The sequence below is a fragment of the Hordeum vulgare genome, chromosome 5H, assembly GCF_904849725.1.
Source record: "Hordeum vulgare subsp. vulgare chromosome 5H, MorexV3_pseudomolecules_assembly, whole genome shotgun sequence".
Classification (NCBI taxonomy): Eukaryota; Viridiplantae; Streptophyta; class Magnoliopsida; order Poales; family Poaceae; genus Hordeum; species Hordeum vulgare.
In genome coordinates this window covers 224270248-224342336 of record NC_058522.1, presented here as the reverse complement: position 1 = coordinate 224342336, position 72089 = coordinate 224270248, and positions in this window count along the sequence as shown.

The following is a 72089-nucleotide window of genomic DNA, read 5'->3' as shown; positions in this document are numbered from 1 at the left end:
AGTGTTAGCTATGCAAGGACTACAATACTGCTAACTTTCAGCTCAAGTGGATGAGTGTAGCTAGTACTTGCAGTTCAAAGCTACCTTTCAGCCAGAAATCAAGTTTCAGATGTGCTTCTCATTTTTCCCACATGAGCATGCTATATTTTGATATGAAATGGTGCATTAGCATGCTAGAGATTCCCTGGAATAATGTGGGGGCTTTGGCTTCAACAGAAGTATAGGAAGAGGGGTAAAAATGGTGCTGCCATGGTGAAAATGAGAGGTAGCTACATGGAGTCACTCTCCAATAATTGACCAATGAACATGGAAAGGTTACTGGAGGTAAAAGGTAAATAGGGAAGGTTGTGGTTAAAATTTAAGCTCAAGGGAAATAGTTGAAGGGGCTAAAGCAGCAACTTTGGTGAGTGCACACAAGGTGTTTGATAGGTGTTAAGGCTACCAGATGGACTTCAATTGATATGAAACTTAAACAGGATCACATAATAGATGAAAATAAGCATGGACACCAAATTTGGGATTTGGTGGAGAAGGTTTCCAATGTAGACTTGAAAAAACCCACAAACTGGGCATAAATGACTTTCTGCCTACAAAACCATTCAAATCAATTCCCACAGATCCAAAATTTGGTGTGGGGCATTATTTGAGCATTAAAACATGCCCAAAAAGTTTGGTATCAATTGGAGAAATGTTATAATGTAAAGTTTCCCCAGGTCAGAAATCAATAGAGAGGGTCTTGAGGGGCTTGGGGCAAATACTTCTATTCTCCTTGATGCACCACTTGGTGTGGATGCATTATTGGAGTATCAAAACATGTCCACCAAATTTGAGCACAATTGAAAACACTTGGCAATGTAGAGTTGCTCAAATTTGGATCTGGACAGATAGGATTTTCAAATAATTAAGTGAATCAAATCAACTTGTATTGAGATGAAACTTGGCAAGATCATCACATATATCATATGTGACATGCTAAAATTTTACACGAATTTATTGACAATATTTCTTATAGAAATATTCCAAAAGCTTGAAATAGGCTGGAAGGGTTTTGAAGGGGTTTTCCCAATATTTTGAACATGGCCATGTGTTGAAACTCATATATATGGAATATATATGTCCACTGAGTTTCCTTAAATTTTATCAAATATTTTTAAGTAATCAAAATAACTTTCCTTCATAAGGGACCATTTCTGGCATCAGAAAAAGGTGTTTAAATAAAATGGTAAAATAACTTTTAAAATAATAATATAGTGGTCTTGTGAATACATCTTGATAATGTATTTTAAATAAAATAATTTGTGCAAAATAACCTCCCTAATTTGAGGACTTGTAGTACAAATCCCAACTTAGGGGTTTTTGAAACCTTAAATCAAGGAAATGCTTTTTGGTGAAAATAATATTTGGTAAAAATAGTTTTTGGTACTACACACATGGCATGATCATTTGGCAAGGGTTTGGGTCAAGGAGCTGAGTTTGGAGAGTAGCAGGAGCATTGGATTCAAACACAAGCAATATGCAAGCAAGCAAACATCACATCAAGCATCATAAGCATTCACAAAATTTGTAATTGGTCCTAATTTTTGAAATAAGTTAATTTAGTCAGGAAAGTTGAACACATGGTGTTACAAAGATCTTGCAACATTAATATCATTCCATGGTTTATTCGCTCAAGCAAACTAGTAAACATAATTAAGTAAATAAATCACATGGAATGTGAAATGTCTTATGTGCGAAGAAATACATGATGCCTCCAAAGTTTTGCACTTTTGGAAATAAGGTATTACATGGGATATCCTACATATAGGTTTGTTCAGTCTATTCGGTTTCTAGGCACTAAAAACCGAACAATAACAGAACACCGAAAAACCTTAAAATTCCCACCAAACCAAAAACCGAACCACCAAATAAACTGACAAATTGGTAAATACGGTTTGATTCGGAACGGATTTTTGGTTATGTGTTTTATAGTACCCACCCCTATCGACGCGCTTGTCGCTTGAGACCTCAGAACATCCTCAAGCGCTGAAGTTGAAGCCCTCGAGTCTCTTTCGCCTTGCTAGTCGCACGCTCCACGAGGGAAGCAGCGCCACTCACTTGCCCCTTGAGGGACGCCACCTCGGCCGCGGTGGCAGCCTTAGCCTGAAGCATGGCTTCCTCCCAGTATCCCAGAGACCATCTATCTTGCACTGCAGCTGTGTGCGCTGAGTCGCGAAGCGGCTTTCCTGAAGTTGTAGCCTGCTTGTTTAATCCTCGTGGGCCTCCTCCACCCGCGTGTCAGCATCCCCTTGTATTTTTTTCACTTGTTGGTTGTAGGTATCATCGGTGCCGATGATGTCCTCATCCAGCACTTCCAGCCTCTCACGCTCCCCAAGGCCAGCTCCTTTGATACCAAGGCAAGCTGTTATTCAAGGGCCCGAAGGTCAGCCTCGCCAAAGGTGATCTTCTTTGTGTCGGCCCTCTGCCCCTGAAGTTATTGTTCTAAAGCAGCGTTCGAGGCTTGAAGTTCCCGCTCGCGCTCCTCGGCGGCCTCATGGCGCTCGCCCACTTCGATAGCCTCATGGAGGGCACATTTTCACGCCTCCCTCGCCATGGTAGCGGACACTTCAATCTTTGCACGGGCCTCTTCGTGTTGACGGCAGCTCAGCTTGACAACTACATCAAGTTCATGCCACCCACAAGCCAAGCGCATTATTTCCTCGGCGAAGCGCGCGTCTACGTCCTGAAGCTCTACCCCAGGCTGCTTCACCATGCTCAAAGTGACCCTCAAGAGGTCGTGGCGGACCGAGGTCTGAGAGGCCACGAGCTCCAGGGCCGACTTTGGCTCGGGCCCGACACTTCCACCTCTAGGCAGGACCCTAGAGGCCGAGGTCCTGATCGGTCTAGGCTATGGGCTGGACTATGGCTGCCCCGCCTTGCCAGGGTCAGGCGCCATGTACTGCGGGCTCGAGGCCCCACCCAGGGCGGTTAGCCCCACCGAATCCTCCGTGGCGTTCGGAGGGGCGTCGGGGCAACTGGGGGATCCAGCCCCTCAGCACATCCTTACCCACAGTCCTCCCCGCAGGGTATATTGGGAGACTTGTCCCCCTTCACCCCGTGGCCTCTACCAGGCGCGTCGCTCGCACGAAGGTATGGTGTGCATAGTTCGCTCCCCCTAGCCCCGGCCGGTGACGAAATACCATGCGACGGGCCAGGGGCTGTTTGTCCCTCTTGCACACCGAAAGCCTGCTCGGAGAGGGATCAATCACACCTGAAGCAAGAAGGCAAGGAAAATGGAGGGGTGGTTCTTACTCATCCTTAATGGTCCACCTCCTCCTCTTCTTCAGCACCCTAAGTAGAGCCCTAGTGCTTCCCTTGGGACGGGCCTAAGGCACACGACCGCCACGTCCCGCTACCGTAGTTGGGGGCTCTGTGCCAACCAAGGCCCCTGGCTCAGAGACCACCAAGACAGGCGTGTCCCGAGGCCCCTCGTGGCTTCCCGAAAGAGGCCCTCACTAGTTGAAACATGGCATTGCTTGGGCAAAGTCTTCCCCATTCTTGTACTTTTACATGGGGCGCCCCTTGCGGTGGATGCTGCCAACAGAATTGCCAAGAAGAACTAGGATCCCCGATTGAAGCCGGATGGGGTCGTTCGGCGTAAGGAAGGACCACATTGAGTGAGAGTGATGTTGAAGCGGGGCAATCCATCACCTGAGGAACTCCCTCACGATTAGCACGACGGTCACCCCTTCTCCTTCAATGTGTCCAGAGTCCCCCACACCGGTGACAACCTCAGGTCGACTACTGGCGCATGCTCCCACCTGGAGCTCGGCGCTGCCGGGGGAGATGGGGTCCGCAGCACGGGGTTGTACTACCCCGTGTCCACAAACACCCATTGCCGTGTGAAGCCTTCGACGAAGTGACCGATCTCCATATCGATGCACTCGCTAGCCGTCGCATCCGCTGCTTGGAGCAACCTGCACCCGGAGCACTAGTCGGGTGCAGTCAGCTCGAGGAAGAAAAAGTGTCAGAGCAGTGCCACCGAAGGAGAGACACCAAGGAAGGACTAGAAGAAAAAGGCAAAGGACGAGAGGAGAAGAGCAGACCTCGGATCAAGGTGCAGCGCATGAATGTGGTAACGCACAAGCACGGTGCCGAAGAACTCCAAGAATGGAGGGAGTAGGTCGGATAAGAGTGCCGGAAGGTGAAGAGCGATGGAAGTTGCTGACAGCTCGGTAGGAGGGGTCAAAGCCGACATGATCTTGGTTGGGCCCCATTAGCTTGAGCCAGTCGCGACCATGAGGAGGACCTTGTCGAGCCCTTTGTGATTCAGCATTGTGGACCTGCCCAGTGCGGGTCCCAGAGCGAGGCTATCTCCTTCTATCACCATTCCCTCACTCTTCCCGCTCGAAGGGGCTGTGATGGCGCCGAGTGGGGAGGGGCAGTGGTTATTTAGCGGATCGGCACAATCTTACGCAAGAAGGAAGGTGCAGGGAGGCGACACAAGGCAAGGGAGAGCAGTGACAGGCCAACTGCAGGAGTAGGCTTTATGCCAGCCCGGGGTGGTGATCGAGGCATCGTGGGAAGGAGCAAGGGCATCTCACGACTCACCAAGCGCCACGTTGCACCGGGCCCCCACGCAGTTGGGGCCCATGTCGCGACGCCCCTCCCGTTGGGAGAAGTGTTGGAAATATTCCCTAGAGGCAATAATAAATTGATTATTATTATATCTCCTTTTTCATCATAATCGTTTATTTTCCATGCTAGAATTATATCGATTGGAAACTTAAATACATGTGTGGATACATAGACAACACACTGTCCCTAGTGAGCCTCTAGTTGACTAGCTCGTTGATCAAAGATGGTCAAGGTTTCCTGGCCATAGACAAGTGATGTCACTTGATAACGGGATCACATCATTAGGAGATTGATGTGATGGACAAGACCCAAACTATGAACGTCGCATATGATCGTGTCAGTATATTGCTACTGTTTTCTGCATGTCAATGTATTTGTTCCTATGACCATGAGATCATGCAACTCCCAGACACCAGAGGAATAGCTTGTGTGTATCAAGCGTCGCAATTTTACTGGGTGACTATAAAGGTGCTCTACATGTATATCCAAAGTTGTCTCTTGGGTTGGCATGGATCAAGACTAGGATTGTCACTCCGTGTGATGGAGAGGTATATCGGGGCCCACTCGGTAATACAACATCACAACAAGCCTTGCAAGCAATGTGACTAAGGAGTTAGTCACGGGATCTTGTATTACGAAACAAGTAAAGAGAATTATCGGTAACTAGATTGACCTAGGTATAGAGATACCGACGATCGAATCTCGTGCAAGTAACATACCGAAGGACAAAGGGAAGAACATATGGGATTGACTGAATCCTTGACATAGAGGTTCAACCGATAAACATCTTCGTAGAATATGTAGGAGCCAATATGGGCATCTAGGTCCCGCTATTGGTTATTGACCGGAGAGTGTCTCAGGTCATGTCTGCATAGTTCTCGAACCCGCAAGGTCTGCAGACTTAAGGTTCGGTGACGTTTCGGTATAGTTCAGTTATAGGTGTTGGTAACAGAAGGTTGTTTGGAGTCCTGGATAAGATCCTGTACATCACGAGGAGCTCCGGAATGGTCCGGAGGTAAAGACTGATATATAGGAAGTCCTGTTTTGGTCACCGGAAAAGTTTCAGGCTCATCGGTAGTGTACCGGGAGTGCCGGGAGGGTACCGGGGGACCACCGGGAGGGGTGTGACGACCCAAAGGCTTCAAGGGATGTGTGAGGAGGTAAACCGCGTTATATACGCTTGGGCTTAGTGATCTACATGGGTATGTAGATTCACTGTAACGCCCAAGATGTGATCCTATCCTCAATTTGGCACGAGGGCCTCGTCAGTGATAGAAGCGCATCTCGTCGTTTCGCAAGAATAGATATCGTTACAAGTACATGTACTGAAGAGAAGAGTATATGGAATTGGCTTACACTTGCCACAAGCTACATCAGAGTCACATCAGTACAATACATAATCATCATGAAGAAGAGAAGGGTCCGACTACGGACAAAAACAAACGAGAGAAGAAGAACGACGTCCATCCTTGCTATCCTAGGCTGCCGGCATGGAACCCATCCTAGATCGATGAAGAAGAAGAATAAGAAGCTACTCCAAATGAACAATCAACGCGCTCGCGTCAAGTAACCTTTACTTATACCTGCAACTGGTGTTGAAGTAATCTGTGAGCCATAGGGGACTCAGCAATCTCATTTCCAAAGGTATCAAGACTAGAAAAGCTTAATAGGTGAGGTATGGATAAGTGGTGAGGCTGCAGCAAGCGACTAAGCAATATATGAGGTGGCTAACTTACGAGTACAAGAATAAAGAGGGGGAAGATCTACGCATGACGGACGTGAACTACTGATGATCAAATGAAGGATCCTGAACACCTACTTACATCAAACATAACCCCATCGTGTACTCAACCGGAGAAGGCACTCGCGAAAGAGACAGTCATGGTTACGCACTTAGTTGGCATATTTTAATTAAGTTAACTTCAAGTTGTCTAGAGCCAGTGTTAAACAAAGTTTCCACGTTGCCACATAACTTCGGGCACGGCTTTCCGAAAGATTTAACCCTGCAGGGGTGCTCCAACTAATCCATCACAAATTACCACAAGCCGCATAGAAATCCTCGATCACGAAGCTCGCAATCTCGTCGGACTCCTTAGTGGAAAACCTCAACTCTGAGGTTACCCAAAGCATTACCGGAATCCCGATGCACAAGACATTCATCAAAGGTAAAACTAACCCAGCAAGGCCGCCCGACGTGTCGACGAACCCGATAGGAGCCGCGTATCTCGTTCTCAGGACACAACCGGATGGGAAAGGCTACAGGTACCAAACATCGAGTTGCCCCGTGGTGGCCCCGCAGGCTGCCCTTTTGGGACCAACACCATCAGCACTGGCCCCACCTGTACTATGTAAAATTACTCCTCGGGTTCATGAGGCCCTATGCATTTAAGTATTAACAGAATTATTATGTTGGGCAAATAGTACCAATGTTGGGCCTTGCCAAACCAGCTTTAATCTAAAACGAATTATCAATGAGGTCCCCATAACAACCCCGATCGTGTTAGGAGCGCTCAATTATGGAACATAACACCGGTAGAAGAAACTAAGGGGGCAAAGGTTGAACAAAACACCAGGCTAGAAAGGCCGAGCCTTCCACCTTTTACCAAGTATATAGGTGCATTAAATAAAATAACATTAATATTGTGATATAACAAGGAACCCATGTTATCACATGGAAGCAATTGCACCTGCAACTAGCAATTGCACCTGTAACATAGCCAACCAGTGGTATGCTAGGTTGTGAACAAGTTGAAGGTTTTCATGGCAATGTTGAGAGGCTCATATTTAACAGGTAGTAGGCAGCGTGACATAATGATAGAAAAGGCAAAACTAGCATGGCAATGATTGTAATGGTATCTGGGGAAATGGTCATGTTGCCTGAGATCCCGCTTGGAAGAAGAACGACTTCGTGAAGCAGACAAACCGATGTAGTCGAACGGGTCCTCACAATCCTACACGCTTGCGGAACTCTATCGAGACGAATGAAACCGGAAACAAGAATCAACACACAATATTCACCACACGATGCACAACACATATGATGCATGATCAGCTGAATATATGCAAGACATGGCATGGCAATTCACAACAATCAAACTCTACACATTAAGTGAATTTCAATATGCAACGAGTTGCATATCGACGAAACTCCATGTTTAGTTGTTTAGTTCACTCCCGTTTAGGAACACGGCAATATTAAATGTGGTTAAACATGGCAAGGGGATTAGCACAAATAAACTACCTATCTAGTCATTTTAAATAAGGTCCGAAAGGACATATAGCACCTCCGAAACGACCTCACATGTTAATTTACAATTCTGTCCAGATTTGTCCTAATCATAATTTAAGTTTGTTAAACAGAGAAACAAAGTGGTTCACGTGAAACTACACGTCGTTCTGGCCCATTTACATATATGGAAAATTTCTAATGGCGCTACGGATAATTATTTACGACCTAAACCGTTTTTAACACGATGACACGCAAACCAATGCAAACAGCAAGGCAAACAGATTTGAAAAATGCATGAGAGTTGGAAATTGTTGTTCTACGCAAAAATCCACACATTCTACATATCTACGGTTTTTGCATATGAGGCGCCGTTAAAAAGTTATAAGCATTTTAAAATCATCCATCTATAATCCCTAGCGCAGCCAACAACAACAAAAAATGACAGGGATAAATAATATGGGGGCTTAGCTGGGATTTGAACCCCAGATCCCAGGGATGGACACTAGTAGCCCTACCACCAGACAAATTAAGTAGCTATGGCAAAATAGACTGAACAACACATAAACTAACATACAGAAGTTGTTGCGATGGAGAGGCACAATTCCTAAAAAAATACTATGCATCGATGGGGATTTGATCCCTGGATCTCCAGGAGGTAGACAAATTAAGTAGCTATGGCAAAATATTATAAACAACACATAAAATAAACATACAAAAGCTGTTGCGCTGGAGAGGCACAATTCCTAAAAAAATTACTATGCATCGATGGGGATTTGATCCCTGGATCTCCTGGAGGTAGCACTGCTGCGCTAACCATCTCACTAATAGACTACTAGTGGCAGATATCAGCACGACGGCTCATAACATCTACTGCAAAACGGATCTAGCCAAAACTCTGAATTTCAGTTGCACACAAGCTTTCTCACTTTGGGGAAGCAGAGAAGCTCGAGGCCATGGCAAGGAGAAGCTAAGATTGGACGGGGTTGCTGGATGGATCCGGGCATGGGTCGAGGCTGGAGGTCGGGGATGGGGCGCCGGTCCCATTCCTTATGGCAGCAGCTCCGGTTCGAGGCGTCCATGAAATGAGCCCCTGCTCTGTTCGTTCATCGTCTCTTACGAAAGGAGAGAGAAGCACAGGTTAGAGAGGGCGGAGGGAAAATGGAGAGAGGAGAAGAAAGGGCAAGGGGAGGCGCTGCTAGGACCTGCTGTGCTCCCGTGCTACGCTCGTCGGCGCGGTGGTGCGGTAGCAACTCGGGGGAGGCTGAGCTCCACTCGGGGCATGAAGGCCGCCATGGCGAAGTTGCAGCTCGGGAAGGGGAGCTCCTTCCCCATGTTGTAAGCTGTTGCTGCTGCTGCGACAGGGCAAGGCTGGGGCACCGACCACGGCGACACGCAGCAGCTTGGGGCCACATGACGCGCGGAGGCACGTGGCTCCGGTGAGCGAGGGAGCCCAGCGACGGCAGCTGGCGCGCAGGAGGCCTCGCGGCCGGGCAACGAGAGCTCCGCTGGGGGCAGACTCCGGCGAGCAGCTACAAGGCAGCGGGGATGGCCGTGAACGAATGGGGACGGCGTCAAGGTTCGGATCTGGCAAAGAACTGCTCCGAGCGAGGGTCGGTGCTTCAGATCCAAGGTGTTGGACGTGGTCTGCCATGGCAAGGCTCCTGCAGCTGTGATCTCTGCTCGTTCCCTGACAGAGAAGGGAAAACTGAGAGAGGGAGAGATGAGAGAAATAGAGAGGAAGGGGGAGAACGACGCGGCAGGGCACTGGCCTGGGTGACATGGGCTTGGGCATGGCTCGGGAAGCCTCCGGTAACTGGACTAGTCTAGGGAGGCCGGAGGTTGACTTCGGAGCTGATTTCTCCTGGTTGGATGCGGTGCAAAACGAGGAGGAGGGTGCTAGCGCATTGGTTGGGGAGGATGAGATCCCGAGGAAGGAGGAGGCTGGTCGTGTGGCGGCTGCGACAAGATTGGGTTGGATAGGACAAATCAGGTCTAGGGTTTGCCGCATATAAATAACATGGTTGGATGGGTTTAGACCCTTGGATCTATATCGTACGGTCGGGATTAAATAGGTTAGGGGAGACCAATGGACAAACCGATGACGGTTTCCGGTAAAACAGGGTTGCTCCGGATCCAATGGTCATGACCACCGGGTTCGGGTTTCGGGAGATATTTCGGACTAGGTTGCGGGCAGGTCAGTGCAATGTGCACACGGGCTAGGCAGGGATGAGAGGAAAAATGACAACCTGGCGACAGAGATTTAAAACACCGAAACGTCCGACGATAAACCGGCTATAGTGCCGCTATATATTAATCGGTATGGTTATCAATCGAGCTCCGATTGTGACAAAAATTGGCGGCAGTCTACCTATATTAAAATAAGACCGCACGCCAAGTTTCATCCCAATCACACAAAGTTTTGTACACACTTTTAAAAACAAGGTTTTGACGATGGTGCGAGCACGTGCGAGTGTGGTCGGGCTCAGAACGGGCAACGGCGAACACGGAGAGAACCGGCAACTAATAACGGATGCAAGTTTTGAAAACTGGCGGCAACGGGAGGCCGATGCAATGCAGATGATGCGCATGATGCGATGGATGATGCGATAAATAAAAACAATCACATGACGAAAACAGAAAAGAGGGGAATCTTCTGGCGCGTCGGTCTCGGGCTGTCACAACTCTCCTACACTACAAGAGGATCTCGACCCGATATCCAAGAATGACGGGGAAGAGGATGAGAAAGCAAGAGGTAAAACTTAGTTGCTTCTTTGACAAACGAGTGAAACCAACGATCCTTGAAGGTTGCAAAGAGATGAAGAATGATATGAGAAACAAGCAAGATTTCACAGAAAATTTCGGCAGCACTTCGATAGGAAAAGGGGAACAAAAATTTGATAAGATGGATAGATCTTCAGACAATTCACAAAAACTAACTAATATGAACAAGGGAACAATATGGTCTTGACGGAACAACATGATTGACCCAAAATAGCAACATCACCACAACTATGGAACAAGAGAATATAAACTAGATCTTGGAAAGAGAGAACAAAGAAGAAAAAGATAACTACCACCAGAAGAATCTTGAAGAACTCCTGAAAATGGATTGAAGACTTGATGAACCACCATGAAGGACCTCCGTATACAAATGAATGATGCAAAGATATGAAGGTAGAAAAGAATAAGATTATGACCTTGCCAAGATTTAGATGAAGCCTCACAAAGAGATACTTAAAAGAACTTGGAACTCCGGAAAAGAAAGATAAGCACATGGGATAAAGAATTGATATGATGAGCCACTACGGAAGAAGAATTCAAATCACTATGAACAAGAATAAGAATTAAGTTATACTTATCCTTCATCAAGTTAAATTGATGACAAGCAACGGATTTAGCACACCACTTATTATTCTAGAAATGATTGAGGAGATATAAGAGCACAAACTTGAAGAAGTCTTGAAGGAGACACCGGTAAGAATTGGATTGAATGGGGATACAGCAAGAATGAATTAAGATACATGAGAACGAAAAGATCATGAGCCACCTAACAGAAAACTTGAACAAGGCACCGAAATAATTAAGAGACGAACGAAGAGACAACAATTGAGAAGAATTGAGGATGAAAGCTGAGAATGAAGAATCTTCTGAAATGATGGCCTTCGGAGGATCAAGAATGAAAACAATTCAGAAACGCACCGGATAGCAAGAAAGGGATTACTCATGACTGGGAACAATTCAAGATAATGCCACAAAGCTGAAATGACATGAAAATGGAGCAAGATTTACAAAAAACACTCCTTGGGTCTTCCAAGCTGAGAATGATGATAAGGGACACCACCAGAATAATTGAGACACTCCGTAATAAGAAGGAAAAGTTGAACCAATGATGAAAAACAATTCAAATTGATCTTGGACAAGGTATATGACTGATGGAAATCATTCTTATGTCACACTGAAAAGAATAAGAGAACTCCGGAAAGATTACAAGAGCCAGATAAGATCCTGGGAAAAGCCTGTGGGTTATTGGTCCACTTAAAGAAACCACCATTGAAAAGATTGAAAGAAAGATTGAATGCATCGGTATAAGAAAACTTGATGAGGTTAGCACCTCAAAATAATTGAAAGAATCGAAAACAAGAACTTCTGAGATAACTTCAACTTTCCGGATAGAATAGAGGTAAATGAATAGACAAGATAGGCTAAAGAATTTCCAACACAGGAAAGAATTTGAAAGATGAAAAAGATATGATGACACGGATAACTGAACTGAATTCACCGGAAAAGACTACAAGCACGATAAAGATGAACATAAAGCTCCTGAGAATCTTCACAAAGAATCACCGGCTACAAAAGGAAGAAGAGATAGCGGAAGCGACAATTAAAAGAAGACACTTGGAAGATAACTAAACACTGAAGAAAAAAGGGCGGGAGGGAGGGGAAAAACAAACACAACTTGGGACAGGCGAGATGAACTCCGGAAGAAAAGAGAGATTGATCTTGCAAAATTGGAGAGGATAGAATTCACTTGAAGAGAAGCACACCGGTTGGAAAAGAATTGATATGACGACTCCGGTTGAAAAGAATTGATAAGACAACTTGATAAAGCAAAAGAACTAGCATTCCCATTAAAATATGAGAACACCTCTTGGCAAAATATGAATTCACCATTTGACATTGAAGCAACTCAAATTACCATATTCCAACAAAACAAAGGATGAGGCTTGAAAATTAGCCAGAACAAACTCATGAGAGAGATTACGTCCTATATTTTCGTGGACAGGATCGCACAGGCTCGATTCTTACAGTAGCCATCCTATGCAAGGCAGTGCACACGACATACGAAGCGTCCCCGAGTCATAGCAAGCTACAGGACTCTTTAACACACAACAAGAACCACTGTAAGTCGATCGTGAACAAATGAATCCACTGGATGTCGATCCCCAACCTAACATCATGCATTTGTTGGAAGATTGTCCTATAAGTAACTACTTGAAGTCCCACCTAAGAACTCCTGAAATTTCTGGTCATGCAATCTAGTCCACGGATACAAGGAGTAATATATTACACAACTCCTATACTAACCCGTTCAGTGTATCACATCCGTCAACACATAACTAGAATCTCGGAACCTCATCTATCTCAGACACTCGTAATCACAACGATACAAAGTATGGCGGTACATCCGGAACTCTGTGCACTAGTACTGGGGAAGCCGGACTCCTCTCGCCGCTACTAGTATTAAAGTAATTTCGAACATCCTTCGTTCTGAGATACTAAGAAATCTGAATTATAACGATGTGCTCAAGAATCCCATGGAGCTCAACTCCCCGGAAGAATTCAAGTCAGACAGGAGGCACCAAGACAGAACTCCGTCACAACGACATCATATAGATTCCAAAATATCCGCGTGATCCTAAAAATATTTGAGTGAGAAGAGGAGTATAACTAAAATCTTACGTCGAGATTCCTCATCAGAGCATAGAAGAGGAGAAAAAAAGAATCCTACTCTCCGATATCTACCTAGACTCAAAGCAAATTTTCACTAGACTCGACTCGGCCAAGTTCGATCAATCAAGGGGGCTCCTAGGTCGGTACCGCTCTGATACCAACTTGGAACACCCAAGATGCGATCCTATCCTCCATTTGGCACGAGGGCCTCGTCAGGGATAGAAGCGCATCTTGTCGTTTCGCAAGAATGGATATCGTTACAAGTACATGTACTGAAGAGAAGAGTATATGGAATTGGCTTACACTCGCCACAACCTACATCAAAGTCACATCAGTACAATACATAATCATCAAGAAGAAGAGCAGGGTCCGACTACGGACGAAAACAAACAAGAAAAGAAGAATGATGTCCATCCTTGCTATCCCAGGCTGTCGGCCTGGAACCCATCCTAGATCGATGAAGAAGAAGAAGAAGAAGCAACTCCAGATGAACAATCAACACGCTCGCGTCAAGTAACCTTTACATGTACCTGCAACTGGTGTTATAGTAATCTGTGAGTCACAGGGGACTCACCAATCTCATTCCAAAGGTATCAAGACTAGCAAAGCTTAATAGGTGAGGTATGGATAAGTGATGATGCTACAGCAAGCGAATAAGCAATATATGAGGTGGCTAACTTACGAGTAAAAGAATACAGAGGGGGAAGATCTACGCATGACGGGCGTGAACTACTAATGATCAAATGAATGATCCTGAACACCTACTTATGTCAAACATAACCCCACCGTGTCCTCGATCGGAGAAGGAACTCGTGAAAGAGAAAGTCACGGTTCGCACTCAGTTGGCATATTTTAATAAGTTAACTTCATGTTGTCTAGAACTAGTGTTAAACAAAGTTTCCACGTTGCCACATAACCGCGGGCACGGCTTTCTGAAAGATTTAACCCTGTAGGGATGCTCCAACTAATCCATCGCAAATTACCACAAGCCGCATAGAAATCCTCGATCACGAAGCTCGCAATCTCGTCGGACTCCTTACCCAAAGAATCACCGGAATCCCGATGCATAAGACATTCGTCAAAGGTAAAACAAACCCAGCAAGGCCGCCCGACGTGTCGACGAACCCGATAGGAGCCACATATCTCGTTCTCAAGATACGACCGGATGGGAAAGGCTACAGGTACCAAACCTCGAGATGCCCCGTGGTGGCCCCGCAGACTGCCCTTTTGGGACCAACACCATCAGCACTGGCCACCCCTGTATTATGTAAAATTACTCCTCGGGTTCATGACGCCCTATGCATTTCAGTATTAACAGAATTATTATGTTGGGCAAATAGTACCAATGTTGGGCCTTGCCAGACCATCTTTAATCTAAAACTAATTATCAAGGGGGTCCCCATAACAACCCCGATCGTGTTAGGAGCACTCAATTATGGAACATAACACCGGTAGCTGAAACTAAGGGGGCAAAGGTGGAACAAAACACCAGGCTAGAAAGGCCGAGCCTTCCACCTTTTACCAAGTATATAGGTGCATTAAATTAAATAGCATTAATATTTTGATATAACAAGGAACCCATGTTATCACATGGAAGCAATTGCACCTGCAACTAGCAACGCTAACACACGGTTAATCAAGCGCTAACATAGCCAATCAGTGGTTTGCTAGGTTGTGAACAGGTTGAAGGTTTTCATGGCAATGTTGAGAGGCTCTTATTTAACAGGTAGTAGGCAGCGTGACATAACGATAGAAACAGTAAAACGAGCATGGGAATGATAGTAATGGTATAAGGGGAAATGGTCATCTTGCCTGAGATCCCGCTTGGAAGAAGAACGACTCCGTGAAGCGGACAAACCGATGTAGTCGAACGGGTCCTCATAATCCGACACGCTTGCGGAACTCTATCGAGACGAAGCAAACCGGAAACAAGGATCAACACACGATATTCGCCACACGATGCACAACACATATGATGCATGATAAGCTGAATATATGCAAGACATGGCATGGCAATTCACAACAATCAAACTCTACACATTAAGTGAAGTTCAATATGCAACGAGTTGCATATCGATGAAACTCCATGTTTAGTTGTTTAGTTCACTCCCGTTTAGGAACACGGCAATATTAAATGTGGTTAAACATCGCAAGGGGTGAAGCACAAATAAACTACCTATCTAGTCATTTTAAATAAGGTCGGAAATGACAGATAGCACCTCCGAAACGTCCTCACATGTTAATTTACAATTCTATCCAGATTTGTCCAAATCATATTTTAGGTTTTTCAAACAGCAAAACAAAGTGGTTCACGTGAAACTACACGTCGTTCTGGCCCATTTACATATATGGAACATTTCCAAAGGACCTACGGATAATTATTTACGACCTAAACCGTTTTTAACACGATGACACGCAAACCAATGCAAACAACAAGGCAAACAGATTTAAAAAATGCATGAGAGTTGGAAATTGTTATTGTACGCAAAAATCGATACATTCTACATATCAACAGTTTTTGCATATCAGGCGCCGTTAAAAATTTATAAGCATTTCAAAATCAACCATCTATATTCCCTAGCGCAACCAACAACAACAAAAAAGACAGGGATAAATAATATGGGGCTTAGCTGGGATTTGAACCCCAGATCCCTGGGATGGACACTAGTAGCCCTACCACTAGACTAATTAAGTAGCTATGGCAAAATAGAGTAAACAACACATAAAATAAACATACATAAGTTGTTGCGCTGGAGAGGCACAATTCCTACAAAAATATTATGCATTGATGGGGATTTGATCCCTGGAGCTCTAGGAGGTAGCAATGATGCGCTAACCATCTCACTAATAGACTACGAGTGGTAGATATCAGCGGCGACGGCTCATAACATCTATTGCAAAACGGATCTAGCCAAAACTCTGAATTTTAGTTGCACAGGAGCTTGCTCACTTTGGGGAAGCAGAGAGGCCGGAGGCCATGGCGAGGAGAAGCTGAGATTGGACGGGGTTGCTGGATGGATCCGGGCATGGGTCGAGGCTGAAGGTCGGGGATGGGGTGCCGGTCCCATTCCTTGTGGCAGCAGCTCCGGTTCGAGGCGTCCATGAAACGAGCCCCTGCTCTGTTCGTTCATGGTCTCTTACGAAAGGAGAGAGAGCAGCACAGGTTAGAGAGGGCAGAGGGAAAATGGAGAGAGGAGAAGAGAGGGCAAGGGGGAGGCGGTGTTAGGACCTGGTGCGCTCCTGTGATGCGCTCGCCGGCGCGGTGGTGCGGCAGCAACTCGGGGGAGGCTAACCTCCACTCGGGCCATGAACGCCGCCATGGCGAAGCTGCAGCTCGGGAAGGGGAGCTCCTTCCCCATGTTGTAAGTTGTTGTTGCGGGTGCGAGAGGGCGAGGCCGGGGCACCGACCACGGTGATGGGCAGCAACTTAGGGCCACATGACACGTGGAGGCACGCGGCTCAGGCGGGCGAGGGAGGCCAGTGATGGCAGCTGGCGCGCAGGAGGCCTCGGGGCCGGGCGACGATGGCTCCGCTGGGGGCAGACTCTGGAGAGCAGCTACGAGGCGGCGGGGATGACCTGGAACGGAAAGGGGACGGCGTCGGGGTTCGGATCCGGCGAAGAACGGCTCAGAGCGAGGGTCGGTGCTTCAGATCCAAGTTGTTGGAGGTGGTCTGCCATGGCAAGGCTCCTAGAGCTGTGATCTCTGCTTGTTCCATGACAGAGAAGGGGAAAAATGAGAGAGGGAGAGATGAAAGAAAGAGGGAGGAAGGAGGAGAACGACGCGGCACGGCACTGGCCTGGGTGACAGGGGCTTGGGCGTTGCTCGGGAAGCCTCCGGTCACTAGACTAGTCTAGGGAGCCCAGAGGTTGACTTCGGAGCTGATTGCTCCTAGTTGGATGCGGTGCAAAATGAGGAGGAGGGTGCTAGCGCATTGGTTGGGGAGGATGAGATCCCGAGGAAGGAGGAGGCTGGTCGTGTGGCGGCTGCGAGGGGATTGGGTTGGATGGGATATATCAGGTCTAGGGTTTGTCGCATATAAAAAACATGCTTGGATGGGTTTAGACCCTCCGATCTATATCGGACGGTTGGGATTAAATAGGTTAGGGGAGACCAATGGACAAACCGATGACGGTTTCGGGTAAAACGGGGTTTCTCCGGATCCAATGGTCATGACCTCCGGGTTCGGGTTCCGGGAGATATTTCGGACTAGGTTGCGGGCAGGCCAGTGCACTATGCACAGGGGCTAGGCGGGGATGAGAGGAAAAACAACAACCTGGCGACAGATATTTAAAACACCGAAACGTCCGACGATAAACTGGCTATAGTGCCGCTATATAATAATCGGTACGGTTATCAATCAAGCTCCGATTGCGATGAAAATTGGCACACGGTCTACCTATAATAAAATAAGACCGCACGCCAAGTTTGAACCCAATCAGAGAAAGTTTTATACACACTTTTAATAACAAGGTTTTGATGATGCTGCGAGCACGTGCGAGTGTGGTCGGGCTCAGAACGGGCAACGACGAACACGGAGAGAACCGGCAACTAATAACGGATGGATGTTTTGAAAACTGGCGGCAACGAGTGTCGGGACCCCGATCCTAAGCCATACAACTCCAGCATGTACACATCATATCACTTTGTGGCCTCACGCACGGTAATCACCCCGGTTGCCACCTTACCTTGGCCGGGACCGTTTGCGTCTTTTGGCTCACGTATATGACTATGTTGCCAGCAATCATATGTCAAAGAACCTGGGTCGACATGGCTAGTTATGAACCCAAGTGGCACATCCGTACAGGGACAGGCATACATAACCCAGCAAGGCAGGTGTCAGTCATCAGCGAGTGTAGACGAGTCGTAGCAAGCTACAGGGACTCCATTACACCGCGTGACATTTCCCCGAGGGGACAGACACAGCAACTAAGAAGGATATATGCCGGTCAATCCATGTGTCCGGAGCAGTAGCAAGATACCAAAGCTCGGTGGAAGCACAAAGAGGCATTTACCGGTATGGAGTACTACTCAAGGCACACAACTAGGTGTCGAATCCCACACATATCAATGCATTGCAAGCATACACACAATATGCACGATATGTGTAGATACAACATGGCATCACAACATAACTATACAACACATCATTTATTTAATAGACTCCGAAGAGTCAACATAGTTTAATGTTACAAACAGAATGGGTCACATGACCCAACATTCAGAGCATACAAGCATCAAGCGGAAGTTACATGTCTGGCTACAGACATCTACTAAAAGCGGCTGGAAGAGCCTAAAAGCTACAACGACCCTACCATAGGAGCCAGGTCACTGTCTGGGTTCCCAAGCTAAACCATCGATGTTAACGTCAAGAGATAACGTAGAGAGAGCGGCGTCTATTCTGCAAAAATGTAAATAAGCAACAGTGAGTACGAAGGTACTCAGCAAGTCTTACATCAGTGCTAACTACATATGCATCAAGTATCAATGAACGGAATTGTGAGGTTTATTGCAGAGAAGCCAGCTTTGACCTTTGGCTAACCTATACTACAACAAAGTTTTATTATCTCTCTCGTCTCCTTACGAGAGAGCGCACACGAGTCCACATAACCATCACATCAATACACCACCATGGATCCTCTCTCGTCATCCTACGAGAAGGCCATCAATAGCACTCACACTTATCTGGACCATTTTAGAGTAACCATTAAACTTATCTATGAACCATGTAAGTATCCAAGCAGTCCATATCCGAGGACGCGGCTATTCGAATAGATAGATACCCTGCAGGGGTGTACTTCGTCACACATGCTTCCGCCACTTATCGCCAAGTGCACATAAAACTAGCACCTCGGCAACCTTCAAGCGGAAGCCGAGCGAGGGAGTTGGACACAGACGTTAACCTACTAAGACTCACGCCCAAGACAGTCGCCTATCTGAGTTGGAACCCATAATGGAAGTCCGGCCGAGTTTTCCAACATGGCCTCAAACGATGTGAGCAGGGCCCCAAGCCGGTCCCGACTGGGCCGTTCATCCACTTAGCAGGCCGTGCATCAACCTATGAACGTTTTGAACTACTACGACTTCTGGACTGAGAACAGAGTAGTTAATAGGCCGAGAGGGGTCGAGTTACCGGAACCCAATGTGCGGTAGTAGCTAGTCTTGGAAGACCAACACAAGATCTCGGGTCCTATATGCGGCGACAATGAGACAACCCACCATGTACTCCTACATGGCCTCTCATCGCTACCTTTAGCAAAACAGTTTCACATCTTTAACTCTCATCAATAGGACATGATCATTCCAATACATCATTCCGATGCTCGGACCAAACTCAACCTAAGCTTAGCAAGCATAACAGGGTAAAGCACATATGACTCAAGCATCTACCAGGTATGCTAGGTTGCATTGGTTTAGCTATTTACTGTGATCAAAATCAGGTCATGCAAAGGAATAGGTGTAGCTATCGTAATACAACTATCAACTGAATCATTTTTTCCTAATGCATAGAAATGAGAGCAGGAGCGAGAGAATAGGATTTTGCCGGAATGTTCAAAGGGGTTTTGCTTGCGTGTTGATCGGAAGAACTCAGCTATTCTTCAATGTCGGTGATCACTACATCTCGCAAGGTCTATCGACAAATCAAACAAAAGAAATTAATCACGGCAAATGCTTCACAATGATGCATGAGCATGGCAAGTTATCATGATGCTGATTTTATCAGATGCAAGTGATCACAGGTTGAAAGAAGTTTATTTGATCTATATAAATCATTTTCAAAATCCAATTATATCCTTTGTAAGCCTATTGTGAATTTGTCATATTCAGCAAGGTTAAATTGTCCAAACATGTGTATAAAGGCCACCAATGGATTCCTTGCATTTTTCTGATACTTTTTCATATATAAATTATTTTCATCAGAGTTATATTTTAATTTCTATGATTTTTACAAGTTTTAGCAATTTTATGGAATTAAATTAAACCAGAAAACTATTACTGCGTCAGGCTGATGTCATCCCTGCGTCAGCAGGTCAACCAGCCGGGTCCAGGTCAAACCTGACCAGTGGGGTCCACTGGTCAATGACCCAGGGGCTAACCCCGCGCTGACCAGCCCCTAATTGGGGTTTGACCAGGCATGGGGCCCTCTGGCAGTGACTGCGGGGAGGGGTTAATTAGCGCTAAGGGTCATCCACGTCGACACCTACCGGAGAGTGCTCGCCGGCGACTGAGCCGCGGTGGAGGGCTCGCCGGAGTTATGCTATTTTATGCTAACGAGGTCCAAATCGAGCGTGGTTGACAGCTATAGAGAGCTGACGAAGCACCAGATCTAGCGGGAGCATCGGCTGAGGCTAGGGTGGCCGGGAGAGGTGCCGGCAACGAGCTGAGCGGTCGCCGGAGTTCGGCCACGGTGGGGCAACGGCCTACGGGGCACGACAGAGGATGGGAGGAGAGGGGAAAGGGTCAGCGGCTCACGGGGGTTCCATTCCTGGCATTGGCAAGGTTGGAGGGGCTCTCTGGCCGACGATTCGACGGCGGCGAGATCCGGTGGCCGGAGGAAGAAACGGCGATGATGGCGACGCTACGGGGGCTCGGGTGCTCGGAGGAGTTGATGGAGGGATGCAGCTCGTCGAGGCGGAGGAGTAGAGCTCTTCAGGGGGGCGAGGTGTAGCCGGGGTCGAGCTTGCGACGAGCTCAGGCAGACCGGCAATGGCGGCGAGATGAACACGACACAGAGAAGAGAGGAGGGAATGGTCCAGGGGGAGGAGAGGATAAGGGAGGGACGGCCTCCTGCGCTGGCGCGGTGGAGGCAGGAGGGGGCTCCATGCGAGCACGTGGTGGCGAGGGGCGATGTGCCTTCCTTCTCCTCTGCCTTCTGGCACGAGGAGTAAGAACGACAGGGGAGACCCCCTTTGGTGGGCTGGGCCAGGAGGTGCGACAGGTAAGGTTCTTTCTATTTTTTTTCATTTCTCTTTTATTTCTTTCTGTTATTTACTTTTAGGATTTAAAATAAATAGTTTGACCAAATATAAAACCCAAAAATGTTATTATGTGACACACACAATAATGTCTAATGCCACATAAAAGTTTCAACATTTTTGGAACTTTAAAATAGAAGGAATCAAAATAATTCCATTCCAAATAGTTATTTAGTCAACTCAAAAATCCTTTTCAAAAAGTTCCTGCGACCTAGAATTTTGGTTTGACAAATTTAACTTATGTCACTATTTTGCCAAGAATTTGGAACATTTTCCTGGTTCCTTTTAAGGTATTAAATTTTTATTGCCTTCTTGTCAATTGATCAAAACATTTGGGGTTTTGATAACTTCCTATTAAAACATCAATGTTTTTATAATGCATGCATGAATGTTTGGCAAACAAGTGAAAGCTAGGGTTGTGACAACTCACCCCCACTAAACAAGAATCATGTCCCGAGATTTAGGAGTAGTCGGGAAGAGTTCGGGGTATTCAAGCCGAAGGCGATCTTCGCGCTCCCAGGTTGCTTCATTCTTGGAATGATGAGACCACTGAACCTTGAGAAACTTGATGATACGATGTCGGGTGCTATGCTCGGTTACGTCAAGAATACGAACAGGATATTCTCGATATGACAGATCATCTTGGAGATCAAGCGTTTCGTGGTCTACTTCGCGGACAGGGTCCTTGAAGCAACGCCTGAGTTGAGAAACGTGGAACACATCATGAACTTTGGAAAGCTGAGGAGGCAGCTCTAACTGATAGGCAACCTCTCCTCGTTTAGCGAGAATATGGAAAGGACCAATGTAACGAGGAGCCAATTTTCCTTTGATACCAAAACGATGGGTACCTTTGAGAGGTGAAACCCAAAGGTAAGCCTTCTCGTCAACTTCATAACTTACTTCCTTATGACGGCGGTCATATTGACTCTTTTGACGAGATTGGGCAGTTTTTAAATTCTCACGAATAATGCGAACTTGCTCTTGTGCATCCTGGATCATATCCGGTCCAAAGAACTGTCTTTCACCGGTTTCTGACCAGTTTAATGGTGTTCGGCATCTTCGTCCATACAGAACTTCGAAAGGAGCTTTGCCGAGACTAGACTGGAAACTGTTGTTATAAGCAAATTCGGCGAACGGAAGACACATCTCCCAATTCATTCCAAATGAGATAACACAGGCTCTGAGCATATCTTCAAGAATTTGGTTGACTCTTTCTACTTGACCACTTGACTGAGGGTGATAAGCAGTGCTAAACGAAAGATGAGTTCCCATAGCTTTTTGGAAACTTTCCCAAAATCGATAAGTAAAAAGACTTCCACGATCTGAATTGATTTCTAGAGGAACACCATGAAGAGAAACTATTCGAGAAATATATAGGTCTGCTAGCTGGCTAGCAGTTATACTCTCTCGGACGGGAAGGAAGTGAGCAACTTTCGAAAGGCGATCAATGACGACAAAGATGGCATCATTCCCGTTCTTGGTCTTTGGAAAACCAGTGATAAAATCCATACTAACCTTGTCCCACTTCCACTCGGGAATAGCCAGGGGTTGCAGGGTGCCAGCAGGCCTTTGATGCTCTGCCTTAATGCGACGACAAACGTCACAGTTAACAATGAATTGAGCGATTTCTCTCTTCATCTGGGTCCACCAGAACCTCTGGCGTAGGTCCTGATACATTTTAGTGCTACCGGGATGAATCGTGAGAGGCGATTCATGAGCTTCCTTAAGAATCAAATCACGAAGTTGTTGCTTCTTAGGAACCACCAAACGATTATCAAAGAATACAACACCTTTACATTTACCAAGAAACGACCAGCAACTCCTTTGGTGATGTTGCTCTTGATCCGGGAAATTCACGTATCATGTTTCTGGGCTGCTATGATCTGATCCTCAAGAGTCGGTTTCGACACCAAGGTAGAAAGGAATCCTTGAGGAACAAGGTGAAGATTAAGCTTACGAAATTCCTCATGGAGAAGTGGTTGATTTTGTAGCAACATGAGGTTGTTACAATAGGATTTACGACTTAGTGCATCATCCATGACATTGGCTTTGCCTGGGGTGTAAGATATTCCTAAATTGTAATCCGTAATCAACTCAACCCACCGTCTTTGCCTGAGATTCAAATCCGGTTGGGTGAATATATACTTGAGACTCTGGTGATCAGTGTATATTTCGCAATGATTACCTAGGAGGTAATGTCGCCAGGTTAACAGTGCATAGACTATAGCGGCAAGTTCCAGATCATGTGTTGGATAATTCTCCTCATGTGGATGCAACTGTCGAGATGCGTATGCAATCACATGAAGATCTTGCATAAGAATGCATCCAAGTCCTTGTCGCGAGGCATCACAGTAGATGATAAAGTCCTTTGAGAAATCTGGGGGCACAAGTACCGGGGCAGTAGTCAATCGTATTTTCAACTCCTGAAAACTTTCCTGGCACCGTGGGGTCCATTCGAACATCTTATCTTTCTTGAGAAGTTCAGTTAGAGGTTTGGCAATTTTGGAGAAATTCTCGACGAAGCGGCGGCAATAGCTTGCTAAGCCAAGGAAACTCCTAACTTGCTTCACCGATTCAGGTGGAGTCCAATCAAGAACGGCCTGAACTCTCTCGGGATTGACAATAATACCTTTTGCCGAGATTACGTGGCCTAGATAGGTCACTTCTGGTAACCAGAATTCACACTTGGAGAATTTGGCGTAAAGGCGGTGCTCTCAAAGTTTCATCAATACCAGCCTAAGATGCTCAGCATGTTCTTCTTCTTTCTTCGAGTAAATCAGAATATCATCGAGGTAAACCACGACGAATTTATCCAAGTACTCCATGAAGATCGAATTCATTAAGCGGGAGAAAGTGGCTGGGGCATTGGTTAGACCGAAGGACATGACGGTGTACTCGTATTGGCCATAACGAGTGACAAAGGCCGTCTTAGGAATGTCCCCGTTCCTAATTTTGATTTGATGATAACCTAATCTCAAATCCATCTTCGAAAAGACTGCAGATCCAACGAGCTGATCATACAGATCGTTGATCCTGGGGAGCGGATATTTGTTCTTTATCGTGACCAGATTAACCGGTCGGTAATCTACAACCATCCGTTCCGTACCATCCTTCTTCTTGACGAAGAGGACAGGGCAAGCCCAAGGGGAAGAGCTAGGACGGATGAAACATTTCTTCAAGGATTAATCAAGTTGGGTTTTAAGCTCACCTAATTCTTGAGGAGACATCTTATAGGGTCTTCTAGAAATTGGAGCAGTTCCTGGGACAAGTTCTATGACAAACTCTACTTCTATGTCAGGTGGGACACCTGGCAGTTCCTCTGGAAAGACATCCGAAAAATCACGGACTACTGGGATGTTTTCAAGGTCTGGAAGAGGATTGGCATTGAGGGCATATATCTGGCGTTTTGAAATACCAGATGAGACATTTACTAACCGGCCAGAAGTATGGGTAAGATGAACAGATCTAGAGAAACAATCAATTTTGGCATGATGAGCTGTCAACCAGTCCATCCCCAAAATGATATTGATGTCTGAAGTCTTGAGAGGTATCAAGGAAGCAAGGAATACTAGACCATCAATAAGGATTTGGTTCCCATGACTTACTGCATTAGTTTTCCATTTGGAACCTGGAGCCTGAATTACTAATGGGGTGGGCATATCTACGAAAGCAATGTTATGCAAGGAGGCATAAAGTTCGGAGATGAAGGATTGAGATGCTCCAGAGTCAAAAAGAACTGAAGCTGGATGAGAATTAACAAGGAGCATCTTAAGCATGACATCATCATCATCTTGAGCTTCTTCTGCAGAGACATGGTGCACATATCCACGAGTTAGAGCAACTAACTTTTCCTTGGACTTCTTGGTTGGTGGCTTGCAACGAACAACACCCATTCCTGAAGGAGGTGGAACAAAACCACGCAAAGGGCAATCCCTTGAATAATGTCCTCGCTTGCTACACTAGAAGCATGATCCAGAAATAGGACGGGGGTCTGGGTTGAATGCTTGATTGATGAGATTATCCTGGGGGACACTTGGCATCGCAGACGAGGCGCCACATAGGTTGGCTTTGGTACATATCTCGGAGTGATAACAGCATTCGGGATCCATATCCTACGATTTTGGGATATAGAAGTTGAAGATGATCCAACATCACGGTTGTGCTTGCAAGATTCCTCGTAGGTCATTCTGCTTCTTTCTGCTTGGATGGCTTTGTTCACAAGGACCTCAAAGCTGATGAACTCATGCAAACTGAGATAATGACGAAGCTTTGGGTTAAGACCTTTCCTGAACCTAGCTTGCTTCTTGGCATCCCTGGATACTTTTTCTGGTGCATAATGCGCAAGGCGTCCAAATTCACGACTATAAGCATTTACATCCAACTTGTCTTGAGTCAAATTGCAAAACTCTTCTTGCTTACGATCTATCAAGGCCTGCGGAATATGATGTTCACGAAAAGCTTCACAGAACTCCTTCCATGAAGTAACTTGGCCCGAAGGACGCATAGCCTCAAAGTTCTCCCACCATAGACTAGCAGAACCTTCGAGGTGATATGTGGCATAGGTAACCTTGTCTCCTTCAGCCACGGTTGCATAACGCAGCTTGTTATTGATACTTCGGAGCCAATCATCTGCGTCTAGTGGCTCGATGGAATGGTGGAAGGTGGGTGGATTCAATTTGATGAAGTCTCTCATGGATACTAGCTCATTGCACTGATAGGCTGTATTCCGCTCAATGTGCTCCAACAGACGGTTGGTGGCATGCGTGTTCCTCTCAATTTCTAGCATAACCTTTGTCAACAAAGGCGGATTAAGAGAATCGTCTCCATCTACCATCTCCATGGTTCTGATCATGGCCAGTAGAACTCCGGGTTACTCGCAAAATCCTGTTGAAACAATCCAGGGTTCAGAGTCAAAGAACACTAAACACCACAATCCTAGAGAAAATCGGACAGCAGAACGGCTGTATAGGCATGAAATATGAGGCATCCTTCAAGAGATCTGGGCAACATAACTACTCAATATTATGGATTCGAGGTGCAGCAAGAACAAAGGCATCTCTTCTCACAAAGCAGGAATGACACACAGAAACCATTCTATAAGTCCATGGTTCAGTAACTCGTCCTCCTAGTAGACAGATAATAAAACCTAGTCCTTAATCCCTGTAGAAAAGAAAAGCTGACTCGGAATAGAGTGACTCGAGGAAAAGAGTAAAAAGAGCCTTACGTTCCCTTCCACAATCAATTCCCTTATATAACTATAGATTTTCTAGACTCAACATCAACCATTTTGGCTTGTCAATCCTACAGGCAGTCATGCTCTGATACCAACGCTGTCAGGACCCCGATCCTAAGCCATACAACTCCAGCATGTACACATCATATCACTTTGTGGCCTCACGCACGGTTATCACCCCGGTTGCCACCTTACCTTGGCCGGGACCGTTTGCGTCTTTTGGCTCACGTATATGACTATGTTGCCAGCAATCACATGTCAAAGAACCTGGGTCGACATGCCTAGTTATGAACCCAAGTGGCACATCCGTACAGGGATAGGCATACATAACCCAGCAAGGAAGGTGTCGGTCATCAGCGAGTGTAGACGAGTCATAGGAAGCTACAGGGACTCCATTACACCGTGTGACATTTCCCCGAGGGGACAGACATAGCAACCAAGAAGGATACATGCCGGTCAATCCATGTGTCCGGAGCAGTAGCAAGCTACCAAAGCTCGGTGGAAGCACAAAGAGGCATTTCCCGGTATGGAGTACTACTCAAGGCACACAACTAGGTGTCGAATCCCACACATATCATTGCATTGCAAGCATACACAAAATATGCACGATATGTGTAGATACAACATGGCATCAGAACATAACTCTACAACACATCATTTATTTAATAGACTCCGAAGAGTCAACATGGTTTAATGTTACAAACAGAATGGGTCACATGACCCAACATTCAGAGCATACAAGCATCAAGCGGAAGTTACATGTCTGGGTACAGACATCTACTAAAAGCGGCTGGAAGAGCCTAAAATCTACAACGACCCTACCATAGGAGCTAGATCACTGTCTGGGTTCCCAAGCTAAACCATCGATGTTAACGTCAAGAGATAACATAGAGAGAGCGGCGTCTATTCCGCAAAAATGTAAATAAGCAACAGTGAGTACGAAGGTACTCAGCAAGTCTTACATCAGTGCTAACTACATATGCATCAAGTATCAATGAACGGAATTGTGGGGTTTATTGCAGAGAAGCCAGCTTTGACCTTTGGCTAACCTATTCTACAACAAAGTTTTATTATCTCTCTCGTCTCCTTACGAGAGAGCGCACACGAGTCCACATAACCAGTAAAGTTATCTATGAACCATGTAAGTATCCAAGCAGTCCATATCCGAGGACGCGGCTATTCGAATAGATAGATACCCTGCAGGGGTGTACTTCGTCACACATGCTTCCACCACTTATCGCCAAGTGCACATAAAACTAGCACCTCGGCAACCTTCAAGCGGAAGCCCAGCGAGGGAGTTGTCCACGGACGTTAACCTACTAAGACTCACGCCCAAGACAGTCGCCTATCTGAGTTGGAACCCATAATGGAAGTCCGGCCGAGGTTTCCAACATGGCCTCAAACGATGTGAGCAGGGCCCCAAGCCGGTCCCGACTGGGCCGTTCATCCACTTAGCAGGCCGTGCCATAACCTATGAACATTTCGAACTACTGCGACTTCTGGACTGAGAACAGGGTAGTTAATAGGCCGAGAGGGGTCGAGTTACCGGAACCCAATGTGCGGTAGTAGCTAGTCTTGGAACACTAACACAAGATCTCAGGTCCTATATGCGGCGACAATGAGACAACCCACCATGTACTCCTACATGGCCTCTCATCGCTACCATTACCAAAACAGTTTCACATCTTTAACTCTCATCAATAGGACATGATCATTCCAATACATCATTCCGATGCTCGGACCAAACTCAACCAAAGCTTAGCAAGCATAACAGGGTAAAGCACATATGACTCAAGCATCTACCAGGTATGCTAGGTTGCATTGGTTTAGCTATTTACTGTGATCAAAATCAGGTCATGCAAAGGAATAGGTGCAGCTATCGTAATACAACTATCAACTGAATCATTTTGTCCTAATGCATAGAAATGAGAGCAGGAGCGAGAGAATATGATTTTGTCGGAATGTTCAAAGGGGTTTTGCTTGCCTGTTGACCGGAAGAAATCAGCTATTCTTCGATGCCGGTGATAACTACATCTCGCAAGGTCAATCGACAAATCAAACAAAAGAAATTGATCACGGCAAATGCTTCACAATGATGCATGAGCATGGCAAGTTATCATGATGCTGATTTCATCTAATACAAGTGATCACAGGTTGAAAGAAGTTTATTTGATCTATATAAATCATTTTCAAAATCCAATTATATCCTTTATAAGCCTATTGTGAATTTGTCATATTCAGCAAGGTTAAAATGTCCAAATATGTGTAAAAACACCACCAATAGATTCCTTGCATTTTTCTGATACTTTTTCATATATAAAATATTTTCATCAGAGTTATATTTTAATTTCTATGATTTTTACAAGTTTTAGAAATTTTCTGGAATTAAATTAAACCAGAAAACTATTACTGCGTCAGGCTGATGTCATCCCTGCGTCAGCAGGTCAACCAGCCGGGTCCAGGTCAAACCTGACCAGTGGGGTCTACTAGTGACTGACCCAGGGGCTAACCCCGCGCTGACCAGCCCCTAATTGGGCTTTTACCAGGAGTGGGGCCCTCTGGCAGTGACTGGAGGGAGGGGTTAATTAGCGCTAAGGGTCGGTCACGTCGACAGCTACTGGAGAGTGCTCGCCGGCGACTGAGCCGCGGTGGAGGGCTCGCCGGAGTTGTGCTATTTTGCGCTACCGAGGTCCAAATCGAGCGTGGTTGATGGCTACAGAGAGCTGATGAAGCACCCGATCTAGCGGGAGCATCGGCTAAGGCTAGGGTGGCCGGGAGAGGTGCCGGCGATGAGCGGAGCCGTCGCCGGAGTTTGGCCACGGTGGGGGAACGACCTACGGGGCACGACAGTGCATGGGAGGAGAGGGGAAAGGGTCAGCGGCTCACGGGGGTTCCATTCCTGGCATCGGCGAGGTTGGAGGGGCTCTCTGGCCGATGATTCGACGGTGGCGAGATCCGGTGGCCGGAGCAAGAAACGGCGCTGATGGCGGCGCTACGGGGGCTCGGGTGCTCGGAGGAGTTGATGGAGGGATGCAGCTCGTCGAGGCGGAGCAGTAGAGCTCTTCAGGGGGGCGAGGGGTGGACGGGGTCGAGCTTGCGACGAGCTCAGGCAGGCCGGCAATGGCGGCGAGATGAACACGAGACAGAGAAGAGAGGAGGGAATGGTCCAGGGGGGAGAGGATAAGGGAGGGACGGCCTCGTGCGCTGGCGCGGTCGAGGCAGGAGGGGGCTCCACGCGAGCAGGAGGTGGCGAGGGGCGCCGTGCCTTCCTTCTCCTCTGCCTTCTGGCACGAGGAGGAAGACGACAGGGGAGACCCCCTTCTGGTGGGCTGGGCCAGGAGGTGCGACAGGTAAGGTTCTTTCTGGGTTTTTTTCATTTCTCTTTTATTTCTTTATGGTATTTACTTTTAGGATTTAAAATAAATATTTTGATCAAATATAAAACCCAAAAATGTTATTATTTGACAGAGACAATAATGTTCAATGCCACATAAAAGTTTCAACATTTTTGGAACTTTAAAATAGAAGGAATCAAAATAATTCCATTCCAAATAGCTATTTAGTCAACTCAAAAATCCTTTTCAAAAAGTTCCTGTCACCTAGAATTTTGGTTTGACAAATTTACCTTATGTCAATATTTTTCCAAGAATTTGGAACATTTTCCTGGTTCCTTTTAAGGTATTAAATTTTTATTGCCTTCTTGTCAATTGATCAAAACATTTGGGGTTTTGATCACTTCCTATTAAAACATCAAAGTTTTTATAATGCATGCATGAATGCTTGGCAAACAAATGAAAGCTAGGGCTGTGACAATGGGATCCCGATGCAATGCAGATGATGCGCATGATGCGACAAATAAAAATAATCACACAACAAAAACGGAAAAGAGGGGAATCTTCTGGAGCGTCGATCTCGGGTTGTCACTACTCTCCACTCTCGTAGATGGTCATCATCATGGTTAGGTGTTGCGTGTGAGTAGAAAATTTTGGTTGCCCATTCAACGTTCCCCATCAAGAAGTCGTACACAACGCGGGCCCATGGGCTACTGTCGGTCCGAGCGGACCGGGGGTACCCAGGCCCGTCGGCCTGTGACCCCGGGCGCAACGCAACGGAATATGCCTGGTTCGACTATCGGGAGGCCCGTCAAGAAGGACCCTCGGGAGGGCCCGTGCCTCTCGAGGCGTGCGCTTTGAGATCGTCGCCAAGGGCCTCAGGAGGGGGCGTCCGCCGAGAGGTTTTCCCCCCAACGCCCCCGCGAAGAGAGCCTACCAAGGGTAGCTTGGTCGGCTCCCACAACCCAGCTCCTTCACGTGGAAGGGGCGGGCGCCGCAGGAGTGGTGCCAGTGATCGCGTACGGGGAGGATTTCCCTTGCGCGCTAAGTAAGGTGGGATAGATGGCGCACACCCTGAAGGGACCCAAAGGGATTCCCGTTCAGTGCAAGAGGACTAAAGATGGAGGCTCCGCACGACGGAGGTCATCCTCGAGCCCACTAGCGTGTCATGAAGAGAAACTTTTGCAGGCGAAGACCACCTTTGTCAGGGTGGACTGCAGTCCTGTCCCCTTTTGAAAATAGCCGTTGTGGCAACCCTTCCCGTTGATGTTTTCGAGGAAGAGGACCAAGAGCAGTATATAGGAGAGGCCCGACCTTCATAGAAGGAAACTAAACCTCACCCCCGGGCTAAGGCAAGAACCCACCTTTGTACTTGTGTTCCACCTCAAGCAATCCCACCACAAGCAGGGATAGGGTTTTACACCATGAGCTGGTTTGAACCTGGGTAATTGTCATGTGATTTCAGTCTGTCTCCCTAGCTCGTGCCACCATAGAGCCGCCGTGAAGCCGTGAGGTAGAACAGGGAGTGCTCCCCAGTGTTCGAACCTTTCCTTAGGTCTGCAGAGCCCCGATTAAGACAAAATTCCTTCTGAGTTAAAGAATAATTCAAACTCTTGTGGCCTGTTTATATCTCACATCGCTTCCCTAGAGGGTAATGTCGACATGTCTTCAAAGCATGAACCACTACTGCCTGCTCAAGATCATGAGTTGCGTAGTTCTCTTCGTGAAGATGCGGCTATCTGGACAGATATGCCAAGACTCTGCCCTCTTGCGTCAGGACACTACCAAGCCCGGTCCTTGATGCATCAAAATATATCAAAAACTCCTCGTGAATATCAGGGGTGGCCATGACAATGAAGAATACGTTGAAGGCATCATGAAGAATATCAAATTCCACTTCATTCATGGCATTCCTATGAATCTTCATGATTTCTTCTTGAGGACTTTGGCGCACAACGCTTTGACACCATATGAGCTGAAGATTTATGCACCTTGGATTATGAGGTCCATCCGGAACAGATCTGGGATCAACTGTCAAGCTGACTTTCACAATCACCTCATATATCTGCCGCCTATCAAAGTCATCAAGCAATCTTTTGAACCAGTTGAAGGCAAAGGCAAGTCCGTGATTGATGAAGGAAATCAGCCCCTAGATGACCAATTTCGCAAGGCTGACTCATATTCCTCATATTATGACACTGCTACTCAAGACCCTTCAAGCCCAACTTCCCCTCGGGTGATGACTAACACAGAGCTTCTCCTCAGTCTTCACCAAAAAGTCGATCGCAATGACAAGTGGGTGAAATGCCAGTTTGGCGCCATTGTGAAAACCCTCAATGAGACTCAAAATGCAGTGAAGAAAAATCACTATTATCTTCATGAGGTATTTGATCGCACTTGGGCCAACTTGGCTCACCAGAAGACTCCCGAGGAACTTGAAGAAATGGAATTTACTCAAGACTTTGATTGGTCGTGGACTCCAAAGAAGAAATTCAACCCTATTCCAGTTCCTGACTTGGAGGGCAGTTCATTTTCTTCATTTCGCACTGCAGAATCAGATGAAGAACCTGAGGACACTTCAACTAGTATAAGGAAGAAGCATGTCTCCAAGTATTCCCACACCTCTACATCAACAAAGAAGTGAATTTCTTCAAGGGCGTTAGTCCTCAGTTTTGTCCCTTTTCGTCACTTGATGACAAAGGGGGAGAAATCCGAGAGTTAGTCTTCAAGCGATATTCATTATGGGCTTATAAACTTTATTAAGTTACAATCTCTTGGTTCTTCTGAAGTTTTTGATGTAATGAGTTGTAACTTAAGCCCGATGGTGTTCTGACTCTTTTGAACGTTTTTTCCTCACATGCTTATTCCTCAAAGTTTAATAATGCAGGCATGCTGAAATTCATCAAACACCATTTTTCATCATGCATTTCTAATTCCTCATACTATATGTCAAATGCATGCATGGATTGCAAGATACACGGGGGGGGGATCTCCATGATATAAATCATCAATGTGCATCTGTTGTTCAAAGCAAATTCCTCAAAATATGCACATCTTCAGGGGGAGTTTCTCTCTATCTTGATTCAAAATTCCTCAAACTCTGTACTTACATTCCATATTATTATCCCCGTTAAAAACTTAACCTAATTGTCATCAACCAACAAAAAGGGGGAGATTGTAAGTGCATCTAGTGCCCCTTAGTGATTTTGGTGGTTTGAAGACTTATAGGTTAAGAGACTAATATGTTTGTGAGTGTATACAAGCTCTATAAGTCGGTGAGGAGTTTGAGTTATCCGAAGAATATCGACCCCTAAAAATGTATGTCTTCGGGTAAAGACTTTGGTCCTTCCTTGAAGACTTTGATCGCGAGGAAATTCTGATGAAATTGATATTCCTCATGAAGATATTGAAGATGAGTAACTCGGTGTGTCCTGAAGAGAACACTCTGAAGACTTTGAAGCGTGAGGATTTACTCTTTCTGTTTCATTTTATTTACACTTGAGTCATAGGAACACCATACTGTTAAAGGTTGTCGAGGTAAAAAGACGGAATGATTTTCCTCATGATGCTCAACCCAAGCCTAAATCTACCAAAGAATCAAAGTGAGGAATATGAGAGACAATAGGACTTTCAGAGTTGAATGTTCCGACCTTTACCGCGCCACCTCACCGATCTTATCCACCCAACGGTCATATTATTTAAGGGCATTTATGTCAAATCATGTCGGGGTGCTACTAGGCTATAAATAGCCGCCCCCACAACCTCTAGCTGGTTGGTTGCTCCGAGAGAAACTGACACTTGTCATTTAGAGCAACCAAAATTCCTCAGAGTCTTCAAGAGAAAATTATCTAGTGAGGAAATACCCCAAACACCAAACCCAAACCAAAAAACCCAAGTGATTGAGCATCACTGAAGAAGTTGTTCCTGTGTGGAACCGACGCTTGTTACCTTTGAGAACTGTGCATCCTCCAGATGGTTACGCATCATGGTCTAGAACATCCAGCAGTCAACTGTGGATCGCCGGATGACCGAGTTAGTGTGGGTTTGGAAGTCTACCCTGAATACTTACCACGAGTGTTGGGCGAGGACTGTGTGTCCTTAGCTCAAGGAGAATACGGTAGGGACTATGTGTCCCGGGACTGTGTGTCCTTTGGGTTTCAATACCATGCCGCTCCGAACCAGACGTACAACTTTCATAGCAGTTGGAACTGGGTCATCAACAACTATCTTCAACAAACTACGGATTTTATTTCTTCAACTCTTTCATTTCCTCAATTGTATGTTGAAGTATTTCATATGTACCGTTTGAAGAATTTGTCTGAAGACTTTCTATGAATTTCCTCAACCTCAAATTCTTCACTTGAGTTAATCTTCACCTACTTACTCTGTACTTGTGAACGGTGCAAATCGAATATCTGAAATCTCCTCGAGTACTTTGGGGTAGTCGTTTTTGCACACATGATCCGGTACTATTTCTGCTACACTTAGTTCATGATTGAGGACTTTCCTCACAAGGAATTTCCTCAGTGATGAAATTCTAAAAATTGATTATTCACCCCCTCTAATCAATATAACACACTTTCAATTGGTATCAGAGCGAGGTACTCCCTTGTTCTGTGTGATTTTGGTTTAACCGTTTGGAGTTTTAGTTATGTCGACCGCGGGTATGATCAAAGTTAGTGCAGGATGTCCTACCTTCGAAGGAAAGGACTTCCCTACTGGAAGACCAAGATGCAAATGCATCTTCCAGCTATTGACAATGATCTCTGGTATATTGTGGAAAATGGTATTCCCTCCATCACTTCAACTATCTCTGCTGATGATATGAAAAAGTTCAAGCAACTTGACTCGCAAGCGAAGAATATCATCTATGGCCATCTGAGCAAAGGTCAGTATGGCAGAGTGAGTGCTTTGGGCACAGCTAAGCTTATCTGGGATAGGCTGTCCAAAGTCAATGAGGGAGTCTCAACACAATGTCACTCTCGTGTCGATGCTCTTCGCAATCTCTTCAATCGCTTCAAGAGGTTTGACAATGAAAGCTGCCAAGATACCTTTGATCGCCTCACTGACATCTCAAATGAACTGCAAGCACTGGGAGCTAGGGATATCACTGACCATGAAGTTGTGAAGAAACTGCTAAGACCTCTTGATCCATCATTTGACACACTGGTTCTGATGCTTCAAGAAGGAAGAGACTACAAAATGCTTGATCCTGCTGATATACTTGAGAGACTCGATACTCATGAATTCCAACAAGAAGAAAAAAGAGATCTGTATGGACCAATCTACTCAAGACCTCGTGTGCTGAAGGCTAAGTCTATTTCCTCATCTAAAGAAGAAGACTCGGATTGCAGCATTGGTGACCCTGAAGAATTTGGACAGGAACTTGGTATGCTCATGAGGAAATTCCAGAAGTTCACAAAGCGTGGCCAGTTTGGTAAATCTTCAATAAGAGATATGAGGAAATCAGAATCTTCATCCGAGGACTACAAGAAAAGAACCTGCCATAAATGCAAGAAATATGGTCACTACATTACTGACTGTCCTTGCTGGGTGAAAGAATCAAGGAAGAAGAAATACAAGGACGAAAGTTCTGATGACTCAAAGAAAAAGAAGAAATCTTCAAAGTCCTCATCGCACAAGAAGACCAATTTCAGAAAGGCTCGGGCACTCATTAGCAAGGAAATGGATTCTGAAGAACAATTTGAGGAATGTGATGAAGAGGAAGGTTCTGAAGAGGAGTCACAGTTTGGTGTTGCAAGTCTTGCGCTGGCTACCACATTCGTCAGCAAGTCAATCTTCAACCTTGAAGAAAACGACAACGGTATCTACACAGATGAATATGCGGATGACTTCTATCCAACTTATTGCTTCATGGCAAAAGGTTCAAAGTTACCAAACCATACTTCCTCCTCTGATTCTAGTGACTGTGAACCTCATGATTATCAAAAACCCAGTTACTATAAACTTGCCAACATTGCCACTAAGCAACAAAGTGTTATTGAAAAGCTTCAGAAACTGATAGACAGAAGCGATGATTTGTTGAACGATGAAATGAATCGTACTCAAGTCCTCACTGAAGATGTGAAAACTCTTCAGTCTAGGTTTGATAGTCTTCAAGATCGTTATGGCACACTCTTGGCTGATCATGAGAAACTTTCCTATGAATTTCTTCAAAGGAAGCTTGATCTTGATAAGTTGAGAATGTCTCATGATGATCTTCAAATAGAAAATGATTCATTGCTTGCTCAACACATCAATATCGCTCAGGTTGAATTCATTCCACCATGTTTGAAATGTATCGAGCGTGAAACTGCTAATTCTTCACCAGAATCATCAAATGCTTCTATCGCTACAAATTCTTCAATTGTTCCTGTGGTATGAAATTCTTCACTTGAGTAAACCACAAATGCTACTGACGAAAATGCAGGGTTGAAGGAATTCTATGTGACAAGCATATACAGAAGTCTCAAAAGGAATCAAACCCTTTGCGATGTGCTCAAAAAGCAGATTCTGAACAGGAACTCGAGGAAAGAAGGCATTGCCTTTGAGAGGAAATTTAATGTCGATGGATAATACTGGAAACCTGAGCAGTACCCCAAAACCTAATGGGTTGCTGCTAAAGGCCCTCCCATCGATCCATCCACTCTAACTGGCTTTGCATATGAAATATCATATTCCTCTGATGAGTCATTTGACTCCAACTATAAACTGTTCAAAAATCAATCACGTGAAGTATTTTCTCGATATGTTGGAACTAACTGTAGGAATGTACCACGCGTGAAGAAAATCTGGGTCCCCAAAAGTTGCTTGGCAAATCTTCAGGTGAATCTCCTAATGACACCACCAGTGAAGAACCATAACCCCAGATCAAATTCCTCAGGTGGTCCAAAGTCTTCATGAGGATAAAATTCTCAAATGATCAATATTATGCTCGAACTCATGCTAATGCTTCTGATATGTAGGGAAATTACAAGGGACATGAATATGAACGTTATTCCTCAAATCATTATGTTCATAAGTCCTCAAAGAATTTCTCTGCCTATTCATTTGAGTACTCTAACCCCCTACTGTGAAAAGAAGTGCATTAGCTTCAATGCCTCCATTCTCATATGGTGCTCATAGGATGATAAACTCTTTGCCATCCCTTCAGATGTGGGTCGCGAAGAAATTGAACTAATTTCTTCTGCAGGTCAGGTCTCCAGATGAAAGTCATCATCGGAAGAATTTGCTCGAGGCCTGAGGAAATTTCTTGATTGGACGCAAGCTAAAAATGATGAATGATCACATTTCACACGTCCTCAAATTTACTCTTTATGATGAAAGTCTTATCTGATGAAATTGATATCATATTCTTAAAGTCTGAAGCATATGAGATGGTAAGTTGTACTAATTCATCTGAAGGATGACAAATCCAAGAATACAGAGTGGGTTCTTGACAGTGGTTACACAAATCACATGACTTGTGATAAAATCTTGTTGATGAATATGCCACTGTCGGTGTTCTGGGAATGGGGGTACCCAGACCTACCTGCCTGCGGCCCAGGGCTAGCCCACTTCATCGACACAAAAAAGCGGGCCTGGCACCGCTCAAGACAAGGCCCTCACGAGGGGCCAAGCCTCGTGAGGAGGAACACATCAAGACCCGCAGGGGGCCCCCATTAGGACCACTATGGAGTGGCGGAGATACCGAGGTGGGGCCCATCCTCAAGAGCCAAGGACGGCACGAAGAAGGGATAGGCAAGCAGCGGACTGCAAACAGAGCAGTTTCCCCTTTCGTGCAAAGGAGGGAAGGACTGATGCGTCTCAAACGTATCTATAATTTTTGATGGTTTCACGCTGTTATCTTCTCTTCTTTGGTTGTTTTATGTACCTTTCATATCTTTTTTGGGACTAACTTATTACTTCAGTGCCAAGTGCCAGTTCCTGTTTTTTCGGTGTTTTTGACTCTTTTTAGATCTGATTTTGGAACGGAGTCCAAACGGAAGAAAAACCCCGAAATTATTTTTTCTCGAACAGAAGAAGACCAGGGGGCTTTTGGGCCAAGCCAGGTGGGCTCCAGGGATCCCACAAGCCCCCACTCCGCCACCAGGGGGGAGGCGGCGGTGGGCAGGCTTGTGGCCTCCCTGGCCGCCCCCTGACCTAGGTTTTTGGCCTATAAATTCCCAAATAATCCGCAAAAAAATCAGGGGAGCCTCGAAAATACTTTTCCGCCGCCGCAAGCTTCCGTTTGCACGAGATCTCATCTGGAGACCCTTCGCAGCGCCGTGCCGGAGGGGACTTTATAGTTGGAGGGCTTCTTCATCATCATCATCGCCCCTCCAATGACTCGTGAGTAGTTCGCTTCAGACCTATGGGTCCGTAGTTACTAGCTAGATGGCTTCTTCTCTCTCTTGGATCTTCAATAAAAAGTTCTCCATGATCTTCATGGAGATCAATCCGATGTAATCTTCTTTGGTGGTGTGTTTGTCGAGATCCGATGAATTGTGGATTTGTGATCAGATTATCTATGATATATATTTGAGTCTTTGTTGATTTCTTATATGCATGATTTGATATCCTTGTAAGTCTCTCCGAGTTTTGGGTTTTGTTTGGCCAACTAGATCTTTGATTCTTGCAATGGGAGAAGTGCTTGGTTTTGGGTTCTGCCATGTGGTGACCTTTCCCAGTGACAGTAGGGGCAGCAAGGCACACATCAAGTAGTTGCCATCAAGGGTAAAAATATGGGGTTTTTATCATTGGTTTGAGATTATCCCTCTACATCATGTCATCTTCCTTAAGGCGTTACTCTGTTCTTATGGACTTAATACACTAGATGCATGCTCGATAGCGGTCGATGTGTGGAGTAATAGTAGTAGATGCAGACAGTATCGGTCTACTTGTTTTGGACGTGATGCCTATAGAAATAATCATTGCATAGATATAGTCATGACTTTGTGCGGTTCTATCAATTGCTCGACAGTAATTTGTTCACCCACTGTCTACTTGCTTTCATGAGAGAAGCCACTAGTAAACACTACGGCCCCCGGGTCTATTCACATCCTTCATTTACACCTCCGCTTTTACTTTGCTTTGTTAATTTGTTGCTTTCAGTTCTCACTTGGCAAACAATCCATAAGGGATTGACAACCCCTTCATAGCGTTGGGAGCAAGTTTTTGTGTTTGTGCAGGATCGTGAGATACTCCTCCATCGGATTGATACTTTGGTTCTCAAACTGAGGCAAATACTTATCACCGCTGTGCTACATCCCGCTTTCCGCTTCGAGGGAACACCAACGCAAGGCTCCAAGGCCACGGGGGAAATCCTTTGCATACTTGCCTAGGAAGTCCCTTAAGGCGTAGCCGCAGCTGAAGGATTCCTCGTGCCGTCGACACGACAATTTCTGGCGCCGTTGCCGGAGATCTTTTTTGAGATAGCATACTTGCAAGGGAAGCACAGCTGACATCAGAAATATTTCTGGCGCCGTTGCCGGGGAGGAGAAATAAAGATCTATCCAAGTAGGTCTCACAAACTCTTCTCTTGCATTTACTTTTGTTGCCAGTTGCCTCTCGTTTTCCTCTCCCCCACTGCACATTTGTCGTTTTCATTTGCCCTTCGCCTTTCACATTCGCTGTTTTCTTTTGCCTTTGCCGGTTTTCTTTCTTTCTTGTATGCTTGTTTGTTTGTTGAAGTCATCATGGCTGAAAACACCAAACTTTGCGACTTCTCGAGCACTAATAATAATGATTTTATTAGTACTCCGATTGCTCCCGCCACTAGTGCGGAATCGTATGAAATCAACGCAGCTTTGCTGAATCTTGTTATGAAAGAGCAATTCTCTGGCCTTCCTAGTGAAGATGCCGCATCCCATCTCAATACCTTCATTGAGCTTTGCGATATGCAAAAGAAAAGAGATGTGGGTAATGACGTGATTAAGTTGAAACTTTTCGCTTTCTCGTTGCGAGATGGCGCAAAAACGTGGTTTTCTTCTTTTCCTAAAAATAGTATCAATTCTTGGGATAAGTGCAAAGATGCTTACATATCCAAGTATTTTCCGCCGGCTAAGATCATCTCCTTACGTAACGATATCATGAATTTCAAGCAACTTGATCATGAACACGTTGCACAATCTTGGGAGAGGATGAAGCTTATGATTAGAAATTGTCCCGCTCATGGCTTGAGTTCGTGGATGATTATACAAATCTTTTACACTGGCTTGAATTTTGCTTCTCGCAATATATTGGACTCCGCCTCAGGTGGAACATTCATGTAAATCACATTAGGGGACGCTACAAAACTCCTAGACAATATCATGACCAAATACTCTCAGTGGCACACTGAAAGGTCGCGTGCTAGCAAAAAGGTGCACGCTATAGAAGAGATTAACTCCCTTAGTGCTAAGATGGACGAGTTGGTGAATTTGGTTGCTAGTAGAAACTCTACCGTATATCCTAATGACATGCCACTATCTTGTTTGATTGAGAGTAGCAACGCTAGTTTGGACGTGAATTTTGTTGGTAGGAACAATTTTGGCAACATCAATGCTTTTAGAGGAAACTATGTTCCTAGGCCTTTTCGTAGTAACTCCTCTAGCAATTATGGCAATTCCTACGCCAACACTTATGGAAATCACAACAAATTACCATCTGATTTAGAGAGTAATATCAAAGAGTTCATCAACTCTCAAAAGATTTTCAATGCGTCCATAGAGGAAAAACTACTCAAAATAGACGATTTGGCTAAGAGCGTTGATAGGATGTCTTGTGATATTGATGCTTTGAAAGTTAGATGCGCTCCTCCCAAGGTCAACTTGGATGAAACTTTGAAAGCTATGTGTATCTCCATGAATGAGAGCAAAGAAAGAACCGCCCAAATTCGCGCTAGACATGAATGGTTTAAAAGGGTGTGTTCTAGTGATGCAAATCATGAAGATCTTAAAGTGCTTGGTGTGTCTCCTCTTGAATCTTTGTTTTCGCGTGTCAAACCGACTTATGGAGGGGCTGGATATGAATCCACTTTGGTTGAAAAACGCCCCAATGATTCGGAGTCCACCTATTTTGATGATAAAGGTGTGGAGAGTGGAGTAGAAGAAGTCAAAATTTTGGGTAGTAATGAAACTCCCACTTTGGATTTCAAGGAATTCAATTATGATAATTGCTCCTTGTTTGAATGCATTTCTTTGATGCAATCCATTGCAAACACTCCACATGCTTATATCCAAAGCAAAGCCTTTACCGCGCATATGTAGATGCTATGACTGAATCTCTTGAAGAGAAGCTCGAACTAGAAGTGTCTATACCTAGAATACTTCATGATGAGAGGGAACCTACTATCAAAATCAAGATCAAAAACTATGAGTGCAATGCTTTGTGTGATTTGGGTGCTAGTGTTTCCGCGATTCCAAAGTCTTTATGTGATATTCTTGGTTTTCATGAGATTGAAGAGTGTTCTCTTAATTTGCATCTTGCGGATTCTATTGTCAAGAAACCCATGGGGAGGATAGATGATGTTCTTATTGTTACAAACAAGAACTATGTACTCGTGGATTTCATTGTACTTGACATAGATTGCAATCCTTCATGTCCCATTATTCATGGTAGACCTTTCCTAAGGACTATTGGTGCTATCATCGATATGAAGGAAGGGAATATTAGATTTCAATTTCCTTTAAAGAAGGGCATGGAGCACTTTCCTAGAAAGAAAATAAGATTGCCTTATGAATCTATGATGAGGGCTACCTATGGTTTGAGCACCAAAGATGACTATACGTGATTCCGTCACTTTCGCCTAGCTAAGGGCGTTAAACAAAAGCGCTTGTTGGGAGGCAACCCAACGAATCTATCCTTTTTCTTTCTGTTTTGTGTTTTCCAAACTTTCATAATTCTGTTATGATTGTGTTTTTCGTGTATCTTTTTGCGTTTGTGCCAAGCAAAACCGTTATGATTAGTCTTGGGGATGATCGTTTGCTCATGCTAGAAAACACAGAAACTTTCTTCTCACGAAAAGAATTTTCTTTTTTTTTCTGTAAGAGATTTTGAGTTGATTCGTTTTGATGCTCATTGCTACGCAATTACTTCAGACGGTCATAATTTTTCAGAATTGTGGAAGTACCATAGGTTTACGAAACATACGGATTGCTACAGACTAGTCTGCTGTTAACAAATTCTGTTTTTGTTGTGTTGGTTGCTTATTTTGATGAATCTATGGATAGTATCGAGGGGTATTAGCCATGGAAGATTGAAAGTACAGTAACCCAACATCAGCACAAATAGAATTTAAGTTTGCTACAGTACCTAAGGAAGTGGTGGTTTGCTTTCTTGTACTAATGTTATCACGAGTTTCTGTTTAAGTTTCATGTTGTGAAGTTTTCAAGTTTTGGGTGAAGTTCTTATGGACAAAGAGATAAAGAGTAGAAAGATCTCAAGCTTGGGGATGCCAAAGGCACCCCAAGAGATTGAAGGATGTCGTAAAAGCCTAAGCTTGGGGATGCCCCGGGAAGGCATCCCCTCTCTCGTCTTCAATCCATCGGTAACGTTACTTGGGGTTATACTTTTATTCACCACATGTTATGTGTTTTTGCTTGGAGCGTATTATATCGTAGGAGTCTTTTATTTTTGTTGTGTCACAATCATCCTTGATGCACACCTATAGAGAGAGACATGCACACACCGTGATTTTGTCGAGCTTCACTTATATCTTTTGGTAGACAATTCTGCTCACATGTGCTTCACTTATATCTTTTGAGCTAGATACTTTTGCTCTATGTGCTTCACTTATATCTTTTAGAGCACAGCGGTGCGTGGCTTGGTAGTTGATCTATGCTTTTAAAGTAGTCTCAAAAGGGGTAGTTATCCAAAGGGATACGAAAACTTCCACCTTCATGTGCTTTGAATAGTTAGAGAAGTTTGATTCATCTCAATTAGTTTTGAGTTGTGGTTATGGTAATATTGAAGTCATGCTAGTAAGGTGTTGTGGATCTAGAAATACTTGTGTTGAAGTTAGTGATTCCCGTAGCATGCACGTATGGTGAACCGCTATGTGATGAAATCTGAGCATGATTAGTTTATTGATTGTCATCCTTTGCGTGGCGCTCGGGATCGCGCGATGGTTTATACCTACCAACCCTTCCCCTAGGAGTATGCATTGAATGCTTTGTTTCGATTACTAATAAAACTTTTGCAACAAGTATATGAGTTCTTCATGACTAATGTTGAGTCCATGGTTTAGATGCACTTTCACCTTCCACCATCATTATATTCTTAGTGTCGTGCAACTTTCGCCGGTGCACAAAACCCACCATTAGCCTCCCTCAAAACAGCCACCATACCTACCTACTATGGCTTTTTCAAAGTCATTCCGAGATATAATGCCATGCAACTACCACCATGACATGTGCCACCACGTCTACATTGCCATTGCATGATCGTAAGATAGCTAGCATGATGTTTCCATTGATGTCTATGCCATGCTAGATCATTGCCATGGTACACTACCGAAGGCATTCCATATAGAGTCATAGTTGTTCTAAGTTTTGAGTTGAAAGTATGATGATCATCATTAATGGAGCAGTGTCCCATGTGAGGAAATAAAAGAGGCCAAAGAAGCCCACCAAAACAAAAAAAAGAGGCCAAAGAGCCCACCAAATAAAAAAAATGAGAGAAAAAGAGAGAAGGGACAATGCTACCACTTTTTCCACACTTGTGCATATTAAGCACCATGATCTTCATGATTGAGAGTCTCTCGATTTGTCACCACCATATAGCTAGTGGAAAATTTTCATTATATAACTTGGCTTGTATATTCCAATTATAGGCTTCCTCAAAATTGCCTTAGGTCTTCGTGAGCAAGCAAGTTGGATGCACACCCACTAGTTTTCTTTAAGAGCTTTCACATACTCATAGCTCTAGTGCATCATTTGTATGGCAGTCCCTACTCATTCACATTGATATCTATTGATGAGCATCTCCACAGCTCATTGATATGCCTAGTTAATGTGACTATCTTCTCCTTTTTTGTCTTGCAACCTCCACTACATTCCACACCATCTATAGTGCTATAAGCATGGCTCACGCTCATGTATTGCGTGAGAGTTGAAAAGGTTTGAGGAAGTAAAGGTGTGAAACAATTACTTGGCCAATACCGGGGTTGTGCATGATTTAAATTCATTGTGCAATGATGATAGAGCATAGCCAGACTATATGCTTTTGTAGGGATAACTTTCTTTTGGCCTTGTTATTTTGAAAGTTCATGATTACTTTGCTAGTTTGCTTGAATTATTATTGTTTCCACGTCAATAGCAAACTATTGTTTTGAATCTAATGGATCTGAACATTCACGTCACATAAGAGGAATTACAAAGGACAACTATGCTAGGTAGCATGAAAGCATCACAAATTCATTCTTTATCACTTCCCTACTCGAGGACGAGCAGGAGTTAAGCTTGGGGATGCTTGATACATCTCAAATGTATCTATAATTTTTGATGGTTTCACACTGTTATCTTGTCTTCTTTGGTTGTTTTATGTACCTTTTATATCTTTTTTGGGACTAACTTACTAATTCAGTGCCAAGTGCCAGTTCCTGTTTTTTCCGTGTTTTTGACTCTTTTCAGATCTGATTTTGGAACGGAGTCCAAACGGAAGAAAAACCCCGAAATTATTTTTTCCCGAACGGAAGAAGACCAGGGGGCTTTTGGGCCAAGCCAGGTGGGCTCCAGGGAGCCCACAAGCCCCCACTCCGCCACCAGGGGGAGGCGGCGGTGGGCAGGCTTGTGGCCTCCCTGGCCAGCCCCTGACCTAGGTTTTTGGCCTATAAATTCCCAAATATGCCGCAAAAAATCAAGGGAGCCTCGAAAATACTTTACCGCCGCCGCAAGCTTCCGTTTCCACGAGATCTCATCTGGAGACCCTTCCTGGCGCCCTAGCAGAGGGGACTTTGTAGTTGGAGGGCTTCTTCATCATCATCATCGCCCCTCCAATGACTCGTGAGTAGTTCACTTCAGACCTACGGGTCCGTAGTTAGTAGCTTGATGGCTTCTTCTCTCTCTTGGATCTTCAATACAAAGTTCTCCATGATCTTCATGGAGATCTATCTGATGTAATCTTGTTTGGCGGTGTGGTTGTCGAGATCCGATGAATTGCGGATTTGTAATCAGATTATCTATGATATATATTTGAGTGTTTGCTGATTTCTTATATGCATGATTTGATATCCTTGTAAGTCTCTCCGAGTCTTGGGTTTTGTTTGTCCAACTAGATCTTTGATTCTTGCAATGGGAGAAGTGCTTGGTTTTGGGTTCTGCCATGTGGTGACCTTTCCAAGTGACAGTAGGGGCAGCAAGGCACACATCAAGTAGTTGCCATCAAGGGTAAAAAGATGGGGTTTTTATCATTGGTTTGAGATTATCCCTCTACATCATGTTATCTTGCTTAAGGCGTTACTCTGTTCTTATGGACTTAATACACTAGATGCATGCTGGATAGCGGTCAATGTGTGGAGTAATAGTAGTAGATGCAGACAGTATCGGTCTACTTGTTTTGGACGTGATGCCTATAGAAATAATCATTGGATAGATATCGTCACGACTTTGCGCGGTTCTATCAATTGCTCAACAGTAATTTGGTCACCCACCGTCTACTTGCTTTCATGAGAGAAGCCACTAGTAAACACTATGGCCCCCAGGTCTATTCACATCCTTCGTTTACACCTCCGCTTTTACTTTGCTTTGTTACTTTGTTGCTTTCAGTTCTCACTTGGCAAACAATCTATAAGGGATTGACAACCCCTTCATAGCGTTGGTAGCAAGTTTTTGTGTTTGTGCAGGATCCTGAGATACTCCTCCATCGGATTGATACCTTGGTTCTCAAACTGTGGGTAATACTTACCACCGCTGTGCTACATCACCCTTTCTGCTTCGAGGGAACACCAACGCAAGGCTCCAAGACCACGGGGGAAATCCTTTGCATACTTGCCTAGGAAGTCCCTTAAGGCGTAGCCGCAGCTGAAGGATTCCTGATGCCGTCAACACGACAATTTCCGGCGCCGTTGCCGGAGATCTTTTTTGAGATAGCAAAAGTATTTCTGGCACCGTTGCAAGGGAAGCACAGCTGACATCAAGGACGTACGCGCGTTCGAAGGGCATCTATCAAAAGGTTACAATTCTGGTGCAACAAGGCCACCCCCCCCCCCCCCCCCGCCGCCGGCAGGACGGACGTCACCCCTGGACCCGTCCCTGCAGCAGTGGTAGTTACTTTGCACACGAAGACACCTTTTGGTAGGGGGAACACGTTCCCCTGTTCCCCTTTAAAATTGGCCATTGTGGGATCCCTTCCCACCAAAACAATAAGGGAAGAGGACCTGGGCCACAACTATATATAGAGGATAGGTTGCTTCATAGAGGGGGATCCTAACCCAATCATTCATCCACTAACATCACACACCGCCACCCATCCCCGAAGGCGCATGAGCATCGTACTATCCCATTCACCATCCTCCAAGAGAGGCAATCCACCAAAGCAGGAGTGGGGTATTACACTTCACAACGGCCTGAACCTGGGTAAACTGAGGTGTTCTGTGTCTTCCTCACCATCGAGTGAGTTCTTTGCCTTGTCCATCGAGTCCCGAGTCGGGTGAACCGAAGCTGCCAAGTGGTCTCCGTGCGCACCACTGGTTACGAATCTCTAGGGTTTTGCGGAGCCCGAAAACTGACATTTGGCGTGCCAGGTAGGGGGTGTGCGTGGGAGCCTCCACGCCAACAGCAAGACCCAGATCTTGACTCGGCAACTCCATGGCAAGCGCGACCACCGTCAGCCACCGGTCCTCGGCGGTGGGCGGCGCCCGGGCGAGCAGGGTCGCCCCCACTATCGCATGCATCCTGGGTGTATCACAGGCGCCGTCTTCCGGCTGTCACGTCAAGCATTTCCTACAACGCGGAGGGGCGGCTCATCCAAGGCCCGAGCCCGTAGAACACCACGTATGGCCGGAGGTCAGCATCACCTTCGGCCCCGATGATAACCCCAACTGCACGACGGCCGCCGGGACTCTTCCCATGTTGTGCACGCCGACCATATCCTTCGTGGCCGTGACCCTCATCGATGGCGGCGCGGGCCTCAACGTCATCTCAGTAGAGGCCTTCGATGCGCTGCAGTTACCCCGGGAGTAGCTTGCGCCCTCAAAGCCCTTCTCCATGGTGGTGGCAGCATCTGTCGCCCCTGTGGGACGAATCCGCCTCCCCGTCACCTTAGGCACCCGCTCTAACTTCCGAACCGAGCAGATCGACTTCGACGTCGCCCACATCCACCTTCCATACAATGCAATACTTGGCTACCCCGCCCTCGCGCAGTTCATGGCGGCGACGCACCCAGGGTACAACGTCGTCAAGATGCCCAGGAGCGGAGGCGTGCTCACCGTCGTGGGGGCATCAAGGACACCTCACGGGTGCTCGAGCTCTGCCACAAAGCTAAGTCCATGGCGCGTACCAACCTCAGGGGAGAGGCACGCGCCATGTAGGACCCAGGTGACGCCCATGACATCGCACCCATGAAGAAGAAAAAGTTGTTCTCCCATGACCTGGAGGAGACGAAGCAAGTTCCGGTGGATGAAGGAAGCTCGGCTCCCACCTTCACCATCGACGCAAACCTCCCTTGGGACCAAGAGACGGCATTGGTGGGTTTCCTCAGGGCAAACAAGGATGCGTTCGTCTCGAGCACCTCCGACCAAGCAGGCGTTCATCGCTTAGGAGGTGTGCAAACTGAAGGAGGCAGGGGTCATTCGAGAGGTGCGCTAGCCGGAATGGGTGGACAACCCGGTGGTTGTCCCGAAGAAGTGCGAGAAGGAGCGCATGTGCGTCGACTTCACGAACCTCAACAAGGCTTGCCCTCGGGACCCGTTCCCGCTACCACGCATCGACCAAATCATGGACTCCACCGTAGAGTGCGATCTCCTGTGCTTCCTGGATGCATTCTTGGGCTACCACCAAATCAAGATGGCGGTGGAGGACGTCGAGAAGACAGCTTTCCTCTCTTCGTGTGGGGTATACTGCTATGACTGCATGCCCTTCGGTCTCCAGAACACCGGGGCAACCTTCCAGCGGCTGATGCATATCGCCCTGGGACCGCAGCTCGGGAGGAACGCAGAGGCCTATGTCGACGACATCGTGGTCAAGTCAAGACAGACAAAAACCCTGGTGGAGGACCTGGAGGAGACCTTCGCCGGCCTTCAAGAGGTCAACCTGAAGCTCAACCCAGAGAAGTGGGTCTTCGGGGTCCCATCGTGCAAGCTGCTCGGTTTCCTCGTGTCACACCAGGGGATCAAGGCGAACCCAGTGAAGGTCAGTGCCATAAACAAGATGAGCGCGCCCACAATCCTCTAGGAGATGCAGAAATTGGTGGGGTGTGTTACCTCCTTGGGGCGTTTCATCTCCAAGCTCGGCGAGCGGGCCATGCCTTTCTTCAAGATCATGAAAAGGAAGGGGCCCTTCGAGTGGACCCCGGAGGCCGACGCCACCTTCGATGAACTCAAGCAATACCTCACAAGCCCATCGATCTTGGTGGCGCCTTGCCCTCAGGAGCCCCTACTTCTTTACCTTGCTGCCACCCCTCATTCCGCCAGCGCCGCATTGGTGGCAGTAAGGGAGGAGCGAACCAGCAGGGGTGCAACTTCGGGGGATCCTGGCGGGCCCCCACCCGCGGAGTCTGGGGGCTCGCGCGACTCGTGAGCTCCAACTCCCCCACAGGCAGAGGGACCTCGGGTCCAGACTGTAGGATCGCATCCTGAGAGGCTTAGCCCTCCTGAGGCTCCGGTCCTCCCTCCGGACGACGAGACTCCCCAACCACCTAAAGCCGCTGAGGAGCACGACGCCACGGGCGGGCGCACCCTCGTCGAGCAGCCAATGTACTTCATCAGCACGGTACTACGGGACGCGCGCTCGCGCTACCCCATGCAGCAGAATCTCCTTCTAGCGCTCCTCGTTGCCTCGCGCAAGCTTCATCACTACTTTCAGGGACACCCGATTAAGGTCGTCTCCGCCTACCCCTTAGAGAAGATCCTGCACAACCCAAACGCGGTGGGAAGGGTCGCCGAATGGAACTTCAAACTTCAGGCCTTCAACATCGAATTCAGCACGACCAGGGTCATCAAGGGAACGACATTGGCTCACTTGGTGGCGGAGTGGACGGATGCATTGGATCGGGGGCTGGAAGGGAGCTAATCCCTTGCCCCCGGTGTGGAGGCACCCGAGGGATGGACAATGCACTTCTATGGAGCCTTCACACGAAGAGGAGCAGGGGCTGGTTTCCTGCTCACTTCCTCAATGGGAGACAAGCTCCGCTACGCCGTACATCTCTGCTTCTAGCTTGGGGAGAAGGTCTCCAACAAGATAGAGGAGTATGAGGGCCTCATCGCCGGCCTCAATGTTGTCACGGCCTTGGGGGTCCGGCGCCTCACCGAGATGGGCGACTCCCAACTGCTCATCAACTTCTCCAACAAAGGGTACACGCCCAAGGACGAGCACATGGAGGCATATCTGCAAGAGATACGTAATATTGAGAAACATTTTCACGGCCTAGAACTGCAGCACGTCCCACGTGGAAAAAACAAGGAGGTGGACGACATCGCCAAGAGAGCTTCACGTTGCGAGGCTCAAGAGCCAGGAGTCTTCGAGGAGCGACTCTTCAAGCCTTCCGCAACGCCGTCAGCTGAGGACCCGGCGCCACGCGGAGAAGAGCTCCCCCCAGCACCGTCCTCGGGGGCTCCGGATTACAGCCATGCCTTGGGGGCTCGGCTGCTTTTGGCCCTGGAGGTTCAAGCTGATGATTGGATGTAGGAACTTGGGGCGTACCTACGCCACAACACATTGCCGGAGAAGGAGGAAGACGCAGAGCGCGTAGCACGACAAGCCTCAACCTACTGCATACGGGATGGCGCCCTGTACCGTAGGCACCCAAACAACGTTGTGCCGTGATGCATTTCGAGGGAGCAAGGGAGCGAACTACTAGCTGACATCCACGGAGGGGACTGCATGCATCAATCCTCTCCGTGCACGCTCGCAGGTAAAGCATTCAGGTCAGGCTTCTACTGGCCTACAGCGTTGGACGACGCCACCGAGCTGGTTCGGGCTTGCGAGGCCTACCATTTCCACGCCAAGCAGATTCACCAGCCCGCACAGGGCCTCCAGATCATTCTGCTCTACTGGCCCTTCGCGGTCTGGGGACTGGACATACTGGGGCCCTTCCCGCGGGCGGCGGGCGGCTTCCGCTACCTCTACGTCGCCATCGACAAATTCACCAGGTGGACGGAGGTGGAGCCCGTGCGCACCAACCATGCCGTATCGGTCGTCAAATTCATCAAGGGGCTCGTGAGCCGCTTCAGCGTCCCCAACCGCATCATCATCGACAATGGTTCGCAGTTCACCAGTCAACTCTTCAAGATTTACTATGCAAACCTCGGAACGGAGATATGCTACGCATCGGTGCCCCACCAGTGGAGCAATGGCCAGGCGTAGCGCGCCAACGCAGATCTTCTGCGAGGGCTCCAGGTGAGGAGCTTCAAGAAGAAGCTCGAGGTTTGCGGCTGGGGTTGGGTCCACGAGCTCCCGTCGGTGTTGTGGTCCATCCGCACCACCGTGACCAAGACCACCGGCGAAACCCCTTTCTTCCTCGTCTATGGAGCCGAGGCGGTCCTTACCCACGAGATCAAGCACCGATCCCCGCAGGTCATGGCGTTTGATGAGGAGCGTCAGGAGGCTGCACGGGGGACGTACCTCGTGCTTGGAGAGAAGGCGCGCCACTGGGCTTCACTCCGAGCCGCAAGGTACCAACAGGCCTTGCGGCGCTACCATTGCCGCAATATCCGCTCCAGGACCCTTGAGGTCGGCGACCTCGTCCTATGGCGGGTGCAATCTAGGGAGGGCTTGCATAAGCTCTCGCCCATGTGGGAGGGGCCATTCGGGGTCACCCATGTCTCCAGGCCTGGCGCCGTGCGCCTGGAGACTCAGGACGGAGTTCCCATCCAGAACGCCTGGAACATCCAGCATCTCCGGAAGTTCTACCCGTAACGCCTCTCCATCGACTCTGCATTGACTCTGCACCAACTCTGCATCGTCCTTCAATTCTTCCGGCAAGGACGCGGAAGGGGTCCACCCCGCTCGGTACACATGGAGGCAATCAACACAGTTCACCAATGACTGCAGAAGCTCAGGCCCCAATTCCTCGGGGGTAGGGACACTCGCGAGGTCAAAGTGTCCTCGCAACCTCCCATATACACCCCCACTGTGACACTCTCACGTAATAACAAGCCGAGGCTGTATACGCCCGGGGCCCCTCGAGGACGCGGAAAGGGTCCACCCCGCGCCTAGTGGAAGCCCTATGCTCAGCGCTGCGGGAGACGAAGGCGGTGAATAGATTAGGCGTCGGACGTGGCTTGAATTTGCTTTTTCTGGCTTGGATTTGTTGATGTTTAAGAAATCAAACTCGGGGCCTTTCCAAATGAAGTCTTAATGAAAACCTGTTTTTTTGGTCTTTCTTCAAACACGCTCTCTTCCTGTGAGTCGAGCATTCGCATGTCCCCACCCGTTCGTACCCCGTTAGCGGGGGCTGGGGGCACGGTGCCTGCACCTTGCTTAGACCTTGGTGCCCGGACCCTCGCGTGGTACTCACGGGCGAGTAGGCAGACTCATGCCATCTGATACTCGCTCAAGAGTCCCATTCATGGCTCGGCGCACCATCCTGGAGAGGGGACAAGATTTGGTCTTCTCTTATGACAATTGTTTCTCTTCGGATAGCTTGAGCGCCTAAGGGGGCTCCTGAGCATCGCACCTCAGGAGCCTTACAGGTCACAAAGCCACTTGGCACCCTGGTGCCAGGCCATGCCCCATGAGGAACGACCTTGGTAACGGGTCGTGCCTCACGACGGCACGGAGATGTGCGGGACTGGGACCTGTAGACGCAGAGCTTCCTGAATGCAGACTAGGGATCTCCAGAAAGAAAAATCGATGAGGACCTCTTGAATGTCTAAGAGGGCTCCTGAGCATCGCACCTCAGAAGCCTTACCGGTCACAAAGCCACCTGGCACCCGGGTGCCAGGGCCTTGTCCCGTGAGGGGCGACCTTAACGGGTCGTGCCTCACGGCAAGGAAATGTGCGAGACTCGGACCTGTCAACGTAGAGTCGATTGAATGTCTAAGGGGGGCTCCTGAGCATTGCGCCTCAGGAGCCTCCCCGGTCACAAAGCCACCTGGTCACCCTGGTGATGTCCAGGCACATCCGGTCGGTATAGGGGGGTCAGGGTCTTGCCCCGCGAGGAGCGACCTTGGTAATGGGTCACGCCTCACGGCGGAAGGAAAATGTGCGGGACTGGGACCTACTGCCATAGAGCATTGACCCACTTCACCTGCAACTAGGAGGAGCCAACCGAGCAACAAGCGCCTCGGGCGCCACGAGCACGCCTCACATCCGAAGTGATCCATCGCAAGCACACCAAGCTAAGTATCCAAACCGACCAGATGCTATAGTACTAACAAGAGGTGCGGTCGCCCAAATCCATTACATGCCTGAAGGGACTATGCTTGTTTTCATGAACGCATGATCAGGAGTAAGGAGGAGACAACTAGCAATGGATGTCCCAAGGGGGGAGGGTTACCGCCGCGGACGCCTGACACCTGCGCGTCGACGCTCAGTCCGTGTCCTCCTCCTCCTTCATAGGCACCACGGGAGCAGACAAGCGGCGCCGCGCTTGGGGGCTCCCCACCGTGGCTCACGCACGGCGGCGTGGCGGCTTGTCGTAGCTGTTGTCGCTGCTGTCGCTCGGGCTTCCCCCGGAAGGGGAGTCGCTACTGCTAGAGGAACGATGCATGGCGCCAGAGACGGGCTCATCTACAGGACCACCACGGCCGGCGTCCTCCAGACAGCAGCTCAGACGCTCGCCCTCATCCCCAAAGATCTTGATGCAGAGCGTCGCCTCCCCGTCATACTTGAAGTGGAGGTAGAGCGTCCCCTTCAAGCCTCGAGCACAGGCGAATGCCTGCCACCCGTGGTTCAGATACACGTGGTCGCGGGGGGTGACCTCGAACTCCACCCAGGACGCCTCGCCGCAGCAGCCGTCCGCGTGCAGCCAGAGGCCTGGGAGCCCGTCGGTCGGCAGCGCCTTCGCGAAGAAGCTTGGAAGATGGAACCAGGCAATCTCTGGCATATCCAACCATGTCACGAACTCCATCGCAGTGTCAGCTGAATGGAGTCGCGGGCGCGGCGGCCGGGTGGCCACCGCCGACCTCCAACCTCGGCCACCGCGCACGCTCGCGCTCACCGGCGCACCACCTGCGCCGCCGATGGTGATTCCGGGACGGGTGGAACCACGGTCGCGCACGCCGGAGGCCGCCACTGACACCGTCGCATACTTCCGAGGGTGGCCGCGGCCCCTCTTTGATGGAGGAGCGACGAAACCTTCCACAGAGGCCTTCCCCTTCTCTGCAACGGAGAACCTCTTTGCGGGCGCCATGCTGAGAGGGTGCAGGGCTCGGGCCAGAAGATGAATAAGACGAAGGCAATGAGGACCCTATCACCCTTGCCAGGTTAAATACACAGCCGAAGGCAGGCCGGTGCCCCTCCGCGTCCTTCGGCCCATGTAGTTCATGAGGGAGCGTGCCCATGTGGCGTATGAAGAGGAGGTAACTCCAAGGAGAAATGATGGCTAGCGCAGCACCCGGACGTCGCATCAGTTTGACCAGGCGCGTCTCCGAGCACCTCGGGAACCGGAAGCATCCACACATGGCTGCCAGACACGTGTGCCGCCTGGCCCGCAAGCAAATGGGACCCGCGACGCTTCTGGCCGCCCTCAAGGCTCTGGAGAGAAGACAACTTGGGCGCGCCTTGGGCCCCCGGGGCTATTGTCGGTGTTCTAGTAATGGGGGTACCCAGACCTACCTGCCTCCGGCCCAGGGCTAGCCCACTTCATCGACCACGAACCAGCGGGCCCGGCACCGCTCAAGACAAGGCCCACATGAGGGGCCAAGCCTCGCGAGGAGGGACAACATCAAGACCCGTAGGGGGCCTCCTCAAGACCACTCTGGAGTGGCGGAGATACCGAGGCGGGGACCAGCCTCAGGAGCCAAGGACGACACGGAGAAGGGACAGGCGAGTAGCAGACTGCAGGACGGAGCAGTTTCCCCTTTCGTGCAAAGTAGGGAAGGATGTACGCGTGTTCGAAGGTCATCTATCAAAGGTTTCCATTCTGGTGCAACAAGGCCACCACCCCCCCCCCCCCCGCGCCAGCAAGACGAACGTCACCCGTGGACCCGTCCCTGCAGCGCTGGCAGTCACGTTGTAGATGAAGACCACCTTTGGGCAGGGGGAGGATGTTCCCCTGTTGCCCTTTAAAATTGGCCATTGTGGGATCCCTTCCCGCCAAAATGATAAGGGAAGAGGACCCGGGCCAGCACTATATATACAGGATAGGTTGCTTCGTACAGGGGGATCCAGACCCAATCATTCATCCACTAGCATCACCCACCGCCACCCGGCCCCGGAGGCGCATGAGCATTGTACTATCCCATTCACCATCCTCCAAGAGAGGCAATCCATCAAAGTAGGAGTAGGGTATTACGCTTCACAGTGGCCCGAACCTAGGTAAACTGATGTGTTCTGTATATTCCTCACCATCGAGTGAGTTCTTTGCCTTGTCTGTCGAGTCTCGAGTCGGGTGAACCAAAGATGCCAAGTGGTCCCCGTGCGGACCCCTGGTTACAAATATCTAGGGTTTTGCGGAGCCCTAAATCCGACAGCCACAGACTCCATCATCACTGAAGCAAATCAGTTACATTGATAAAGGTAAAAGCAAGGTATTGGGACACGGCAAAGTGGCTATCTCCAAGGAACGACACATGGACAAAGTCATGATTGTCGAATCTGTTGGATTTAATCTCATGTCAGTCTCAATGCTTTGTGATCTTGATATGATTGTCATCTTTGGAAAATATAGATGTGTAGTAATCATGGAATCTGACAAATCCAATGTCTTCGAAGGCTTTAGGAGAGGAGATTTGTATATTTTTGATTTTTCCACAGGTCCACAACCAGCCACATGCTTACTAGCAAAAACCTCAGAAGGCTGGCTATGGCATCGATGAATGGGTCATGCAGACATGAGGAATTTGCACACACTGGCAAAGAAGAAGCATGTCATTGGCATCGAATCCGTCAAATTCCTCAAGGACGATCTCTGCGGTGCTTGTGAGTGTGGAAAAATAACCAGATCCAAACACCCCACGAAGACTATCATGACAACTACTCGTCCGTTTGAATTCCTTCACATGGATCTGTTTGGACCTACTCATTATGCTACTCTAACCAATGCAACATCTATATATGGCTTTGTAATCGTTGATGTCTATTCTCGTTATACTTTGGTACACATCATTCTGTATAAAACTGAAGTGCAGAAAGTCTTCAAACGATTTTCCTCAAGGGCCTCGACGAACTTCGGCGTCAAGATCAAACACATCACGAGTGATAATGGGACAGAATTCAAAATTACTAGTCTTCATGATTATCTTGATGAACGTGGTATTACTCACGAATTGTCTGCTCCTTATACTCTTCAACAGAATGGCGTTGTTGAACACAAGAACATGACTGTAGTTGAAATGGCATGGACTATGCTTGAAGAATATCAGACTCCTCGTCGCTTCTGGCCTGAAGCAATCAACACTGCTTGCCACATCATCAACCGAGTATATCTTGACAAATTCCTCAAGAAAACCTCATATGAACTCCTCACTCACAAGAAACCCAATGTAAGTTATTTAAAAGTCTTCGGTGCAAGATGCTGGATTAGAGATCCTCACCATAGCTCAAAGTTTGCACCTAACGCACATGAGTGTTTTTTGCTTGGTTACGGAAAGGACTCGCACACCTACAGAGTCTTCAACACCTATCACAACAAGGTTGTTCAAACTGTAGATGTGCGGTTCAATGAAACTAATTGCTCGCAAAGAGAGCAACTGCCTCCTGTGCCAGATAAACTATCTCCTAAGGAAGCCATCAAGCTCAAGGAAACTGAAGATATCATTCCCACTGAGGAACAACCCCTTGTTGAAGAAGTCGTCACCAACACTCAGGAAACTCAAGATGGTGCACCTGAGGAAAATGCTACATATCAAATTCCTCAGACCAACCAAAGTCTTCAACCAACTCATCAAAGGATTGCAAATGAAGTGGAACTTCAAAAAATCCTCGATGACATCAATGCGCCAGGTCCTCTCACTCGCTAAAAAGCTTCACATTTAGTTAACTTTTGGGGGCATTACTTGTTTGTGTCTATCACAGAACCCTCAAAAGTTGCTGAAACTTTCATGGAACATGAGTGGATTCAATCCATGCAAGATGAACTTCTTCAGTTCAAGGTAAATGACGTGTTGGAACTCGTCAAAAGACCAGATCCTCGCAAGCACAATATCATCGGCACCAAGTGGATCTACCAAAACAAGCCAGATGAGGATGGTCAGGTTGTGAGGAACAAGGCACGGCATGTAGCCCAAGGCTACACACAGGTTGAAGGAATTGACTTCGATGAAACTTTTGCACCTGTTTCTAGAGTTGAAGCTTGTAACGACCAAGATGCGGTCCTTTCCGATCTGGGGATCGAGGCCCCCTATTGGAAAGGAGCCCATCTAAGCGTCTCGCAAATAGGTAACACAGCACATACATAATAATAAAGATAGACAATCAGGGATTCAATTGCCTTCTCATAAGTATATCAGAGTGCATCACGCATACAACGAAAGTAGTTCCGCTACGAACTACAAAACAGAGAAAAGACTATGCTACCCTGCCTGCAGGCCCACGATCACGGCCACACCTCAATCTTCTGGATATTTCACGTATAGGCGGTCGGTCTCCTCATCGTACTGCCATGCCAGCTGCGTGTCGTCAGGATCATCTGTGTCTGGGGTACCTGAATCTGTTGGTATTGTGGAGGAATCTGTGAGCCACGGGGACTCAGCAATCTACGACCTTGGTGCCACAACTAGTCAAGTTATTGGGTTGGATAGTGTAGACTATTTAAGGTTGCAGCATCCTAAGCTTGATTTGGTGGCTAACTTACGTAGAGCTTTTATGAAGGTGGACTATACTAGTGGTCGTGAATACTTGATCACTAAGTGATCCTGAATACCTACCTACGTCATTCATAACCCCACCGTGTTCCTGATCGAAGAGAGATCTTCGAGGGGACAGTCACGGTTAGGCACACTGTTGGCAATTTTATTAGCTTTTGTTTATGTTATCTAATACCGGATGTTAACAAAATATTCCAAGTTGCCACATAACCGCGGGCACGGCTTTCCGAAAGATTAAACCCTGCAGGGGTGCTCCAACTAGTCCATCACAAAAGTACACAGGCCGCAAAGTAATCCTCTATCACGAATCTCGTGATCTCGTCAGATTCCTTAGAGGAAAACCTCAACTCTGGGGAGAACCAAAGCTTCACTGGGATTCCTATAGGCAAGATATATCGCTAAGGTAAGGCAAGGCTAGCAGGACCTCCCGACGTGTCGACGACCCTGATAAGAGGCGCGTATCTCAGTTTCAGGACACGCCGGATAAGCGAAGCGTACAGTGGCCAGAGAAATCTCCCGAGTTGCCCCGGGATGGCCCCACACGGTGCTCTAGTTTGGACCAACACTCATCAGGAGCACTGGCCCGGGTTGTTGATTAAATTCCTCGGGTAGGACATTCCCTATGCAGATTATTATTAAGTGATTAGCAAATAAACACCAATGTTGGGTCCTGCCGGACAAGCCTTAGCACTACGCGATTTATCGAGGGGGCCCCCATAACAACCCCGAACATGTTAGGAGCGATCATTATGAAATCAAACACCGGTAACCGGTAACTATGGCGGCAATAACGGAACAAAGCACCCGGAAAAAGGCTAGGACTTCCGTCATTTACCAGGTATATAGGTGCATTAATTAAATAACATAATTTAAGATAAAGATATCAAGCTCATGTTATCACATGAGTCAAAGCACCTGCATCTAGCAACGCTAACATTAGTAGCTGAGCAAAGCCTACTTAGCCATACAAGTTTGCTAGGAAGGGATCAGTGTTTGGGTTCATGGCATATCAAGAGGCAAATATTTCAGTGGTAGGCAGCGAGCATATGACAAAGGAAACATAATGTGACATCCCGATGCCGACGTTCCCGAAGATTCCCCTTCTATTCTGTTTTCGTCGTGTGGTTCGTTTGTCTGTCGCATCATCATTGCATCATGCGCATCATTTGCATTGCATCGGCATCTCTGTTGCCACCAGTTTTAAAACTTGCATCCGTTGTTAGTTGCCGGTTCTCGTCGTTGTTCGTTCTGAGTCCGACCGCACACGCACGCGCCCGCGGCATCGTCGAAACCTTGTTTTAAAGTGTGTGTAAAACTTTCTCTGATTGAGCTGGAACTTGGCGTGCGGTATTAATTTAGTGTATGTAGGCCGTCCGTCAAATTTCATCGCGATCGGAGCTCGTTTGTTACCCGTGTCGTTTATTACATAGCGGCGCTATAGCCGGTCGATTATCGGACGTTTCGGTATTTTAAACTCTGTCACCGAGTTGCCCGTTTTCCCTCTCATCTCCGGCTAGCCTCTCTGCACAGTGCACCGACCTGCGCGCAATCCAGTCCGAAAACCTCCCGGAACCCAAGCCCGGCGGTCGTGACCGTTGGATCCGGATCAACCCCGTTTTACCGCAAACTGTCTTTGGTTTGTCCAGTGAACTTTCTAACCTATTTATCTCGACCACCCGGTCTAAATCGGAGGGTCGAGATGAACCTACAAGTAACCTGCTAGCTATATTTGGACCGTAGACTAATCCACCCAAAACCTAATTTTTAGGGATCCTTCCCCTGTCCCAACCGCCGCCGCCAACCCCTTGACCCATCTCCTTCCTCGGGATCTCTCCCGATCCCTCCCCTAGCCCCACCTTGCTTTCCCCACCAAGCCAACCGGCAACGAGAGCCCGAGCCGAACCATTGTAGCCAGCCGCCTGATGGCTACCTCGCCATGTTGTCCCTGGACATGCCCGGCGACCAGAGCCCGCAGCTCCTTCGTTGCGTGCCTACCGGACCTCGCCGCATCCTGCCGCAGCTGGAGCACCATGAGGGTGCGTTCTGATAGGCTAGCACCCTCCTCCTCCGGCAGCTCTCTCTCTCCCTGAGCTCATCTCTCTCGGTTCTCTCTCTCACACGGACCTCTGCAGCTAACGCCGCCATGGACGGATCTCGCCGCCTTGCAGCTCGTCGGCCGTCTCCGTCACCTAGGCCAGTGCCTCGCCCGGCCTTCTTCCTCCTCTCTCTGTTTTCTCCCCACCTCTCTAAGCTTCCTCTGCGTGCCCTTTTCTTCCCCGCAGGTACACAGCCATGGAGGCCAAGCTCCGTCGGATCGCGTCAGATCCGTCGGGAATGGAGCCACCCCGGCCAGATTCGGCAAGAGCCACCACCACCCGACCCTTCTCTGCCGTTCCCCGCCGGAATCGGCGCCGGAGATCGTGGGCATGGCGCTGGCCTCTTCCCCCATTGTGAGATGTATTCCCGTAACTGTACCTGGAGCTTTTCTTTCCAAGATCTGTTCTGTCACGTAGGGTTATTTAGAGACGCGTGTAGGTTACAACACGAGGGGAGTCCCAGCCGAGTTGGCTAGTGCAGTTAGCCTCAACCCAAGAGACCAGGGATCAAATCCCAATCGGTCTATATTTTGGGTTTTGTTTTGTGTTAATTCAGTTTAGTCTATGGCTGTTGCGCGAGCGTGTGTTACAGCTTGTGCCATATCCTCCTTGCATCAGCGGCTCATTGCTAGCCTATGCAACCGTGGGGGTCTTGGTATCGATCCCAATAAACCCCTTTTTTTTAGTTGTGCGATTTATTAATTTCAGAAAAAAGGCATAATTTTCAAACGTGCCTAACTTTTATTCCGTGCGTCGGTTTCCGACGAGTTAAATATGTATCTTGGCTAGAATTTTGCGTAGAGTAATATTGTCCAACTCTCATCCATAACTAGAACTGTTTAGTGTCCTGTTTGCATCGGTTTGCATGTCGTCGTGTTGAAAACGGTTTAGGTCGTAACTATTTGTCCGTAGCTCCGTTGGAGATGTGCCATATACGTAAATGGGCCAGAACGATGAGTAGAAACACTTGAACCACTATGTTTTGCTGTTTAACAAACTTAAAATATGATTAGGACAAATCTGGACAAAATTAGAATTTAGCACGTGGGGTCGTTCCGGAGATGCTATATGTCGTTTCCGGCCTCATTTAAAATGCCTAGATTGGTAGCTTAATTTGTGCTTCATCCCTTGCCATGTTAACAACATTTTAATATTGCCGTGTTAATAATCGGGATAGAACTAAACAATTAAACGTGGAGTTTCGTCAATATGCAACCCGTTGCATATTGAACTTCACTTAATGTGTAGTGTTTGTTCGTCGTGAATTGTCATGCCGTGTCTTGCATGTTTTCAGCTGCTCATGCATCATTTGTGTTGTTGCGTCGTGTGGTGAATTTCGTGTGTTGATTTGTGTTTCCGGTTTGCTTCGTCTCGATAGAGTTCCGCAAGCGTGTCGGATTGTGAGGACCCGTTCGACTACGTCAGTTCGTCTGCTTCACGGAGGCATTCTTCTTCCAAGCGGGATCTCAGTCAAGATGATCATTTCCCTAGATACCATTACTATCATTGCCATGCTAGTTCACCGCTTCTATCGTTTATGTCTTGTTGCCTACCACCTGTTAAATATCAGCCTCTCAACAATTCCATGATAACCTTCAACCAGTTCGATCTAGCAAACCACTGATTGGCTATGTTATCGCTTGCTTAACCCTGTTGTTAGCGTTGCTAGTTGCAGGTGTAGATGCTTCCATGTGAAAGCATGGGTTCCTTGTTATATCACCATAATACGGCTATTTAATTTAATGCACCTATATACTTGGTAAAAGGTGGAAGGCTCGGCCTTTCTAGCCTGGTGTTTTGTTCCACCTTTGCCCCCTTAGTTTCCGGCTACCGGTGTTATGTTCCATAAATGAGCGCTCCTAACATGATCGGGGTTGTTATGGGGACCCCCTTGATAATTCGTTTTAGATTAAAACTGGTCTGGCAAGGCCCAACTTTGGTACTACATTTGCCTAATAATCTAATAATAATGCATAGGGACCCGCCGGCACCCGCGGACTAATTTAATCAACCCCCGGGCCAGTGCTCCTCATGAGTGTTGGTCCCACCTGAGCGATGTCCGGCGCCCCTCTGGTCACCCGGAAGTTTAATGATCCCGACGTCTAGCTCATCCGTCGTGTCCTGAGAACGAGGTACGCGACTCCTATCGGGATCGTCGACACGTCGGGCGGCCTTGCTGGATTAGTTTTACCTTTGACGAGATATCTTGTGCATCGGGATTCCAGTGATGCTTTGAGTAATCTCAGAGTTGAGGTTTTCCACTAGGGAATCCGACGAGATCGCGAGGTTCGTGATTGAGGATTTCTATGCGGCTTGTGGTAATTTGTGATGGACTAGTTGGAGCACCCCTGCAGGGTTAAATCTTTCGGAAAGCCGTGTCCGCGGTTATGTGGCAACGTGGAAACTTTGTTTAACACTGGTTCTAGATAACTTGAAGTTAATTTAATTAAAATATGTCAACTGTGTGCGTAACCGTGACTGTCCCTTTCGTGAGTTCCTTCTCCGATCGAGGACACGGTGGGGTTATGTCTGACGTAAGAAGGTGTTCAGGATCATTCATTTGATCATCAGTAGTTCACGTCCGTTATGCGTAGATCTTCCCCCTCTTATTTCTGGTACTCATAAGTTTATCCACCAAATATATGCTTAGCCGCTGTTGCAACCTCACCACTTAACCATGCCTCACCCATTAAGCTTTGCTAGTCTTGATACCTTTGGAAATGAGATTGCTGAGTCCCCTGTGGCTCACAGATTACTACAACACCAGTTGCGGGTACAGGTTAAGATTACTTGACGCGAGCGCATTGATTGTTCATTTGGAGTTGCTTCTTCCTCTTCTTCTTCATCGATCTAGGATGGGTTCCAGGCCGGCATCCTGGGATAGCAAGGATGGACGTCATTCTTCTTTTCTCGTTTGTTTTCGTCCGTAGTCGGACCCTGCTCTTACTCTTGATGATTATGTAATGTACTGATGTGACTCTGATGTAGCTTGTGGCGAGTGTACGCCAACTCTATATATATATCTTCTTTTTCAGTACATGTACTTGTAACGATATCCATTCTTGCGACACGACAGATGCGCTTCTATCCCTGACGAGGCCCTCGTGCCAAATTGAGGATAGGTTCGCATCTTGGGCGTGACACATAATCTAGCATAACAAGTCTAGAGATGGAATCAAGGTCATATCATCTTGCATGTGAGATCCTCAGCTTGGAATGGTTCTAGATCGTCCTGCACGTACTCTCCTGACTCCACGTATTCGTTCTCCATTCCCGGTGCTACCCAACATAAAATTAACATCCAATGAACAAAAGCACCTCAAGATGCAACAAGCACATGATGCATGAGATGAAAATCAGCATGCATCACTATTTCTATCACTAGCACAAGCAAAAGAAGCTGATACATGTTTCTGGACAGAACTATAACCTAAGCTATTTTGACATGCATGAGAATGACATGATCAGATGCGTCTCGAGAAAACGATGTAAAACCATATAAAGAACATTACAATCGGAGCTACGGATCAACGGGAATCAACGAAACAAGATATGAAGCCCTGCGTGTCAAAATCATCACCACACACTCAAATGGCACAAATCTTGTATTCCCTGGTTGCCAAGACATAAAACAAACCATCATGGATGGGGTGGAGCAAGGAAGGACACCACAACATCAACTAAGCACTCACAAACATCTAAATGTCAAAACTACACAATCTGCCATAAACTGCATCATAGCACTTTGTGAGCTACATGCAAAGTACCTACAGCCACCCAACTACGACAAATAATATATGTGGCTGTAGCTAGCCAAGAATACTACAAGCACCAGCAAGAATCACACAAAAAGGAATTAAACACAGAAAGTTACAAGGCTGTAAACTTGCCCAAAAACGTCAGTTTTCAGGGACTTAGTGAAAATTCCAGATTCTCACTTTATGTCTATGTTCTGAAGCATTTTGACAGCAGCCAAAAAAATACCTACAGGGCTCCAACTGACATGAAATTTTACAGGGAGCTAGAAAAACATATCAGGTCCAACTTTCTAGTTTAAAGCTGAGGCTAGACCACAACACAATGACCAGCACAACCTCACCAACAGGAGAAGAAAATGTAAACAGATTCTCAGACTTGGTGAAAATCTCAGATTTTCAATAATCTGGAATTTCAGCCACATGCCTACTTTGAGTGGGCATAACTTGCACATATGGAATCCTAATCATGATATGAAACCAACAAGAGGTAGAGGGGGTCACCCTCTACTAGCACAACCAAAAAACAATCACAAAGGCTCACCACAACTCATGGAACCAAGCTCCAAACATAGAAGAAAATGAAAATATGTCATCTCCAGAAAATGTTCCAATGGCAAAAGTGATTTCACCAATGGATTCCTGGGATCTTTCTAACCCAAAACCATATATAAAACATATGCACTTGCTAGGAACAAATGAGCTCAAACTAGGAAGGAAAACTACATGGATTCCTACATAGTGAATAGGGCTACATCAGATGTGCTATTCACCATATCAAACCTACAATAGCATGAACACATTACACAATATCAATGGGGGTACATGAGAGGTAGTCCTCATGACTATGTGCATTGGCACATCACCACACCTCCACATGGGACAAGCACCTCATAGAAACAACACCTACATATCTACATAGATGGCACTACTCACATAACTACTACAAGGGGTCACCACCTTACTCCCTTGACACCCTCAAGGTGCATCCCTACACATGAACCTACACAAGCTTTCTTACAACAACATCTACACATAAATCTCTACTAGGTGCAACTACATACACACACTTAGTGCAACAATCATGGTTACACAAGATTGGTACAAACAAGACCCCCAAACAGATTATGAGAGGAGGTTAAACTTAACCTACACAAGCTAAAATAACTACAAAACCATGATGATCATGGCTGCAAGGTAGTGAAACAGCAAGGAAAAAAGAATAACAGAACACAAAGGAAAAAAATAAAAAGGGGAGGTGTTGGGGTCGAACCCCAGACCTGATGGACCTGCCCAGTGGTGTAAACCACCCTGCTAGTGCCTTGTGCTCGACAGCAATAGAGCAGCTAGCAAGTTACATCTCCCCTCTGCCTACTACTGTCGAAACATGGGAAACAAAAACAAAAAGGGTGCCGAAGGGGATCGAACCCACGACCTGGTGCAACACCCCGACACTACTGGCCACTGTGCTACTGCATCGACACGTGACAGAGGATGGCACTGAACCATAGAATCCTATATCGAGCTCCTGGTGCTCTGCACAGCACGCAAGGTCACCAGCGACAGGGAGGACACCGTGTTGCTCTGTGGCTGTTGCTGCACCAAGAGGGAATCGGCCCTGCTACTACCAAGCACCACATATCAACCAGCGCAACACACACACAAGCGTGAACTACAGCTCTGCTTCTACAGAGGTGCACGGCGCCAGGGAGATCGCCGGCTGCCTCGTCGTGCTGCTGCTGCTGTGCCACCGGAGGGCCGAAGCAAAACGAGGAGAAGGAGGCCCCTAAAGATCCACTGCTACTGCATCTAGCTCTACCTAGACGCCATGGCACGACCACCACGTGCACCTGGTCGACCTAGACCTCGGAACAGAGAAACTCCGGCGACCTAACCGATCTAGACGAGGAGAAGGAGGGAGGAAGGAAGGGGCGGTGTCCTCACCTCGAGAAGGAAGAAGGAGGGCGCAGTTGCTTGGAGGAGAAGCCGAAGAGGAAGACGGCGAACGGAAGAAGATCTGCTGCTGCTGATGTAGAGGAGGGAGGGCACCGTGGCCGTGGCGAAGACGAGCTCGGCCCCGTCGGTGTGGTCGCTCCCCGACCCTACCAACGACGGGAATGGAACGCGGGGTCGAACTCCGAGCTCCTGGACATGGCGGACTCGCCGGACGGCGACGAAGGCGGGGTAGCGCGGAGAGCTCCTCCCTCTCTCTCTCTCTCTCTCTCTGCTGCTAACCTACAAAACTTACCAAGGAAGAAGAAGAGAGATGGGAAGGAGAAAGAAGAGAGGTGGCTGCGGAGTCTGAAGGAGAGGAGGGAACCCTAGCTTTGGGGAGGCACGCACGCCGAGATAAGTAGGGTCCCCTTGATGTTAGTGCGCACACGGCGGCAACGTGAGCTCTCTGATGGTTGATGGAAAGGAGATGCGGGGAGGCAATGACGTCAGGAGGAGGAACGAAAGGCACACGGGCCTCAGCGCGCGAGGGAGGGAGAGAGATGGGCCGCCAGGGAAGAGAGGGAAGTCCACTGTGGCGCCTCTTAAGGAGAAAAGAGAGCCCTGTGGCTTTTCTATTTAAAGAAAGGCAGAAGGAAAAGAAATAAACAAAGCAAACTAGTGGGGATAAAATCAAAAGAAAATACCCCCTCGTCATAGAAAAATATGACCTATTTAAATAAAACAACAACAAGATTTTTAGGAGCAAGTAATATTTCACAAAACAGAATTAGATCACTATGTTTTGTATTTATTGCACCTGTTTAAAACACTTTTAAATCACCAAACTTGCACAACTTAACACCCACAATATCCCCTAAATAAAAGAAATTTTTAAAGCAGCTTAGGAGCAAGTAAATATTTGAACTAGGGAATAAAGAGAGAGATGGGTTTTGCAACCAAAGGGTTTTGCAAACCAACAACCACCACAAACACTACTACTACTCACCACAACACATATGCACCAACATCACATGAAATCACAAGACACCACGTCATCACCACCACACTTGCAATCACGAAGTCACAATGATACATGGAAGATATGATATGGCATGCATGCATGCAACGAAGAAAATACAAGAGACATCACATGAATTCACATGCATTGATAGCTCTCAAGACAATGACAAATTGGACCCGCATGGATAGGTTCCAAAAAAGGAAGGTTACACACTTGGGGCACTACAAACTCTCCCGCACTAAAAAGAAGATCTCGCCCTCGAGATCTAAGACTGAAAGAAATCGGGAAATTCCGAACGGAGGTGATCCTCGCGTTCCCAAGTCGCCTCTTTATCGGAATGGTATGACCACTGCACTTTGAGAAATTTGACAGACTTGTTACAGGTCTTGCACTCAGTCGCCTCGAGAACTGCAACTGGATGCTCACGATAAGAAAGGTCAGGCTGAAGGTTGATGTCTTGAAGATGCACAGTGCGCTCGGGGTTCTTGAAACACCTCCGAAGCTAAGAAACATGGAACACATCATGGACATTTGCAAAGTTTGCCGGAAGCTTGAGCTGGTACGCAAGGTCGCCTCTCTTGCCAACCACTCCGAATGCACCAACGAAACGAGGCGCAAGTTTGCCTTTGATGCCAAAGCGTTGCATACCCTTCATAGGCGACACCTTGAGATAGACAAAGTCATCAAGCTCATAAGACATGTCACGGTCCTTGCTATCATAATAGCTCTTCTGACGGGACTGAGCTGCTCTGAGGTTGTCGCGAATGATCCGACACATCTCCGCAGCTTCTTCTATCATATCATTCCCAAGGATCTAACGCTCGCCGGTCTCGGACCAGTTGAGCGGGGTACGGCACTTCCTGCCATAGAGAATTCAAACGGAGCCTTGCCAGAACTAGCTTGATAACTGTTGTTATACGAGAACTCCCCGAAAGGCAGACAATCTTCCCACTTCATGCCAAAATAGATAACACAGGCTCTCAGCATATCCTCAAGAACTTGATTCACTCTCTCCACTTGACCACTAGTCTGAGGATGGAACGTTGTGCTGAAGCGGATCTTCGTGCCCATAACAGACTGAAAGGAATCCCAAAACTTGGAAGTGAAGAAACTTCCGCGATCTGAAGAGATCATCATAGGCACGCCGTGCAAAGAAACAATCCTGGAGGTGTACAACTCTGCCAGCTGAGCTCCTGAAATGGACTCCTTGACTGGAAGAAAATGAGCCACTTTACTCAACTTGTCGATGACGACGAAGATAGCATCCTTACCCTTCTTGGACTTCGGAAACCCGGTGACGAAATCCATCTCAATGTGATCGAACTTCCACTCGGGAATTGGCAAAGGCTGCAAGAGGCCTGCTGGGCGTTGATGTTCTGCTTTCACCCTTCGACATACATCACACTCGTTTACGAACTGAGCAATCTCACGTTTCATACGAGTCCACCAGAAGGTCTGCTTCAAGTCATGGTACCTTTTGAAGCTTCCAGGATGAATAGAGAGTAGAGAGTTATGAGCTTCCTCCATGATTACCTTCCTGAGATCACCTTTCGGGACGACAAGGCGATCCTCGAAAAACAACGTGTCTCTAGCATCGACAGTGAAGCACTTATACTTGGGGAGACTCTTTCCCACGCCAATCTTGACCTTCTTCACCATAGCGTCAAGAAGCTGTGTTGCTCGGACCTGATCTTCCAAGGTAGGAGAGATTTGAAGGTTTGCAAGAAATCCCTGAGGTACTAGCTGAAGGTTGAGCTTCCTGAAAGACTCACAAAGACCAGGCTGGAGAGGTTGCAGAATCAGACTGTTGCAATATGCCTTCCTGCTCAAAGCATCCGCCACGACATTAGCTTTGCCTCGCATGTACTCAACACTCGGATTAAAATCCTAGAGCATTTCCACCCAACGTGTTTGCCGAAGATTCAAGTTAGGCTGAGTGAAGATGTACTTGAGACTCTTGTGATCGGTGAAAACTTCAACTTTACGTTCCAACAAGAGGTGTCTCCAAGTTATCAGAGCGTGTACCACAGCTGCTAGCTCAAGATCATGCACATGATAGTTCTTTTCCGCTAGCTTCAACTCCCTGGAGGTATAAGAAACCACCTTCTTATCTTGCATCAGGACTGCACCAAGACCCGGGAGAGAAGCATCACAAAAGACCTGGTATGGCTTGGAATCATCCGGAGGGACCAAGACTGGAGTGGAGGTAAGCTTCTCTTTGAGTATATCGAAGGACAGTTGACACTCTGGAGACCAAGCATACTTAACACCCTTCTGAAGAAGACTTGAGAGCGGCTTGGCGATCTTGGAGAAGTTCTCAACGAACCTTCTGCAATGTCCAGCAAGCCCCAGAAAGCTTCGAAGCTGCTTCACATTCTGCGGAGCCTCCCATTCAACAATGGCCTAAACCTTGGACGGATCAACTTTAATGCCCTCGGCAGAGATAATGTGCCCAAGATAAACCACTTCTTTCAGCCAGAACTCGCACTTGGAAAACTTAGCATACAACTTGTACTTTCTCAGTTTATCAAGCACCAACCTGAGATGTTATTCATGTTCTTCCTCAGTTTCAGAAAAGACCAGAATGTCGTCGAGATAGAGCAAGACAAAGTCATTCTTGAACAGACAGAATATGTAGTTCATCAATCGACAGAATGTCGGAAGAGCATTTGCCAGACCAAAAGACATGACCACATACTCATACGAGCCAAAGCTAGTGCTGAAGGCAGTCTTCGGAATATCTTCCTCGCGAATGCGAATTTGATGATAGCCCATTCTGAGATCAAGCTTCGAGAAGACCTTAGCACCTTTCAACTGTCCGAACAACTCAGTTCTGTTCGGAAGTGGATATTTGTTCCTGATTGTCTTCTTATTCAATGGACGGTAATCGACACACAGCCGGTCCATGCCATTTTTCTTCTTGACAAACCGAACACCACAGCCCCACGGAGACGAGCTCGGTCTGATCAAACCCAAACGCTCCTGCTCATCGAGTTGCCTCTTAAGTTCCTTCAATTCTTCTGGACCCAGCTTGTACGGCCGCTTGCACACTGGCTCTGTGCCTAGCTCAAGCTCAATGACAAACTCTACTTCTCTGTGTGGAGGCATGCCTGGCAGCTCTTCAGGAAACACATCTTCATATTCGCAGACCACTGGGACTTGCTCAATAGGATTGATCTCACCCTTTTCATTCAAAGAGAACAGACGGATTGTATCATCGCGCGCCGCAAATATAATCACGTCTTCCGAAGAGTGGGTAAGCTTCACTTCTTTGGCTTCACAATCAATTGATGCCTTGTTCATGCCCAGCCAGTCCATACCAAGAATCAAGTCGATGTCGGAATTGCCCAAGACATCCGGAGGGGCCAGAAAAGAATAACTTCCTATCTTGACATCGACATCAAGAACTCTACAATTTGACCTCATCTGAGCACCCGGAGAAACAACACCCAAAGGTCTATGCAAACTTGTCAAGGGAAAATCATGCTTGATGAAAAATGACTTTGACATAAAGCAATGTGAAGCACCAGAATCGAACAAGACTTCCGCAGGAAAATCATTGACTGAAAGATTACCCATGATCACATCAGAGGAGTTGTCTGCTTCAGCTGCGTTCACCATGTTGACTCGAGCTGATCTGGGGTTGAACTTGACAAGAGCGTTGCTTGGAGGTTTTCCTGGAGGAGGAGGCGGCGGTAGTCGGAGCTGAGAAGTACACATGTTGGCATAGTGACCCTTTTGCCCACACTTGTGACAAGTGACATCTGCTGGCTGCCGGTACTGAGTCTGAGGAGGCCCTTGCTTCTGATGCTGGTATCTCTGCTGGAAGACAGGGTTGGGTGGGTGCGAAAAACCACGACCACCTGAGTGCTTAAGCTGCTGCGAGTGCCGAGGAGGAGGAGGAGAAACCCAAAACTTTTGTTGCTTCTGAACCACCTGAGTCGAGGAAGAGCTGGAATCTCTGAAGAGCTTCTTAGAATTCTCCACCCTGTGCAAGGCTGCCTCTGCTCTGAGAGCTAGGTTGTAGAACTTGTCGAACTCCTCAGGATCATGCAAGGAAGAGCTAACTGCAAATCTTCTTTCAAGCCACCCCTAAACTAATAAATCTTGCTCTTCTGATCAGGGATATCCTGCAGCGCGTAACGGGCTAGCTCGTGAAACTCAACGTTGTACTTGTACACGGAATTGCCGCCATGCTCCAAACGCCTGAACTTCTCACGCATCTCCTCCACAAAACTAGAAGGAATGTAGTGGGACCTGAAGTCACGATAGAACTCATCCCAAGAAATCACCCTGGCGCCTCTGGAGTCCTTCAGCTGCTGCCACCATATAGAAGCCTGCCCCTTCAACTGAAACGTTGCAAACTTGACATAATCCTCCGGACGCACATTGCTACACTCGAAATGTTTGTTCATATCACGGATCCAATCTTCTGCATCAAATGGCTGGTCGCATGAAGTGAACGCCTTTGGCTGGTTCGACAGGAACTGACTCAGACTCGCAAACTGATTTCCACCATGCTGAAAATTGCCTTGTTGTTGGTTGGCTCTCTCTTGCAGCAACTGTATCAGCATCTGGGTGTTTGCATTAGTAGCAGACATCACCGCATGCCAGGCCTCTGCAGGAGGAGGCGGCGACGGCGGAGGGTTCTCAGGAGGAGGAGGTGGAGGCGGCATATCCTCACGCCCGGGGTTCTGACGAGTCGGTGGAGCCATCCTGAAGACGGACAACATATTAGTCCACAGAATAATTGAAGATATTGCTAAATCAAAAGACATGAATAAGCAATTGCACTCGAACAAAATAGTACGAATGCTTCCTCAAAGTGACGGACGACAAAATTCCGATTAAGACCACTGCAACCGAGTATGATCTAGAACTGCTCGGAACAAACATATCATCGAGATTTCCCCAACCTCAATCATGCGTCTATAGGAAGATAGTCCTATAAGATACTACTTGATAACCCACCTATGAATTCCTGAAATAACTGGTCATGCAATCTGGTGCACGGATACAAGGAGTATTTCACACAACTCCTAAACTAACCCGTCACCTGTATCACATCCTTCAACACACAACCAGCATCTCGGACCTTCATCTACAACAGATCCTCGTGATCACAACGATACCAAGTGTGGTAGTACTCCCGAACAATCTGCACCAGTACTGGGGACATCGGGGTTATCTCGCCACTACCAGTATTGAAGCAATTACGAACATCCTTCGTTCTTAGATACTCAGAAATCTGAATGATGGCGATGTGCGCAAGAATCCCCTGGAGCTCAACTCCCCTGAAACTCAAAGCAGACAGGAGGCACCAGGACAGGACTCCGTCACATCAAAATCATATAGATTTCACAAATACCCGCGTGATCCTAAAAAAATTGAGCGAGAAGAGGAGTAGAATTAAAGATTTCCTAAGACGGGAACCTGACCAGAGCATAGAAGAGGAGAAAAAAGAATCCTACTCTCTGATATAACTAAGACCCAAAACATTTTCTAGACTCAACTCGGCCAAGTACGATCACACAAAGGCTCCTATGGTCGTATTGCTTTGATACCAACTTGTAACGACCAAGATGCGGTCCTTCCGATCTGGGGATGGAGGCCCCGAATTGGAAAGGAGCGCATCTACGCGTCTCGCAAACAGGTAACACGGCACATACATAATAATAAAGATAGACAATCATGGATTCAATTGCCTTCTCATAAGTATATCAGAGTACATCACGTATACAACCAAAGTAGTTCCTCTACGGACTACAAAACAGAGAAAAGACTATGCTACCCTGCCTGCAGGCCCACGATCACGACCACGCCTCAATCTTCTGGATAGTTCACATACAGGTGGTCGGTCTCCTCATCGTACTGCCACGCCAGCTGCGTGCCGTCGGGATCATCTGTGTCTGGGGTACCTGAACCTGTTGGTATTGTGGAGGAATCCGTGAGCCACGGGGACTCGGCAATCTAAGACCTTGGTGCCAGAACTAGTCAAGTTATTGGGTTGGATAGGGTAGAGTATTTAAGGTTGCAGCATCCAAAGCTTGACTTGGTGGCTAACTTACGTAGAGCTTTTATGAAGGTGGACTATACTAGCGGTCGTGAATACTTGATCACTAAGTGATCCTGAACACCTATCTACGTCATTCATAACCCCACTGTGTTCGTGATTGAAGAGAGATCTTCGAGGGGACACTCACGGTTACGCACACAGTTGGCAATTTTATTAGCTTTTTTTTAAGTTATCTAATACCGGATGTTAACAAAATATTCCAAGTTGCCACATAACCGCGGGCGCGGCTTTCCGAAAGATTAAACCCTGCAGGGGTGCTCCAAGTAGTCCATCACAATATTACACAG